This window comes from Helianthus annuus, chromosome 13 (genome assembly GCF_002127325.2).
Source record: "Helianthus annuus cultivar XRQ/B chromosome 13, HanXRQr2.0-SUNRISE, whole genome shotgun sequence".
NCBI classification, from domain to species: domain Eukaryota; kingdom Viridiplantae; phylum Streptophyta; class Magnoliopsida; order Asterales; family Asteraceae; genus Helianthus; species Helianthus annuus.
In genome coordinates this window covers 105,896,547-105,968,635 of record NC_035445.2, presented here as the reverse complement: position 1 = coordinate 105,968,635, position 72,089 = coordinate 105,896,547, and positions in this window count along the sequence as shown.

Sequence of the window (72,089 nt, the reverse complement as noted above, 5' to 3'; positions counted from 1 at the left end):
TTGTCGGTTTGGAGGAGGTCACCATGCTAATGATTTGGGGAGCTAATCCCCAAATGAAGCGCTCGATTCGCTTGTATTCAGGCGTGACCATATAAGGAACCACTTGAGATAGGTCATGAAACCTCTGGACGTATTCTGCAACCTTTGGTCCATCCATCTTTAGGTGCCAAAATTCAGTCTCCAACCTTTGAATTTCTGCGCGGGAACAGTACTTCTTGCGCATAAGGTCTTTCAATTCGGCCCAAGTCAGGGCGTAGGCGGCAGCTTCGCCTAGTGTTTGCACTTGTAAGTTCCACCAAGATAGGGCTCCGTCTAGAAATAGCCCTGAGATGTAAGTGACCTGCTGGTCGAGCGCACATTTGCTCATGCGGATGGTGGAATCAGTCTTCTCTGCCCAGCGAACGAAAGCAACAGCACCACCTGTGCCGTCGAAGTTGATGGGCTTACAGTCCAAGAACTGTTTGTAGGTGCACCCATGAGGAGGATTTTGGTTGCCGTTAATGTTCGAGCTACTTCCGCTCGGTCCTCCTTGCGAGGCAGCGTATTGAGCAATGGCGCTAGCGATAAGTTGTTGGAGTTCTTCATGAGTCGTGGGCATCGGCTGCGGTTGACGTCTTGGTGCCATCTTCTACAGATGCGTACGTTGATTAGGTCATTTTAACATACGTATAAAGTAATAGTATCTAACATCTCATGTTATCAATATATCACACACAACATCCCATGTCCCAACATCCCATGTCACAAATATCATATACACAACATCCCATGTCCCAACATCCCATGTTGCAAATATCATACATATAACATCCCATGTCCCAAATCATAAATAAGCAATCATGTGAATCAGATATGGTGAGAATACAACGATTGTTATATATCGAGACCATAAAGTCTAGCAAGTGTGTCAGCACGTCACTGTATCATACAATCACAAATCAAATAGGGGCTACATCACCCCTGTCAAAAACAGCATCACATCAGTGTCACATACAACCAGTACATCAACAAATAACAACAAAAATCTGTATCGTCGGCTGGCCTCCAAAAATCTGTGCAGTCACAATCGCGGTCGTCTCACCATCGCCTACCACTATGGTACCAATGAGCCCTATGCGGATGGGGGTGGAGGAGGGGGAAAGTGAGTGTAGAGAAAGCGGCGTAAATGAAGCCAGTCCTCCTCCATCGCCTGCTGAGTGCGAATAACAGATGCAATCTGCTGCTCCATAGTCGTAAGTCGGGCAGCAAAGTCAGGAGGTAATGATCGAAAAGACTGAAAAGATGAAGATGTCTGACCAAGATATGGGCCAAAAGATAGCTGAGCTCTCTCGAGCTCCTGGAGTCGCTGTGTATGAGACTCGTGCTGGTGTACAAACGACATCAAAAGATCCTCAATAGTATGGCCCAAATGAAATGGGTGGTATGGATCTGTAGGTGGCATGGCAGATGGGGTCGACCAAAGTAATGGCGTGCTGGTAAGATCGATAGGTGCAACAGAAGATGGGATAGATGCTAACTGAGGCATGAATGGCATGGTCATCGGTACATGACCGAAAGGGTGGGCTGAAGAGCCCTCTCTAGGCCCCGCTGGAGGAATAAATGATGGGATCTGAAATGAGAAATCAGTATGATGTGTGCTAGTGTGATGTGGGGGAAACGGTGGAACATCATCGTCAGCCGGTATCCAACCGTGCTGAGCCTCCTCATCGGGCGGATCCATATGCTCTGCAAATAGAGCGTGCTCAGGCTCAATGGGTACAGGATCAAAAGGAGCAATGACAGGATCAACATGATCGACATGGTGGTCAACAGGAACGTCAGCAATCAAAGGTGGGTCAACAAAAGGATCAACAGCATGATCATCAGCTAATAAAGGGACGTCATCAACAGGAAGATCGTCAACTGGCGGGTCAGCCAAAACAGGATCGACAGGAACATCAGCATGCACCAAGCCATGCTCATGTACAGGATCGAAAGCAGCTGCCTGCTCTGGGGCTACGGCAGGCTCCGGGTCGTCAAAAGCCATGTCAAAATCAAAGTCTGGATCAATGGGACCGATGGGGTCAGCAGGATCAACAGGGTCCTCTACAAGCTGGTCCATATGAACATACTCAATATCACGGTCAGGATCAAATCCTGGAGGGAAAACAGGATCCGAATCCTCAATAACGTCGTGCTCAAATACAAGGCTCGGAATGGGGGCGGTAGAAGATGCCTGATCAGGGTCCGAGTCATGAACAAAATGCTGAATGCTCACCTCGTGAGACGGAGCAGAAGCCACAGACTCAAAAGAGTCTGGGACTGGTGAGTGGACGGGCGAGTCTCCAGCTGGGGCATCAGCAATCATCAAGAGACCGCCAGCGGGTAAAGGGGCTGCATCAGGATCCTCGTCCTCAAAAGGCTCGTCCTCGTAGAGATCAATGTCGCCGTCAGCCTCGGCGTCTAGTAATAGCTCGTGTGCTGGATAAGAAGCAAGAGGAATCGGAGCTGGAATCACAACAAGGGGAAGATACTCAGCAGGATCGCCATCAATAGGCTCATAGGCACCCTCGGGTAAAGCGAAGGGCAAGGAGTCATCAGTATGCTCATCAATGCCGTCGGGTAGAGCGAACGGCTGGAAGTCGTCATCATCTGTGCTCGTATAATCTGAGGTATGCACCTCATGCTCCGATGACACAATGTCATCCGACACCATGGGTAGAGGTCCAGTAGTATCCGAGTCTCCGGTATCTGATGTATCCATGTGTCTGTAACACAATCACAAGTATGCACAAATAATCAGTAAATCAGGTAATCACATAAGCTACCAAATAATAATCACATAATTCTCCTAGTCCCACTAGCCTCCCAGCCTCCCAGACTGTCCTTCCTAGTCCCACTAGCCTATTTTCCCAGCCTCCCAGACTGACTCCCTAGTCCCACTAGCAAACTTTCCCAGCCTCCCAGACTGACTCCCTAGTCCCACTAGCAAATTCTCCCAGCCTCCCAGACTGACTCCCTAGTCCCACTAGCCAACTACCTCGATCCATTAGATCGAGCCTCGGCCTCCCAGACCGAGCCTCAGTCTCCCAGACCGAGCCTCAGCCTCCCAGACTGAGCCTAAAAATAATAAATAAAATATGCTCAACATTTGTTTATAAAAAAGGTTTTGGATCTGGACTTAAGTGGTATGCAGGAAAATGTTTTCGTGAGATCCCTAGTGATCATAGTCTAGACTCGAGAAGGAATCCTAGTTCGCTATGATCAGAGCTCTGATACCAAGCTGTCACACCCTGGCTTTGCGGAAGCGTGGTTAATTTGTGTGACTTCTTAATACCATAGCTTAATCATAACAAAGCTATATGAATTTAAAAACCATGCAAGTCATCCATTAAGTTTTTGAAAACATCATACAATACCATTGTTTTTAACATGCAACCATAACCTTGTTCAGTAACATTACAACTTATAACAAAACATAAACGTGATTTAGGGATTGTGTCTTGTCCAGGTAAGAGACACAACCCTAAACCCTGATGACTTCATGACCAGTGCAGCGGAAAACGTTCCATACCGTGCTAGATCCGTTTAATTTCCTGAAATACATGTGAGTTGAAAAATCAACAATAATGTTGAGCGAGTTCACGTGTAGGTGAGTATGTAAAACATTTGTGAGTATAAAAATAGTTGTGGTATGTAGCGGTGTAAGAGGACTTGTGATCATCAATGGTTTGCAAGGCCACTGACATATGTGAAGTGCAAATAGGGAGACTCAAACCTAGCAGATTTCGCCACGGCAAAGTATGTGGACAAAGTCACCCCACGGTCCGTTTCTAGTTTGGCCGGGGGCTGGGCTCGCTACACCCAGATAGATCTACCGCTCCTGTCCCTCGGTCCCTCCATGAGGACTAATGGCCCCATGTTGTTCCTATCCACTCACATGATCGTATAACACCTCCTTACGTTTAACATACCGTTGTAAAGTACTCGTAAATCATAGTAACATGTATTTCACCCCTACAGTTAAGTAAACTGAAAACAGTTAGAGAAAAGGGGGACATGAACTCACAGTGAATGCGTATCTCTACCAAGTAATCCGAATATCCGAAGCTGTGCAACGACCTACAGGTGCTAATTCTATTAGACGGATGGCCGTGCCTTAGCTTTATAACTTACATTTTTAGGAGACGGTTAGACAACCGTTTCGTGTACATACTTGGTATTTTACTTTCCTTCCCAAGGATGGGGGATTTAAATACATGTGTATTTATACTATCTCATTAAGTCCCACTTAATATATTTTATTTCTCTTTCCAAAATATAATTATTTTTCTCAAAAATAATATATTTTCTCTTTACATAATACTTTCCAAAATAATACGTTGACAACATACGTGTTGGTGAATATTTCCGCGTAATGCGTAAGTTACGTTTTAATGATTAGGTGGTAATAGAAATTACCGTTGTAACTTTTATGCTTGTCGTATAAGCGTTTGTATTATTTTGGGTTTGACAAGTTAGTAAATATTATTTTTACTCTAAAAATAATATTTATACATTTTCACAAAATAATCATAAACAGTGTTGTGACAAAATATATTTACCGAATATATATTTATCACGTTTAGTTTTGTGAAAATCCCACCTCCGATTATTTAATAAATATAGTTATGGCGAAAATATATATTCGTAAATATTTCCAAAAATAATTCTAACACTTGTAAATAACTTTAAGTGTTAGATTTTAGAAAAATTTCGCCAGAGTTTCCCCTGTAACTGGAGGTGGCCACGCTTTCAAGCGTATCATTTTCTTTTACAAAATCACTTCTTTTATTTCAATCAATCAATTTCCAACATAATAAACAAGTTTCAACACTTCAAATTTGTAGACTAGTATGTAAAATCGCATCGTTTCATGAACTTGTAGTTTTTCCAAAAAAAACCATGGTGTAGATCTCGTTATAATTTATGGATCTAGGTATAAAATGATCTAGTCTTATAAAAACCCAGTTGTTATAACAGTTCTTTCTTTACAACTTCCCGACAACTTTTGTAAAAATGGTTATTTTGTCGGATCTTTCGTTTCACAAGTGTTTATACACTTGTAGACTATAAAAATCACATTTGTTAACATGTTATACAACTTTTATAAAACATGATTTTCTCGACACCCGGTCCTACGAATATACCACTTGTACATACGTAGATCGGCTCGTCTTAAATACTATTTTTCATGTTGAAACACTTTTACACAAGTTCATGTTTCCCGTGTGGTGGAGTTTCACCTTTTAACCCTCGTACCGCTGGCAACAAGTGTATGTCAAGATTCGGGATCTCAACAAAGTCGGGTTAAACGATGATAAGAGCCACCACATCGTAGATCGGGCCTTAACAATCAACATATTCAAATACTACGACATTTACACGCGTTATGTGCTTTTAACCAACGATATTCACATTTTAGTAGACTTTAATGATTCAAGAAGTGGGTTACCGACTTTTATCCGTCAAAAATCCTTTTAACCACTTTAGACACGATTAAAAATGAGTTTCAAATGTTATACCTCTAGCTCGGGGCTAGGGAAGTTCTTTGGTGAAAATGGCGCGGATAAAAGCAAATGCACGAGGTCCTTTAGCTTCCGTTTGCTCCAAGCTTCGTTGTACGTGATCCCCGACACTAGTGTATGCTTGGAATGGCAAGACCCGAACTCGAAAATGGTGGTGTGAGTGTGGGTGTGTTCGGCCGAGAGAAGGGGAGCAAGAGGGAGAGAGTGTGTTGTGTTGATGTGTGTGTTTACTGTGTGTGAGAGGGTGAGTTATTTATAGAGATTTCAAGCCCCTTCGTCCATCGGTTCTCCAAGCTTTTAGATACCCGCGTAATCTAATAAAATAAACAAAAGTTGTACCATCTAGTTCCATCCCAATGGAACCGGCCCAAAGGGGTGTGGGGTCGCCCGGTTGGGTCTCGATCGTGCAGTTACAGTTTAGTTTGGTTAAAGTCGGTTACTTTAAGGTCTAACCCCGTTAGTTGTTTAATGTGTTATATTGCGGGTGTTAGGGTAATCAGGGACCCTAACTGGCTCAGAAAAATACCAATAACAATCCTGGCAATATTTTTATGTTCCGGGTATTGTCCGGTTGTTCGGTCGGATAGGAATCCGTTAAAGTGCTTAAGATATCCTTTAAGCGTCGTAAGTAATATTTTTAGCGACACAATTTATTCAGCAAAGTGTCGGGAATAATTCTTTGTATTTTGGCACTTTATTAATTAGCTAGAAGCTAGTGTGTAAATAAAAGTGCTGTGTTCCGTGCTTAAGGTACGTTTTAGGCACATCCAATCTCTGTATCTTATTCCTAGAGACGCAATTATACAACCCTTGTATCTCTACACACACTATGGGTGTAGTAAAATAATTCTGGCTCATTCAGGCCTTTAGAGGCAGTGTCTGCCTGATGCTGGTTATATCAGCATATTCAATAGGTTATCCGTTCAAATGCTACTGTGCTTTTGTGCATCATGTTTGTCACTAGAGTTCAGTAAATAAATAATGTAGTGACAGGAAAAATCAAAGTATGATGCAGACATGTACATGTATCAACAATCAAGTAGCAGTTTATCTGAAATCTCAGTTAAGCACAGTAATTAGGCAACAGTTAATAGCTAATTAAGTCGTACGGATACCTGGTTTTGTGAGGGTTGTCACAATGAATGAACACAAGGCTTACTATACTATTACAATTACTGAACTATTAACTGTGAACTCGCTCTACTAGTTGTTGACTCTCTGCTGCATGCCTTGCAGGACCTTAGGTACGTATGGAGCTTGCACAGGGAGGAGCCAGTCGTTGTGGGACATGGATCGTGGATGCCATGTTAAAACATTTAAACATTTGAACTTATGTTATTTATTGGGTTTTCATACTTATGCTTCCGCTACACTTTGAAACTATACTTACGTCTTGAACACCTATCGTATTGAATGATTTACTTGTTATTAAGTACATGTTCGATATGATTGGTGGCTTGATCCTGGTCATGTCACGCCTCCAAGCGGTGGTACTCCGTGGGTGGATTTTGGGGGTGTGACAGATTGGTATCAGAGCCATTGGTTATAGAGAACTTGGTTTTAATAAGGGAAAAACGTTTTTATTAAAACCAGACTATAACCAGAACAGTGCTTTCAACGATCCACAACGACGCTTCGCTCCACGTGCAAGACTCAACATCCTAAGTAATATGGTACATGTTATATTGCCTACTTGCTAGATTACATAGAACTTTGCTCGTAGTATGCTTAAGATACACATGACACTATTGCTTGAGAACACTTGTGTGCTTACTCTCTTCTGTCATCGCACCTTTCGCGAACCTCTCTCACTATGTTACCCTTACTATGAAGATCATGTCTGGACGCGTTAACATGACTCAAGCCCAGTTGACGACTCTTATCAACGAACAAGTAGCTGCGGCACTTGCAGCTGCACAAGCAGGTAGTATACCCTGCGGATGGGATATACACTAGGATCTTTGAAAATCCTACATTCCTAAATCAACTCTTGTATTTAATACTGTCCTATCCTATGCATAATAGGTCAACACGCACAGCAACTTGTCTGCACATTCAAGAACTTCATGGACTGTCGTCCAAGTACGTTCAGTGGCACGGAAGGAACAGTGGGACTACTCCATTGGTTTGAGAAGCTCGAGTCAGTATTCGAGATGTGTGAATGCCCTGTGGCTCGCAGGGTCAAGTACGTCACTGGCACGTTGGAAGGAATTGCGCTAACCTGGTGGAATGCGCAAGTTCAGATTCTAGGGTTGGCAGCTGCTAACGCCACACCTTGGAATGATTTTAAAGAACTGATCAAAAGGGAATACTACACACGCGATGACATCCACAAGTTGGAAGTGGAGCTTTATCATTTGAAAATGACGGGGTCGGAGATCGAAGCTTACACGAAACGGTCGAACGAATTGGCCATCTTGTGTCCAACCATGGTGGACCCTCCAATCAAGCGAATCGAGTTGTATCTCAAGGGTCTAGCATCAGAGATTCAGAGCCATGTGACATCAGCTAACCTCGACAATATCCAAGACATCCAGTGTCTTGCTCATCGCCTCACGGATCAGGAGGTGGAACAGAACAAGCTGCCCAAACGCATCAGTGCGACCACTCCAGCTGCTACTTCTGCTACACCCAGTGATAACAAAAGAAAGTGGGATGGGGATTCCAGTAAAGGTTCAGTCTTAGTTCAGTCTCAAGCACAGCAGCGCAGGATAAATGACTACCAGAATCCGAGCCAGCAATCATCAGGCAGTCAGGGGCATGGTGGATATCGGGGATTTCACCCACTATGTAATAAGTGCAACAGACACCACAGTGGACGGTGTCGCAAGGAACGTTGTCAGAGATGTCTCAAGTTAGGGCATGAAGCTAAAGACTGCAGGAGTTCGCGACCTGCGAACCAGAATCAGCAACTCCCACCACCAGCTCCACAGAACCAGCAGCAGCAGCCACAGCGAGGAAACCGGGGATGTTTCCAGTGTGGGGCTGAAGGTCATTTCAAACGTGATTGCCCTCAATTGAACCAGAACCAGAACCGCAACAACAACAATAATAACCAAGGCAACGGAAACAACAATGGTGGGAACAACAACGACAACGAAGCTAGGGGACGTGCATTTGTGCTGGGGCAGGGTGATGCAAGGAATGATCCCAACGTAGTTATGGGTAAGTTTCTTCTCGACGACTTTTATGTTACTGTTTTGTTTGATTCGGGTGCGGATACAAGTTATATGTCTTTGAAAGTTAGCCAAATGTTAAAACGTACACCCACACTTCTAAACATCAAGCATGTTGTAGAATTAGCTAATGGTAAGAGTCTAGAGGCCACGCACATAGTTCAGGGTTGTAATCTAATCCTTGCGGGTCAGACTTTCTCGATCGATCTCATCCCCATAGTTTTGGGTAGTTTCGACATCGTCATTGGTATGGACTGGCTATCTCAACATCACGCAGAGATCTTGTGCAAAGAGAAGATTGTTCGTATCCCTCATTCTGGTCGGGAACCTCTGAAGGTTCAGGGCGACAAGAGTGGTGCTGTGGTTGGCATCATCTCTTTTCTAAAGGCTCAGAAGTGTTTGCGTAAGGGCCACACTGCCATCCTGGCACTTGTCATCGAAGCATCAGCAAAGGAAAAGAAATTGGAGGACATTCCAATAGTTCGCGACTTTCCTCAAGTGTTTCCAGAAGATTTACCTAGTCTACCGCCTCATCGCCGGGTCGAGTTTCAAATCGAGCTAGCACCAGGAGCAGCACCGATAGCACATGCACCGTATCACTTAGCTCTATCAGAGTTAGAAGAACTCTCTACACAGCTACAAGAACTCTTGGAAAAGGGCTTTATTCGTCCAAGCTCGTTGCCTTGGGGAGCTCCAGTGTTATTCGTGAAAAAGAAGGATGGTACCTTCAGGATGTGCATTGACTACCGTGAACTGAACAAGGTGACGGTGAAGAACCGTTATCCTCTTCCGCGTATTGACGACTTATTCGACCAGTTGCAAGGGTCAAGTTACTACTCCAAGATAGACTTGAGGTCAGGATACCATCAGCTGAGAGTCCGGGATGAGGACGTCTCCAAAACAGCATTCAGAACTCGCTACGACCACTACAAGTTCCTAGTCATGCCATTTGGGTTAACGAACGCACCGGTAGTTTTTATGGACCTTATGAACAGGGTGTGCAAACCCTATCTAGACAAGTTTGTGATTGTATTCATCGACGACATTCTGATCTACTCCAAGAGTCAGGAGGAGCACGAGCAGCACTTACGGCTTATCTTGGAACTCCTTCGAAAGGAACAACTGTACGCCAAGTTTTCAAAATGCGACTTCTGGCTTCGTGAAGTCCATTTTCTAGGCCATGTGGTAAACAAGGATGGGGTCCATGTTGATCCATCCAAGGTAGATTCGACCAGGAACTGGCCTGCACCGCGTACACCAACGGAAATACGCCAATTCTTGGGTTTGGCGGGCTACTACAGACGGTTTATCAAAGATTTCTCAAAGATTGCACAGCCGCTTACACTACTGACACAGAAGGGTGTCACCTACCGTTGGGGTAATACTCAGGAAACCGCTTTTCAGCACTTAAAGGATAGACTTTGCAGTGCACCTATCCTCTCATTGCCAGAGGGCACAGACGATTTCGTGGTTTATTGTGATGCATCCATCCATGGGCTTGGATGTGTGTTAATGCAGCGCGACAAGGTCATTGCTTATGCTTCGCGCCAACTCAAAGTTCATGAACGGAACTACACGACGCACCATTTAGAGTTGGGAGCTGTTGTTTTCGCGCTCAAGATATGGGGACACTACCTGTACGGCACCAAGTGCACTATCTACACCGATCACAGGAGTCTCGAGAATATCTTCAAGCAGAAGGAATTGAACATGCGTCAACGCCGATGGGTTGAACTGCGTAACGATTACGAATGCGCCATCAAGTACCATCCAGGCAAAGCCAATGTTGTGGCTGACGCTCTCAGTCGAAAGGACACTCTACTTAGACGCGTACGAGCACTACAGCTTACTATTCAGTCTGGTCTTCCAGCACAGATACGAGATGCTCAGGTAGAAGCATTGAAACCAGAAAACGTCAGGTCTGAAGCCCTACGCGGCTCAAGGCAACGATTAGAACAGAAGGAAGACGGCGCCTACTATGTAACAGGGCGTATTTGGGTCCCACTTTATGGCAACCTGCGTGAGCTGGTAATGGACGAAGCTCACAAGTCTCGCTACTCGGTACATCCAGGGTCGGATAAAATGTACCATGACATCAGAACAACTTATTGGTGGCCTAGCATGAAGGCCCACATCGCCACCTATGTCAGCAAGTGCTTGACCTGTGCAAAAGTCAAGGCAGAATATCAGAAACCAACAGGTCTACTCCAGCAACCAAAGATACCACAGTGGAAATGGGAGGAAATTTCCATGGATTTTGTTACTAGCCTGCCTAGATCCCAGCGTGGGAACGATACTATTTGGGTGATCATGGATCGACTCACCAAGTCTGCTCACTTCTTGGCAATCAAAGAAACAGACAAGTTTTCCACACTAGCAGACATATACTTGACAGAAGTAGTCTCAAGGCACGGGGTGCCCACCTCTATCATTTCGGATCGCGATGCACGATTCACATCAGAACTATGGCAAGCAATGCACAAGGCTTTTGGCTCTCGGTTAGATATGAGCACGGCTTATCACCCTCAGACGGATGGGCAGTCTGAGCGCACGATTCAAACTCTAGAAGACATGCTTCGGGCATGTGTTATCGATTTCGGTAACAGCTGGGAAAAGCATCTCCCTTTGGTGGAGTTCTCATACAATAACAGTTATCACACCAGCATACAAGCCGCTCCATTTGAAGCATTGTACGGGCGTAAATGCCGGTCACCTCTCTGTTGGGCAGAGGTGGGGGATAGTCAGATCACGGGTCCAGAACTTATAGTGGAAACCACGGACAAGATTGCACAAATACGACAACGCATGGCGGCAGCTCGCGACCGTCAGAAAAGCTACGCGGATAAGCGTAGGAAGCCATTGGAATTTCAGGTCGGTGATCGGGTTTTACTCAAAGTCTCACCCTGGAAGGGTGTAGTTCGTTTTGGCAAACGGGGCAAGCTCAATCCGCGATATGTCGGACCGTTCGAAATCATAGAAAGAATAGGCAAAGTAGCCTACCGACTGAACCTACCAGCTGAACTCGGGGCAGTTCACAACGTCTTTCACTTGTTAAATCTGAAGAAGTGTCTGTCAGATGAGACCCTCATAGTTCCTCTGAAGGAACTCACTATCGACGAGCAGTTGCACTTCGTCGAGGAACCAGTTGAAATCACGGACCGGGATGTTAAGGTCCTCAAAAACAAGAGAATCCCTCTTGTTCGAGTTCGTTGGAACTCCCGTCGTGGCCCAGAGTTCACCTGGGAACGCGAAGATCAGATGAAAGAAAAGTATCCCCAGTTGTTCGCAAACAGTACAACCACTACTGAGGCTGAAGCTACCACGAAATTTCGGGACGAAATTCCAGATCAACGGGGGGAGGATGTGACACCCCAGGAAAACCAGTAAACGTTACAACTTACCAAGCTTCCTTAGTGAGTATGTACCAAATTTCGGGACGAAATTTCCTTCAAGTTGGGGATAATGTGACAACTCGCATTTTAGAACCGTCTCTTGTATTACGTGTTAACCTATATGAACTCTATGCGATTACGTGAATTTTGTTGATTAAGTGAATGCTACGTTTTTTTGTGAATGTTCGAACCCAGATCCTGTTGCACAAACCCATTCGGCCCACTATGCATGACTCGAGACCAAGGGCAGCCCGTGAATGGGTTCGGCCCACCCCTTATGTACGTACATGAACCCTTAGGGAGGTGTAACCCTCATTGTTGCAAAACACTCTTCACTCACACAAACCCTAGGAGTTCTTTCTCTCTCTCTCTCTCTCGTGAAGCCGACGGCAATTCCCAACTCTCGAAGATCCTTGTGTTCGGACCATTCTCTTCCTCTTAACCGGTTAGTGTTTGTTAATTGTTATGTTATGTTATGTGACTAAACATGTCTCATGTTGATGAATTGTAAATGGTACATGATTGTGGATAAATGATTGTGTATTGTAATATGATGATCTAATCGGGTAGGGTGTACGCATGATAACCGGCTACGATGTGTTGTTATGATTTGTGATATTGATTGGGTTATTGTACACATGACTTAGGGTTGCATGATAGTTCTTGAATTCGTTAACCACATGATCCGACTATATGTTCATAGGATATTGATTAGTGTTCTTGAATTGATAATGATATGAATACGGTTGAATGATGATTAATGATTGTTTTGATCTGAATTGTGAAACTGCCAAACTTGTTAGCAATTGTCACGGAATGATTGATGCTGTAAATTAGGAAGTTTGTTACATTACTGATCTCGACACAGATTGCGAGTCGAGAACTCCTAGTCTTGACTCGAGACCACAACACCGACAAAAGCAGCACAACCCGAGACCACGGTTGCGGGTCCGTTTGCGACTCGAGACCGTGAAGTCTCGACTAGTACATGATGACTCGAGACCTTCTTGTTGCGACTCGAGACCTGGAGGTCAGCACAACTCGAGACCGCCTAGTCTCGACTCGAGATCTCTAGTCTCGACTCGAGACCATTAACACATGCACACCGTTTTGGACTTTGCACACTGTTACGAGCCTAACCTTTTGGGCCGCATACTTGGACCTTATTTACATGACTGTTATTGATCTGCCATGATTATATGTGTATGCTATGGTCACTACTTGTGTACAATACGTGTAGAATATACGTGCACTACTTAGATATGAACCTGACTTGTATGGTAACCATGGTAGGACGTGGTTGACTACCCTATAGCTTGATTGACTTTTCTGTGTATCCGCCGAGCAAAACCAAGGTGAGTTCACACAGCCAAGGCATGGGTTCCCAGGGATGGGAATGGGTTTGGATTATTTACTTGTACTTACCTAGCTTATGGAACTTAGTTATATGGTCCTCGGGCGAGGAAGAGTTATTGATAAGATACGACTAGACTAGTGATACTTATAGAACTGATCTTCGCACACACGCCGGGGTTGGCTGCGATAATATGACTAATCTTTGCACACATGCCTAGGAAGGCTGCGAACTATACACTAAACTTCGCACACATGCCAGGTGGCCGCGATACAAATATATCTAGTCTAGAATACTTGGGAAACTTCCCCTAATCTTCGCATACACGCCTAGAGGGCCGCGATACGAACTAATACGATGCATGACTTAATGAACGAACACAAGGCTTACTATACTATTACAATTACTGAACTATTAACTGTGAACTCGCTCAACTAGTTGTTGACTCTCTGCTGCATGCCTTGCAGGACCTTAGGTACATATGGAGCTTGCACAGGGAGGAGCCGGTCGTTGTGGGACATGGATCGTGGATGCCATGTTAAAGCATTTAAACATTTGAACTTATGTTATTTATTGGGTTTTCATACTTATGCTTCCGCTACTTTGAAACTATACTTACGTCTTGAACACCTATCGTATTGAATGATTTACTTGTTATTAATTACATGTTCGATATGATTGGTGGCTTGATCCTGGTCATGTCACGCCTCCAAGCGGTGGTACTCCACGGGTGGATTTTGGGGGTGTGACATTTGTGAACTTTGGACAATTGAACAATGGACACTGAATTCTATAATGCCTTTGCTAGCCCGATCTCTATTACTCAGAATGCTTTAATTGAACATGAAACCGGAACGTCTTAGAAACCACCTAAATTCATGGATATTGATGATTATAACGTGTGGTCTGAACGATTTAGAAACTGGGTCGAGGCTTATCACCTAGATGCGTGGGAACACACTGAAGAGCCATATGTTAGACCCACGACAAATGGTGTGCAATTAACAATTCGAGAAATGAGTACGGAAGATAAAAAGAAATATCAAGATGAGAAATTGATGGTAAGTCTGCTTCAGCAAGCGATAAAAGAAGATATCTTGATATTGCTTCAACATGATGGAACTGCTTACTCAATCTGGACAGAATTGGAAGCAAAATTTGTTGGAAGTGATGTATGCTCAAAAATAAGATGTCTCTCATGAAGAAAGAATTCGATTTATTCCGTGGTTTGAAAACTGAAAACACCAAGCAGATAATTGATAGATATTGTAACTTGGTGAGAAATATGACAAAACTTGGAATTAAGAAAGATACTGATGAACTGATTGAAAAACTTGCAGATGCGCTACCACATGAAACATGGGGAACGTTTCTGATGATGCTGAGATCCAACAGAAAAGATTACAAAAATATGACACTGGGAGATTTCATCAAACACCTGGAAGCTCAAGAGATGGAGCAAAGGAAGATTGCCAGGATGAAAAATTACGATGGAGAACAGGATATCAGCTTGTACTACAAGAGTGGTACTTCTGGATCAACAAATCATTCTCCGAAAATTGAAACTGCTTTCAGTGTTAAAGATTCTTCTGAAAAGAAATCATCCCAAGGATCAAGCAGCACAAGATTTTCATCATTCGATCCAAACATTTCTGTAACAAAGAATGGAAGAAAACTTCAGTGCAATATTGTTCTTAGTCTTGAAAATGATCAAGATTACACTGAAGAGATTGCTAAAAATCAAATGTCTTTGTTGGGAATGGTTCTTGAGTCTTATAGTAGTTTTGTGGCCAGAAAGATCGGTAATCCAATGCTCACGAAAGAGGATTACGATCAAATTGATGCTGAGGAAATGGAATTGATGGACATTAAATGGTGCATGGCTAGCGTGATGAGACGAGCTGAGAAGTTTAAACAAATTACAGGCCGAGATGATTTTCGTGATGCAAATGTTTCAACTTTAGGCTTTGATAAATCTAAAGTTACGTGTTTTCGTTGCAGGGAAAAGGGGCATTTCAAGAGGGAGTGCAAAAATCGTGAAGCTACTGGTGCCCAGAATCCTTTTGGAAACAACGATTATCACAAAAAGGCGATTTATCATCAAGTCACACCACCAGCACAGCATCAGGCACAAACTGCTCATGGAAGAGATGTGATTGACGGGTCAAAAAGAGCATGTTTAAGCAAATATGAAAATTTTTCATGGGATAAATATATTCCAACAAACAGCAAAGTGTGTTTGGCAGAACAAGATGATGAAAAGTTGGCTGAAGGTTTTTGTTGGGACGATTTTTGCCCAGATCAAGATCTCATGGCCAAAGAAATGTCCAAAACACTTCAAATGTTAATGCTTTCATTGCAAATGCTTACGATCTGAATGTGCTGAAAAATGCAGGAAAGTCATGGAAGCTGTTGAAGCAAGACGGAGAAAGCTTGAAGAAGAAGAAGAAGAAAGATTAAAAGCTGAAGCTGAAGCTGAGAAAAAGAGAAGAGCTGAATTTTTACGATCAAACAGAACAGTCAAAGAAGTTCCTGAATTTGAAGTTAAAGTTGATGCTTAACCTGTCAAAGTTCCTGAAAAATGCATGAATTGTGATTCTTTAATCAAGCAGAACAATGAATTGCTGCATAATATAAACAGATTGAAAGAATCCTATGATACAATGAACAGAGAAATCAACAAGTATACTGATTCGAGTGGTGAACAAGCTGTGGCAATGAATACATTAAAGATAGCGTACCTGAGACAGCTTGATGATGCAAATTTTCATATAAAGAAATGTGCTGATCTGGAGTTGGAGTTAGCAACACAAAAGATAGAAACTGAGAAAGTTAAAAAATTATTAGAAAGTTACTCATGTTCTACTTTTGTTGTTTACAGGATTTATCCGGTTGTGGAGAATTTGAAGACGTTTGAAGAAGTGAAGACGTCCGAAGAAAAGAAATCTGTGACAAAAGACGAAGAAAAAGTAAAGACTTTTGGTAAGAAATCAAGTGTGGTCTACAATAGATATCCGCCCCCGGTCGAAAATGGATATTCACCTCGAAATCCAAATTCCGAGAGAGTCGAAAAAGCTATAAATTTAGAATGGGAGTCTGGGCCATCGGATAACTTGCCAGAAAATATTGATGTTACATACACGTCATCCGACACTGATCATGAGTCAAAGTTGATAAAAAGTGTGGTCGATCAGGTGTTAGATAAAGATGACAGTGAGGAGTCAAACATGGAGTCCAAACCCGAGTCAAAGTCTGAGTCCGATGCGTCAAAGCCTACAATCAAAAAGGACAAACGGGTTTGTGACAAACAATTTTTGCTATCAAAATCTAATTTGAATGATGAATCATTCAAAGTGGCTTATACTTTGAAAGATTCTGACAAATTATATTCTGATAATGCTTTTCCAATAAGAAGTGTCAGACTTGAAATGATTCAAAAGGTTTTCAAAATAACAGAAATTAATATTTCTGAAATAAAAGATTTAAATCTTAGTGGAAAACCTAAACAATACACTTCAAGAGATCAACAAAGAATTAACAAGAAAATGGGTTACAATTGTGGTTATAGTTTTCAAAAGAAACCAAACCATAATCGTAATTTCAAAAAGAAAGGATTAGGTTTTGTACCACCGAAAAACTATAAAAATGAAAAAATGTATAAACCAAAAACTATGTTTGTTCCAGGGAAAACGACAGAAGCTGAGAAAGAACAATCATTCAGAAAGCAGACAAATCAGGAATTCCTTGCCAAGAAGCAAGAAGAGTTGAAAAAGAATGATGTTCCAAAGAAGATTGAAAAGAGAACCTGTTTTCAGTGTAAAACTGTTGGTCATGTTGCCAAGAATTGTCCAAAGACATTCAAGCCAAAACAGGAAGTCTCTGGTAAAATGAAAGAAAAGGTTGTCGAGAAGACTGAACTGTCAACCCGGAAGTTTACTGGCTTTGAAAATTCAATTTTTGAAAAAGGAGAATGTTCAAAGAGTGCTTCAAAAAGGAAAGAAAATGTAAAAAATCAAAAATGGGTTGTGAAAGGTTCAGGTAACAATTTTGGTGATGAATCTGATTCCACAAAATCAGAGGAGCCACGTGTTGAGAAAAAGGTTGATAGAAAAGTTCCAACTATGAACGATGAAAATTTTCCACCGTTGCGTGCTGAAAATTTTATGAAGAAAGTTGGAAAAGTTGAAATTTCAAATCAGTTTTATTCTGACAAGAAGAAATTTGATGTTGAAAAGACTTTCAACGGAAATGTGAAACACATTTTTGGCAAAATGGTCAATGGTAAGGCTAAAGGTGTTAAAGAATTTTATGCTGCCAAAAGAGTGGTTCACAAGTCCGTTAAAAGTAAAGATGAAGAAATAGTTACACCCAAGGAAGGTCAGGCTTGGGTGGATATTTTTTTCAAAGAATAAAAACCTGACTTGCCGGAGATCCCAAGTTGGTAATTGTGGATCAGGAATCGGCATCATTCTTTATCATGTTTGTATAATGTGTTTGAGAAGTTTTTGAAGGACTTGCCGGAACTCCCAGGTTTGTAAGCGAGGAGTAGGAATCGGCACCTTGAAAATTCAACCAACAGATGGTAACTGGTTGAAAAACAGGTTTGAAGATTTGTTTGTGCATATCTGCATATGGTAAATCAAGGACATTAATTTGTACTTGAATTTTTCCTACAAGTGGTTGAATGACAATATGATGAACCACATCCCCGAACTTGTTATTGATAAACCTACAAGTGGTAAAATTAATCAAACTTATTTTCCGGAAAAACCATTCTGATTAAAACAAACTTAAGTGTTTTGAAATCATTATGGGAAAATAGTTTGTTGTGAGGGGGAGTTCTGACTGTTTAAGCCAAACGGATGGAGAATTGAGGCGATTCGATATCAGTTGTCATGTTCTGTATAGTTTGTTTTCAATTTTCGTTAGATGTATTTGAATTTTAGGGGGAGTAAGAAATTTTAGAAAATCCAAAAACATCAGAAATTTTGAAAAATCCAAAAACATGATAAAATAAAAAATGAGTTTTTGTTGCATAAAAGAGGAAATGATAGTACCTTAGTGGCCTATTACGACATGCTAAAGAAATGTAAAGTCAAAATGTGATAAAGATCTTACTGTGGATGTGTCAGTAGGTTTTCGCCCATTTAGTAAACTGAAACGAGATATAAACCTAAAATCAAACTTGCTTATTCTGTGGGTTAACAAAACTGCTTGGATATATAGGTAACCCCTGAAATCTTGTTTGAAAGGTCCCTTATTCTGAGATACTAGGTCTTTATACTCAGTGATATCTGGGGTATTATCCCGGGACTTCTGCTGTATGGAAATACTGACCTAGTCCCCGGATAATGCTTTCTACAAAAAGCTTTGAAATATAAGCTAGCCCTCAGCATGCTGATGAAACAATAAAATTGATAGTCGCTGCTGTTTTAATTAAAAGATCCTCTAAAGGAGACACACCGAAAGTCGAAGCCATCATCTCTCTGCGTATATGGAAGTATCGACCTGAGCTCTCACGGCCCTCGCACATAACCCTTTACAGATATCAACTGTGGTATACTCACTTGTAAGATTGAATATTGGGATCTGGATACGGGAGTATATTCAAGTAGTGGGACACACGGATAAGTTTAAGTATCTAAGACACTAATTGCATATCTCGAAACAGTTGAAGTCTGTGAGAAAATTTAAGAGGACAAACATACTGACAATCTAGGTAAATTGTTTAGAGCTTAAAATGTAATCTAGCTTAACGGTGTTGGTGATATGTCTCTAAAACTGATATGATCCTCTTGCACGAACTCACAAAAATATTATCTGTAAATATTTCATTTTTGCATTGTTTTGTGTTTTTACAAGTGGTGTTAGTTACTTTGTTTTTAAAAAATTCAAAAAGATTTTTGACAACTGGTGTTGAGAAGCTGATTTTCGAAGTTCAAAGTGCTAAACATGAAGAACAGGTTTGGGAGAGAGTATGTGATGTTGTTAAGTTTGCTTGAAAAGAGCCAGTAAAAGATCCTGAATGTAAAATTATTTCTGGAAATTCTTGCAAAAGTTTCTAAAAGTTTGAAAGTTTAATCTTTAAAGAAAATTATGTGAAGGTAGAGATTGTGCAGGTAAATGTGTGCCAGGTGATGATCTTGTGTTGAAATAGAGCCAAGTAACGATCTTGGTATGAATCTCGAAGCTGTGAATTCCAGACTACGATCCCAGCAGATTGAGAGGGGGAGTCTGAAGACACCATGTCAACATCTGAGAGAGAGGAGTTTGTTGATAATGAAGATAGAGTTTGCGGATTCTTGCAATGACAAATATTTCGGAGGAAGATTGAAGACTGATAAAGACTGTAGGTTGACAATCGAGAAGACTCGACACTGAAGACTCCGTCAACATCCGAGGGGGAGTTTGTTGGTGCACTACGTCTGTCGACTACGTCTTATATCGAGTCTAGAGTTGTATAGGTTGGATATGGCACGAAATCCTAGAAACATGAGATTGTATAGGTTTCGCTTATGTGTCATAGAATTAGTTTCGTTTTTGTGTCAAGGTCATAGGTCCGCTTATTAGTCAATATTGTAGGTTCGCTTATACGGACATGACTGTATAAGTGAAACCTGTTGGACTATATAAAGGGTCATTTCAAGCGAACCTAGACACATAGTTAGAGGTGTATTCTTCCGGCAAGCCACGAAGTGCTGCCGAAGTGCTGTTTGAGTCTGTAAACGCTATAAAGATCAATACAACAGCAATTATAAGTGAATCTGGCTGAAATTGCACCAAATCATTAGTTTTCGCCTCTTGATTTGGATAGGAATTCTTCTGATCGACTCAAACAGGGCCGAATACGATCCTACAGCGGCATTTCGTCGTTTCTATTATTACAACAATAATATTCACATAAGACGATAACCAAAAATAATTCAATCATTAAATGTTAGTGGACCAAACATTGCGCATGTATAATATCCACATATTAATGAGAACAACTTTTAAACCAAAAGTAAATCATCGATATTCATTATAGAAATTATTTAAACTTGTTTTTAGTACAAATCGGCTATCCTTGGCATGTTTACGTCGACACCCATAACAAGTTCACACAAAATTCCCACATAATATCCAAAAATGAAACTGGCACGCAGGCCCCAAACAAAAGAGTATCAAAAATGTTCTAACAATACAACCCATCAAAACAAACAACAAACAAACAATAACGAACATCAACGCTTCAAACCTAGAAATTCTAACATCTCCTTGACAAGTTTCTCTAGATCCACTATCCTCCAATGCATCTGGTCTCTCGCAATATCATCTAAAACCTTCAACTCCTCGTGTCCATCCATCTGTCCCTCGAGGTCCTTCGCCTTACCCTTGGCTGAGTCCAGATCTCTAGCAGAGCGGCGAGTTGTCGGTCGCAGTGACAATATCGGTCTACCCTATCTCCTTTCTGCTTCTTGGAAGAAGATACCGTCTCAGCACATGACGTAGATGCGATATCCCCAGCAGGCCTATTCCTCTTTCTACGACGACAATAGACTAATAACGGCGTAGTAGGAGCGCGTGACTCTAAGACAGGTAAAGAAGACTCAGACAAAATAGGTGGAGGGATCTCAGCGACAGGCTCGATCACATTAGCAAGTGGGACGTCTGAAGGCTCTGACGGTCGAGCCGTGACAATAGTGGCGTTCACCATTGGTGTGATACTGAGAGATCCTCCGACATTACGGACACCTCTAATCACATCACCGATAACTGGTACAATGCCAGATGATCGTCCCGTCTCATGGATCGAGAGAGGAGTATCATCATCATCATCTATCCACCCGTTGCTGGTGAAAGCGTACCAGGGGTCTACCTGGCTGGCGAAGGCAGCCGGGTCGACGTGGAAATATGAGGTAAGCTTGGTAGTACCAACCATCTGTGGAGTCGTGATAGGTATCTTTGGTAGAATAGATCTGGGTGAAGTCTCGAAATCTGGCTCGTAACCTGAGTTGTGGATCTCGATGACCTCGTGTTCGTGCGACATCTGTGACACACATATAACCGTACAAGTAAGTGCGTGATCAAACTGAATAGTAACACATAAGGCCAAAGAAACAGAAAAATCACTTATGCACATAAACACATAATGGTTTTCATACATGATAAAATTTTCTATGTTTATTTAAAAATTTTGGCTTCGAGAATTTTGGACTTTATATCTCAAAATTCTTCGGTTGAAGTCTAGTGTTTCCTCCCGAAAACATCTAGGTCGCTAACAACCATTGGCTCTAATACCAACTTCTGTCACACCCCAAAAATGTCACATCGGAATTTAAAACACAGTGGTGACGGAAGTTGGTGCCCATTTATATCTTGTTGAATGATGCACTTATTTGTTGGACATATTGACTTATTTTAAAACATAAGTTATTAAATATTACATTTTAAAAACCAGGACACAACCGCATAAGTTAAGTTGTCTTTGATCCTCGCGGATCTTATTACATTCATCCCAGACAGTTTAAAAATTTAGTCCAACATTTTTAAGAAACACAACATGCATCATCAAACACAAGATACGCCATGATTCCCGAAGCCGAACTCAAGTACCTGTAGAACACGTTTAAAATCAAGTGTCAACACAATGGAAGGTGAGTTCACAAATTCAAATTTAAACAATTTGATCCTAAGGAAAAACTTTCTAATTATGTGTTTATTGTAAAACATCCATATAATTTTTAGAAAGTCCATTTACTTCCTTAATAAAATCTATGAGCCATTCGTTGAAATTTTGAAATCGACATTAAGGCATTTTCCCAAGTTTTGTATATTAAATTCATAGCGTCAACGTTCAGACTCATATGTTAGCTAGACAATACGAACTATATATTTACCATGCAGGGATAATCAATGCTAGACAATAACCAGAATTTAAATTCGTCGTTTGACTTGACACGGGGCGATTGGTCACGATGGGGTTGTCAACCCGATAGATCTACCAACAATTCATCGCGTACAATACTTAATTGATTAAACGACATCATTGGCGCAAGGTCCATATTGAGACCATATATGATGTTTGCCTCACGTACAATATATATATCCTACTAGTATGACAAATTTAATATACGATGTTGTACGAATCCCCTGAAATCCCCACCGAAATGCAAGCCTATGCAGTTACTTACTCTCTTGAGATCAAGCAATATTCGTTCCAACTATACAGTTGTTTTCCCCCAAACATATATTCATCAAAAACGTTTTATCTCAAACGTATAATTTATCAAACTCCATATATTTTCAACGAAAATATATAACTTATATTAAAAGGTATGTTTTAATCCAAAAATATTATTAAACCCTTTTTGGCGTATTCTACCCCCAAAACATATACAAAGCAGTAAAAGAGGGGTTTAGTGACACTCACCTTTGGGTGCGTATTCTTAAATAGCGCAATCAGAGAGATTGATTTCTACACGTCCTATTATATATTGGAACGATTTTTAAATCAATATATATACCACAAAATACTAAGTTTCTCTGTTTCTTAGAATTGTCACATAACTTTGAGATTTTCTCGAAAAGTTCTCGTTTTTGATTATGTTGGCACATTAATATGTATATATATATATATATATATATATATATATATATATATATATATATATATATATATATATATATATATATATAATATTTTACGACTGGAACGATTTTATTGGTGACCATTATCATGTAAATCCATTAACACTCCCGTTTATACGTAATATATCTACGATTTGCGCATCGTAATATATACACATAAACGTTCACATAAATTATTATCGAAACACGCGTAATTTCGTTAACTTATCTATTTTGTCATTTTTATGGCAAGTATACATAAAATATCTTATATGTACCAAATTTTATGCCCGACAAACAAGTTACACATTTAACGCGATTTTTACCGTTCCTGTTACATAAAACGCACAAGTATACATGCATAATCTAAATTTCCATTATCATGTTAAAACTTAACATATTTTCACATTCACATGTTTAAATCACATAACACATCTTAACACATAAGGTTCACCCAAAAATTACCCATACTAGTGTTCATTGAAAAATGCGTATTTTAGTGATTCGGTAACATTTTCGGGCGTCGGAAGTCACGTATAACTAACCAAACACCAAGTAAACTTAAAGTTAGTTAAAATACTTGTTTTTAACCTAAAAATATCAGTTTACTTACTGATATAAATTAGTTTTCTAAAAATCATTCGAAAAGCCGATTTTTTACCGTTTTAACGCATAGTTTTGCGTTAAACATTACTATAATCATCCCAACTCGGAATGACTTGATATTTTAACACAATAAATGTTATTTACTGATTAAAATAGTGGTTATAATTAGATTAGTGCAGTTTTTGTGTAAGTCACATAAATCATGCGATTTCACGTATTTTACAACTCCTAAAGCACTAAGTACAACATGCAAGACTAGTAAACATCATCACAAAATTATATGTTACTAAACACTTCAAAACAACTTTATTTTAGTGTTTATAATCTGACTAAAACTGATTTTTATTAAATCATACTGATATGATCATTTCATGCCTTCACATCATCATATAGGTTCACATATGTGCATCTAATGCACTCATACAACATCATTATCATCACTTATGATCTAGTCATACTCTAGAACTTACTAACATCATGTTCTTACAAATATTACACATATCACCTTGATCATTCAAATCATTCATATTCATTCATGCTTATATCTTTCACATTTAAGATTATATGACAAGTTTTATATGCATGCATACATATATACATACATATATACGAAATACATACATACATATACTTCCAAAAATTTACTTTTCAACATATCACATTCAAATCTTAAATCATTTTAGAACATTCTTGTATGACACCTAAAAATTATTTCATGGATCATACTTTTCAAGAAATCAAATAAATCAAGAAATCTTTCATCAAAAATCAAAATACAACATATACACATACACACACACACACATTCACGGCCATATATACATATATGTATACACCATTTTTTATATCATTCAAAACTCATTTGTTTTTAGTTCTCAAGTTAATGTTTAGATTCAAGAACAAGAGAAACTTTCGCTATCATCTTCGTCACTATGAATCAAGAACAAGATTTAAAGAAAATATGTTATACCTTCAAGATTCTTAGTGGGTTTTAAGATTTATGATGATGTGAAGCTTTGTTCTTGCTCAAACCTCCTTGAAATCACATCTAAACCTTCTTGTAAGCTTGAAATTGCTTTGAAATGGACATGGTTCTTCAAGATTTGAGTTTGAAAATGGAAATGGAAGTGATTAAGGGAGGTGTTCGGCTGAGAATGAGAGAGAGAGAGAGAGAATGTTTGAGTGATGTTTGATCTTGGATATTGAATATTGTGTAGTCATGGATGATTTAACAAGATTAATCATCACTTACACTCCCTAGGTCCACCAAGTGTTGGAGAGAGGAGAGAGAGACCCTCCCTTGGCCACCACCTATCTCTTACCATGCATACTACTCACATCTGAATCCATACATACATATATATATGCATTATTTGATAAAAACAGGTATTTTACTGGATACCGGGTATTTTATCTAGCGTTGTAATCCCGTTTTAGTGCGTTTTAAATTATTTTTATCACTTTATAAAAATAATCACATGAAACTATTACTGAAATAATTACCAGTTGCCTTGACTGGCTGTGTTGACAGTATTTTGTCTAATACGCGCAGTATCGCGCGGTACGCGCTCAAACTCGAAAAATAGAGTTTCTTTGCATTTTAATTTATTTTTCCCCACGGATATGATTAAAATTACTATTCTAATCATAACAAACTATTTTTAGGATTTTAACACTGATCCAGTGGTCATCGATGTTTGTTTCGCATTTTAATTTACGCGATAAGCGTTTATTTTATCGTTACCAACATAATTTTTATAAACATTTGGATTTACCAACACATTAAATATCATACATTAATATCATAATCAGTCACATACAGCCTTTTTATACGTTCACTACACATATTACTATCGTATGGAACGGCCTAAAAAGCCGGGTGTCACATGGACGCCATGCTGGAAAGGTGGTGTGGTCATCGTGCCTTGTGTGCACTGGTTTGGGACCATACCTCTTCAAGTCCCCCCAGTCTAGTGTGGCTTCCAGGTGAGTTTATTAGCTGGGTGGGATTCTGGACTCAGAAAATTGGAGGTTATTTTGTTGTTTTTGCTTAATCGATGAGGCAAGTGGATTTGGCGCACGAACTTGGGCCAAAGCGGCGCATGAAGATAGCGTACAAAACTGAGCCAAAACGGCGCATGGTGTATGGCGTACAGCGTTGAGCCAAAATGTCGCGTGAAGATAGCATGCAAAACTAAGCAAAAACGGCGCGTGGCGTATGGCGTACAGAAGTGAGCCAAGACGGCGCGTGAGAAATGGCGTACAGACTTGGGCCAAGAAAGTGCATGAAGATTGCGTACAAAACTTAGCCAAAACGGCGCGTGGCGTATGGCGTACAGGCTTGAGCCAAACGGCGCGTGAAGTTGGCGTGCAAAACTGAGCCAAAAAGGCGTGTGGCGTATGGCTTACAGGCTTGAGCCAAACATCGCGTGAATTTGGCGTGCAAAACAAAGCCAAAACGGCGTGTGGCGTATGGCATACATAATTGAGCAAAAACGGCTCGTGGCGTATAGCATGCACGCATATGGGAGTTTTCTCTAAGATTTCTTCAAGGTGAAGATCTCTCTTGTTTTCTTCTATGTTTGGTGGGATGTGACAGGTGACGTTTGATTGATGCTCCATCTGAGGTGGCTGTCTTGTCGGGGAAGGAACATGTTGGACCGTGTTCCGACCCTAAACAGTCAGTTGAGAATGTTCATCTTCACATATGAAGGCGGAATCAACGTAAATGAAGTTACACAGCTTATCCGTTTCAATTTCTTCTCTTTATACGCTTTCTGATTCAAATTTGACAGAGTTTCGTTACAAAACGTATGACCTAGTTCCGCTCCAATGTACACGAACCATGATCAGGTTTCGCTCAAGATGACTATTTATAGTCCACGTGCTTTCGCTCCAAGAACATGACACTAGAGCGAAACTACCTAATTGACTAATGAGCGAAACCTATGTTGACACATAAGCGAAACCTACTGCTAGATGTACATAAAAGCGAAACTACAACATAAAACTCTAATTTTGACTTTCTAGCTCCTATGTTGACCTATCTTGAGCTAAGACTTAATGCAGACATAGTCAACAGACATTCCATGCATCAACAGACTCCCCCTTGGATGTTGACGAAGTCTTCAGCTCCGAGTCTTCAGTCTTGGTCTTTTCTCCAACTCTCTGTCTTCACATCATAAGCACTTTATCTTCACAGGCTTAGGATCACAATCTAACTCTATCTTCTATCTTTCCTTCGACTGTTGATCCAGACTCCCACTTTCACAGACTCCCCCTCTCAATATGCTAGAATCTGAGGTCTTGATCTGGTTCAAGCTTTGACAATTAGCTTCCGTTGGGAATAATGAAGTCCAAAAACCTGTTACTCAACCAATAACATTACAATTCTATCTTTTCAACAATAAATCATAAACTCAATCAGCTTTAGAAATCCACTCAAGTACTCAGGTCCAAATTAATGACCCTGATTACTCAATTAATCTACCAAGTTCAACTCAATAACCTTGGTTGATCTTTTGACAATACAGACTGGTTTTGTAAAAACAACTTTCACAGTTTCTTTAAAATAACAAGTATCAAATTAATGAACTCGTTTTAACTTTGAAAACATCTCAAACTTCAACAAAGTAAGCTCTCCTCATTCTTCAGCTCAGAACTTTCCTACATCTGCTTCAATCTCCGAGAATCCAACGATTAACTCTCCACTTTGGTTTGTCAAAAAATAAAGCAGAAATGAAATCTTTTTGGATTTTATAATGTGTTCTAAACTAAGAAATAAAATGCAGAAAACTTAAATTGCAGAAAGTAAACAAAGTAAACTATATACAAACTTATTTTTGGCAAGCGTGTCAGGGAATCATATCAACTTTTCAGACAAATTACTAGTACCATTAAGCTTCATTTCATACTCAGACTTAAACAATTCCCCTCGATTGTCGATATACTGATCCATCTTAAATTCTCACACAGATTTCAATCTATTCAGGATACGATTTAGATGTCTTATGAACTTAGCTCAATTCATGTGTCCCACCTCTTGAATATACTCCCGTATCCAGAATCCCAGATATTCAGTCTTACAGGTGAGTATACCACAAATGATATCTGTAAGGGGTTAAATGCGAGGGCTGTGAGAGCTCAGGTCGATACTTCCGTATACGCAGAGAGATGACGGCTTCGACTTTCTGGTGTGTCCCCTTTAGACGATCTTTTAGTTACAACAGCAGCGACTATCAATTTTATTGTTTCATCAGCTTGCTGAGGGCGATGCTATATTTCAAGCATTTGCAGAAAGTATTATTCAGGGACTAGGTCAGTACTTCCATACAGCAGAAGTCCTGAAATAATACCCCAGATATCACTGAGTATAAAGACCTAGTATCTCAGAATATGGGACCTTTCAAACGAGATTTCAGGGGTTATCTATATATCCAAGTAGTGTTCCCCACGAATTTCACAAGTTTGAAATTTTAGATTTATATCCCGAATAAATCTACTAAATGTGCGAAAACCTATCGACACATCATTAGTGAGACTGTTTAACTCATTTAAACTTTACAATTCTTTAGCATACTGTAATTGTCTAGCCGATGTACTATCATTTTCCCTTTATACAAGCTCTTTTTCAGTTTTATCATGTTTTTGCATTTTTACATTTTTTACTGTTTTTGTATTTTCTAAAAATAAACTATTTACATCTATCTACTCCCCCTAAATACCAAAACAAGTAAAAAATCGACAAACCATTGCAGATTGTTTCTCGTCTCCGTCCGCAACAGTACTCCCATCAACGCCAATTATGCCATCCGACACCGAAAGAAGCTTCATACCATTCAGTTTTAACAAATATTTAAACCGATTTTTATCAAAAGCTTTGGTATGTAAATCAGCTTTCTGTTCGTCAGTATGGATTTTCTCAATTCGTATCAACTTTTTGTCGAAGCAATCGCGAATAAAGTGATGACGAATCTCTATATGTTTAGTTTTAGCGTGATGTACTGGATTCTTTGTTATATTTATTGCGGCCTCATTATCAACAAAAAGAGGTGTGTTAAGAAACTGCAAACTGTAGTCGCGCATCTGTTGCTGTATCCACAGGATTTGAGAACAGCAACTGCTAGCAGAAACATACTCTGCTTCACATGTAGATAACGCCACAGACGTTTGTTTCTTACACTGCCAGGTAACCAATCTAGGTCCAAAGAACTAGCATCCTGCAGTTGTTGATTTTGTATTGACTTTGCAGCATCCGAAATCCGAATCGGAATACCCTTCGAGCGTAAAGAATGCGGCGGAAACAGCTTCAGCCCAGAAATTAATTGGTAACTTTGAATCTGCGAGCATCGTTCTAGCCGTCTCGATTAGCGTCCGATTTTTGCGTTCTGCGACTCCATTTTGCTACGGTGTGTACGGAGCACTAAACTCATGCAATATACCTCTTTCATCACAAAATTCTTCCATCCTGCTGTTCTTGAATTCAGTACCATTATCACTTCGAATTCTTTTGATACGCCTTTGGTACAGATTCTCAATCTTCCTGAACAACGCCATTAAACTGTCAAACGTTTCTTCTTTCGTCTTCAAGAAAGAAACCCATGAAAATCTGGAATAATCATCAGTAACTACAAGACAATATCTATCTCCCGTAATACTCTTGACATTCACTGGACCAAACAAATCCATGTGAAGTCTCTCTAGAGGTCTTGAGACTGAATTGACTTGCTTTATAGGGTGTGACTTTTTCTTCTGCTTGCCTTTGACACAGCTAATGCACTCCCCTTCCAGATGAAAACCTTTGACATGAACTCCTGTAACCAAATCGTTATGCGCCAAATGATTCTTTTTTCTAAGATGTATATGCCCCATCTTCCGGTGCCACAATCTCGATTCTTTCTTAGTTGCTCTGGACACGAAACAATGAGCCTAACCCGTGGTTGTAGTAGCTACGCTCATATCCAACACGTAAAGATCATTAACTCTTGGTTCCCTCATGATAATCCATTCCTCAGGGATAACAAATCCTGGTTTCAAGATTAAACATTCTTTATCAGTGAAGTGAGTGGTATACATCCTGTCACAGATCTGCGAGATACTCAGCAGATTGTTCTCCAGCTCAGCAATGTAGTTTACTCTCTCAAACGTCACAATCCCGTTGGATAACGTTCCTTCACCAATAATCCTTCCTCCTTGATTACCCGCAAAACCTACGTATGCTCCATTTATGTTTCTAACATCATACAGCAACGCGGTCTTCCCTGTCATATGTCTTGAAGCTCCACTATCCATGATCCATCTGGATACAAGTTTTGGAAGATCCTGCACATAACAAACTTTGACTTAACCAACTTTAATAAAGATGTCGATTCCTGCTTCGCGATCAAGGAAGCTCCGGCAATTCAAACTGCTTAGTCAAACATGGTGTCCACCTAGGCTTCATCAGCCTTAGGTGTAACCTTGACTGTTTTAACTCTCGCAACTTGAATTTTAAAGTTTTCAGCCTTCAGAGGTGGAAAATTTGCATCATAATCAACTTGAATTGAATCCTCAGAAGGTGAAATCTTTTTCTCAGTTTTCGGTTTCCAAACTTGTTGAGATAATGCAACCCGTTTATAAAATTTGTCATTTTTAGTTACCAACTTCTTTATAGGTTCATTTTTCACTTTGACATTGTCATTTTTCACACTCTTTTTCTCAACAATGATTGGTGCTTTACCCTTCACCTCAACTTTCTTTTGTTGAGTCTTCACAGTTTCAGTCTTAGACTTCACGTTGGTACACTTTCGTGCAATGTGACCAACTTGATTACATCGAAAGCATATTCGAGTATCAGCCACTCGACTTGTGCCTTCAGACTGAGACTGAGAAGCTCTTTTCTCAAAGAACTCTTTGTTTGATTTTGAAAAAATTTCTTTCTCTTCATCAGCAAGTGAACTTGAACTATTCACAAACTTTTTCTTCCCAACAAACTTCTTGTTTGGAACATTTCTTTTCTGACACAGCTTACCCCCCTGATAACCACCCGACCAAATGTTTCGGTTGTTATTATAAACATGCGGTGGATTAACAGATTTCTTGTTGTAAACTTTTTCTTTCTCAAACCTCATTTTACTTTTCTTTTGACTCCGATTGTTCACTGCTGACAACTCAACTTCGACCAACTTGAAAACATTTGTCAATTTGTTCATGTTAACATTCTCTATCGGAAACTCTGAATCCGAAAACAACTTATCTGAACCCAACATCTTTTACATGACAAGATTTGATTCTTCATTTAAGTTGTTCTTGGATTTTTGTTTTGGAATGTATTTGTCCAAGAAACACCCATCTTCCTCAGTAGTGTCATTATATGTTTTTAGCACATTTTCAACAACTTCTTTTACAATATCATTCTGGACACTATCGTCATTGGAAGATGTGAACGTGACATCAATGTTCTCCAGAACTTTAACTTCACTTTCATCCTCGATTTCAACCAACCCAGATTGCTTTTTCGTGTAATTATCCAAGATCGGCGGTGGAACTCTGTGAAAACCCACCCCGGTTCCATCAGAATACACGTCTTCGCCAGCTTTGTTTTTCCCGATGGGTTTGGGAACAATGTGTTGCAAAACAAAGCTTACGGAGCTGTAACTGTTAAGCTTCAACTGGATTCGCTCGTTTTCAATTTCAGCCTCTTGAAATTTAAGTTTTAGTTTAGCGATTTCATCCAGTTGTTTGTTGATTGATTCTTCTTTTACTCTCAGCACTGCTTTTAAATGAACTTTTTCTTTATGAGTTTACCATTTCGATCATCACAATCTTTCATTGTGCTTTTGAGTTTTTCAAAATTTTCAGAAATCTGACGGTTTTCAAGAATTAACTTTTCATTTTCATTTTTAACTTTTTCATGATCAATTTTATCTTTTTCAATTTGAATAGTTAACTCTCTTATCCGTTCAGTTGAAGCTTTAACTGTTTTGTCACGATCGAGAATTTGATTCTCAACGCTTCTGACCTTTGCTGTCAGATCTTCAACTTTCTTACCGTTGAGATACGTGACTGTATTACAAAATTTGCACTCTTTGTTGCAATTTTTGCAATCAACATTTCCATCAATTTGTTTACCTGACGCATTTGTTGACAAGTTTGAACTGACCTGGCTTTTTGACTCAGACACGGAGTTAGAGTCTACCTCAAGTGCCTTAGCAGCCAGCACTTTGTCAGCCATTTTTTCCAGGTTCTCAGCAGTCAACTCCTGCATTGTATCAATAACTCTAGTATCAATCTTCTTTGATTTCTCCATCTATTCTTTCTCCTTTTTCTCTTTCTCTTCTTTCTCTTTCTCATCTCCAGTTCCCCACCATTTATTCTGCCAATACTCATCTTCTTTTTTTAACTCCTTGATTATGGCTTCGATATCAAGCGTTTTGTCATCGATCGTAATATTTTCATCTTGATCAAGATAACACTCCCTGTCTGGATCCCATCTTCTCGCTCTCCTCGCTTCCAGATAGATACCAGAAATTCTAATGATTCTGTTCTCAGCAATCATTTTTCTGTATCTATACTTCTGCTCTTCAGTACGATTATCTTTCCACGGAATAGGTTCAGTTTTCGCCATGAATGCGTAACCAACCGCATCTTCCTCTGGTAGAACCTCTTGACTCCAATCATACCCCTCATCATCCTAAATCACCGCAAGAGCTCTAGATTTCTCTTTGTTGTCTTCAACCTGCTTCAATCTAGGTGGCTCAGATTTATTCTGGTGATAAATCGCCTTCTTGTAGTAATCATCTCTGAAAGGGTTCTCCGACTCATCAGCATATGCGTTTCTGCATTCTCGCTTGAAGTGACCTTTCTACTTACACTTGAAGCATGTCACTATGGATTTATCGAACCCTAGCTTAGTAGATGGACCACCAATTGTCTTCCTGCCGGTAATTTCCATGAAACGCTGTGCTCGATGAACAGCACTTGCCATAGCCCAACGAATATCGATCAGCTCCATTTCGTCAGGATCTATCTGATCATAATCTTCCTTCGTTAAGTTGGTATTGCCTATCTTCCCAGCTACTAACCCTTCATACGATTCCAACACCGATGCTAGGAAGATCATCTGCTGTTTGGCCGACTCCTCATCAAAATTCTGAGCATTCTTCAAGTCTATTGCAATGTTGCATTGAAAACGATCCTTTGCATCAGAATGACTTACAGATGATGAAGATCCACTATGATAACCACTGTGATTTCCACTGCTTTGACCACTTTGACTTTCTTTGCTTGATGTGGACACATTCTCAGTAGAAAAAGCAGTTTTGGGAGAAGTTGCTTTTGGCATCATGCTTTTTGGATAATACTAATCCAAATTCTGCTGGTAAGATGAGTGATTGACTTTGTACGTCTTCTTCAGTTCTAACTCGTGACTTTCAAGTCTCTCAATCACCAAATCCACAATCAACTTTGCAGGCTCGATAGTGTTTTTCAGCATCAGCGCATAATATCTCCAATCCATCTCGTCAGGTAATGAATCGAACAGTTTGTCGATAAGCTCTTCATCAGGAAATCTGATATCATGTCTTGCTAATTCCAGCTTCAGATGACCAAACCTTTCTATCATTTTACAGACTGACTCATTCTTTAAACAACTAAACATATCAAATTCTTTCCTAAGAAGTTTCTTTTTACTTTTTCAATTTCAGCACTTCCTAGACATTTCGTTTCTAGCTTTTTCCAGAGATCTTTTGCGTTCGAATAATCGATCAAAGAAATAATATCCTCTCGGACAGACTGAAATAACAAAGCCACGCATTTTTGCTCAGCTATAAACGATTCAATCTCATCAGCATACGTTAAAGTTTCACCATTTTTGTTTCCATGTTCATAACCGTTTTTCAGACTCTTCCAGCTAGCAAATGCAAATGCCATCAGCCACTCTTCAAACTTTCTTGACCACCGACTATATTCCTCGATAGCCATTAGCTTTGGAGGTTTATTGAATGTTCCGAAGGCACTTTCAGATTCCCAAGCTTCTGTTAACTTTTTCTTCGCATTTGGCGGGTTCTCATTTGCATTACTTGACGAAGTATCATCGTTTCCGGAATTTCCAGTAAACGCGTACATATCACTGAACGGGTTTAAGAATATATCATCCATCTTGAGAATACCTACAAAATCAGCCAACACTTAGAAAAATTTTCGAAACTTTTGAAAAATGTGACAAATGAGCGAAACTATCAGCTATTGTGACTAATAAGCGAAAGTGTCAGATAAGCGAAACTATGACTTGACAGACAAGCGAAACCACAATGTACGTATGAGCGAAATATCAAAATTTCCTTAAGAGCGAAACACCTATGTCCGTATGAGCGAAACCACCCAATGTCCGTTCGAGTGAAACAACTCAATGTCCGTTCGAGCGGAACTATAATATCCGTATGAGCGGAACGTCTGTAAGAGCGAAACCTGTATGTCTGAATAAGCGAAACTACAGGTTATTTTCGAGCGAAACCAGTGATGTCCGAATAAGCGGAACTATGTTTTTACCCAAATTTTACCATTTTAAGCCGTGTTTTAGTCTGATTCTTTCTACGGTTTGTTAATTGTATGTTTTACACATTATACTCGGTTTTCAGGCCATTTCAACCGTAGGAACCAGTTCAAATTGAAAAAGTATGAAAGAAAGTGAGTAGAAATGAGAGAATTCTGTAGAATCAAGCTGTAGTAGTATGAACTCCTCGTCCTGAGCTCTGATACCACTTGTTGGACCGTGTTCCGACCCTAAACAGTCAGTTGAGAATGTTCATCTTCACATACGAAGGCAGAATCAACGTAAATGAAGTTACACAGCTTATCCGTTTCAATTTCTTCTCTTTATACGCTTTCTGATTCAAATTTGACAGAGTTTCGTTACAAAACGTATCCCCTAGTTCCGCTCCAATGTACACGAACTATGATCAGGTTTCGCTCAAGATGACTATTTATAGTCCACGTGCTTTCGCTCCAAGAACATGACACAAGAGCGAAACTACCTAACTGACTAATGAGCGAAACCTATGTTGACACATAAGCGAAACCTACTGCTAGATGTACATAAAAGCGAAACTACAACATAAAACTCTAATTTTGACTTTCTAGCTCCTATGTTGACCTATCTTGACCTAAGACTTAATGCAGACATAGTCAACAGACATTCCATGCATCAACAGAACAATCGCCTTTTGCAGGTGTCAAGCATGTTTTTTCGTACGTGTTAGGCGCGTGGCGGCCACGCGCCCTAAACAGGCGGCGTTTCAGTTTCTCTCTCCTGACATGGTGTCTCCTAGTTGGATGCGCTCCTGCCTTTTGACGGTTTGCTTCCACATCGCTTTAAATGTGATGGATATAAATACTTGGCGATCACAACAACTTCTCCACTCCAATTCTTTTTTTAAATTTCAAATTTCCTCTTTTCTTCATACTTTTACCCTTGTTCTTCATATCTTCTTGATATTCTTACGAATATATCTACCTCTTTGAAGCCAGGCACTTCAAAGAAGAGGCAATCGAAGCCTAAAGATCCTCCAGGGCCTAATCGTGTAGTGATCAACTAGAAAGAGGAAGAATTTCATAACTTGTGTCAGAGATTTAAGTTTCCTTCCGACTGGGGAGCCCAATTTCCAGCTACCAACAACACTGCTTTAAACGCACCTCCCGGTTATATGACGTTATATGTTGCCTTTTTTAGGGAAGGGAACTTCCGTCTACCAATGTCCAAATTTGTTGGTGAGGTTCTCATAAAGTATGGTATCCATATTTTTCAAGTGAATGCTTTGGGGTTGCCTCGGGTAACTCATTTTGAGTTCATTTGCCGAGCGCAGAGATTGGTGTCGACGGTGGAGATGTTCAATGTCTTTTACTACGTTACTTATGCTGGTGGGTTTTATTTCTTCAACTCCCATACTGCCAACATTCTTCCCTGTAGCAGGGACCCCCCCAAAAAGTTTTCATGACTGGAAAAATAAGTTTTTCTATATTCGTCGGGGTGTGATCCCTATTGATATGCACTATCGTACTGAGCGCGAAGGGGTGCCAAAGGTTGTTCTTGTTGGTTTTTCTACTGATAGAGAGTGGTATAATACCCTCACAAAGCTTCCTACTCTGATTATTCAACTAGAGGAGAAGGCACTTGTTGCTGCAGGGATGAGCTTGTTGGGGTGCCCAAAGACCCGAGGGCAGCACCAGTGTATGCATACAACGACAAAGGTACTTTTTGCTTGTAGTTATTCTCGTTTTTTTACTTATTGGTTTTTTATTGTAGTAGGCTATAACTTGATGAACATCTTGGATGCGAAGGTTGGTGGGGAGATTACGGGTATGTTGTTGCTTGCCGGGGAGGCGACTTGGGTAAAACGGATTAGGGATAATTTTTTACATCCCTCTTCTCAGAGTTTGGTAGCTTATGGTGCTGTTATTCTAGGTTCTTCTTCCGCAGTTAGAACTAAAGTTGTTAAGTCTCCTACTCGGGAGGAGGCTATTCTCCTTTCGAGTGAGGAGTTTATTGGATCCTCTCATGGACTTATTTATCGCTCCATGCGTGCAGGTCCCCGTCAACGACCTGTCCCAGGTCCAGAAGATGTTGATGTTCCCACTCCCCCCATTGTTCTTCTAATGCGAAATTCTTGGACTATGTTGTAGTGTCTGACTCGTTGTCTGGGTTAGACGCAGGGACTAAGCGATCTGGTTCTGATGAAGATGACCAGGCCACGTTATCCTAGATGATGGAGAAAAAACGCAAGATTTTGGCTGACAGGAAGTGAGAGTTGGATAAGCAGGCTGCTTTAGGGCTTTCTGAGAAAAAGCTGAAGGTGATGGGTCACATTGCTACTCCTTCTGACAGCGATGTCGACCTTGGATTATTTGCCCAAAAGCCGGGCAACCTTCGTGAACAAATTTATGAGGCGTCTTCTTTGAAAAAACGTATTCCTTTCAAATAGTTATTCTTGTCTTTGTCTGTTTTTATGTTTCTTTCTCTTTACTGAACATAAGTTCTTGTTTCTCTTGCAGCTCCTCCGAAGCCTACGCGGCCTGTTTCTCGAGGTGTCAAGATCACTCTCCCTGATATTTCTTCGATTCCACCACCGACGTCTCCTCCCCCCGTTACATATGGAGATTCACCCATTCATACCTCCCTTTCTCATCTGGATCCTAAGGGAAAGGGTCCGGAAGAAGCATCTGAGATGGTTGTTGCTGAAACTATTACACCACCCATTATTCCTGGGTTGGTGATTCAAGAAGGAGATGAAAGTGTTGAGGGATTGAAGACGGACTACAAGTCCAGTGAAGCTACTCCCATCCAAGGTACTCGTTATACCCGACGCGGGCCTTCTACTTCGGGAGGACGCGGCCGTTCTGATCAATAGAGTCCTGAGTTTACGAGGTTGATACTGGTGGGTCATGGATGGCCCACAATCTAACTTGTGATAATCTTCCCTACATTCCTCGGTGGAACCTCGTGCAAGGCTCCTAGATGGATAACCTTGACAATTGTCATGAGTTCTTCCTCTAGCAGAACGATTATACCAGAAGAACCATAATCGGTTCCATTTGTTAGATGATCATGTTCGCTCTGGTGTGAACTTTTTCTCCACCATCCAAGAAATTGTTCGGAAGTGGCGGTCAATGGGAGAAGAGACTATGGAGTTTAAGAATGCTAAATGAGAGCTTGTAGCCGAACGAGAAGCTTTTAATTCTGAGAAGAAAGGTTTGATGTGGCGGGTGCCCGATGCTGAGGACAAATTGGCCATAGAACAGAAGCTCAATGTTAATCGTCAGACGAATTGGACGACGGCATGTGAAAGAACTAACCGTGGGTTGAAAGCTGTGTGTGATTAAGTCATTAGGGTTAATGCCGAAAGGGCTGCGGAAAGCAAGGAGTTTGATCGTCTCTCTGCTATGTATAAAGAAAAAGAAGCTGAAGCCCTTGCCGCTCAGAAAGGCCACGAAGAGGCGTTGACGCGCATTGTCGAGTTGGAAAACACTATTGATGAGCAACAAACTCAAACCAAGACTTTAGAGTTGTTTTCTCAAGATCTGGGTGATGATTGTAAATGGCTTCCTACTCGTGGAGTTCCCTTGGTAAGCTCCTTACTTTTTTTATCCCGTTTTATTTCTTGTATGCCTACTTTATGGCTTGCTTTCCCTTGTATAGATTGTTGACCGGTTGGTAAGATCTGAAGAGCTGGCCAAGTATATGTTTGAACTTGGTGGTGTTGCTTCCAATAGTGGTTGTAAGGATGGTTATATCGAGGGCAAAGCTGATGCGAAGGAGGGAGCCCGTGATGATAAGTTTGAGCTCGTTAAAGAAGATTGTGTTGCCGACTATGCCGCCAAGCGTCACGAATTTGAGTTCATAGAATTCAGCATTTTGAAAGCCATTGACAAATTGGCACGGTGCAGCGTTGTAGTTGAAACTTTGAAGAAGGTATTAGGAGATAGCGATGCGATGACTGGTTATTAGGATATGAGTTTCTTATGATTGTGTTTGTTTACAAATATGAAGATGAAGCAGAGATAGTTGCAGTGGAAATAGATGGAATAAACTTTCAACACAATCAAATAGAGAATAAGTTTAAGCAAACATGTTTAACATAGAATCGAATGATTGTATTTGATTAGAATAAACAATACTAATGCATTCATGCGCAGATCTCCCCCTCAGCCTGAGCTCACAGTGATTGTTCGTATAGAGTGACTTGGTGATGAAGAGAGCTAATAGAACAGTACATGGTACTGTTCTATTTATAGTACAGAACAAACCACTAAGCATCTTTTGGCTGACGTCACCATGAAAGTGACATCTAACCTCCTAACAACCTACAACCACTGATCAATATAAACACTACTGATTACAATATAATACAAAGGATAAACTAAACTACTGCTTCTTCATTCCACTGTTATAGCTCCAGCAGTGCTTTGTGTCTTCAGCAGTACTTGGACAATATCAGTAGATTGAGCATCAGTTCTTGGTCTTCAACAGTCTTTTAGGGATCAGCAGTTGTTGTGAAGGGCAGCACTTAGAGCTCATCAGATGTTAGGCCACTTTCAAGGGGAAAGATTTGATGCAAACAACTGCTTATGATGAATCCACTGATCTGATCCGGTTTTGACTTTATCAACTGTTCCTTTGTAGGGTTCAATCCCAACAATCTCCCACTGGAACAAATGATGCCAAAACTCTTCATTATTCTGGATTTTTATTGTCTCATCAAGAGTTCCCTTATTTTACCATTGAATTGTAATTCAAAGTTCATGGAATCCTCATCATCCTCATCCCTGCACAGTGTAAGCTCAAGGAGATCTTGTAGATCTTCTACACCCAGGCCAAGTGCTTCATCCCTTGATATGTGCTTCACTTCACCATTGGAATTGAGCAGAGTCAATACGTGGGTCTTTTGATTAGACTTCCACTTTAGTATTTTTGAATCCAATGGGTTTCTTGGGAGACTTTTTATTGTTGATGAGTTTAGAGATGGTAGCCTGGTGATGACAACTTTGGTAGAGTCTTCTGATTTTGCTGAGTCTTGATTTTCTGCCATTAATGTCTGAAGAACCATTTTCATGATGTATTCTTCTTGAGCCTTGTCTTGTTCTATTTCTGCATCTATCTGCTTTTGTTTCCTTCTTTGATAATGGATGGCAACAGTTGGAGCAATGGGTCTTCTAATTGGCAATTTTTGTTTGACTGGAACCACTGCTTCTGGATAATCAGGCTTTTTGGGAGCAGTGGGATCTCTCTTCCTTAACTCTTCCAACCTTTTGTAGGTATCTAACACTTTTATCTCTGACCACCTTGTTACCTGATTCCTTGACCCATAATCAGTAGCTATAAGTTCTTCTTTCATTCTTTTCAGTTTCAAGGCCCTTTCTGGTACATTCTTTTTGTAGTTTGCCCAGACTGGAGGAGTTTTCTTTACTTTGTCTTCAATCATCTTTTGAATTCTGGCTGTCTCCTCCTTTAGTTCACTAATGGTCTATTCCTTATACTAATGGTTTTCTGCCCTGTATTTCTTGTATGCCATGATGTAATCAATATAGTCTTGTCTCATACTTTCATCATCTTTTTCTGATAATTTCGGACAAAGATCTTTTGAGAACTGCTCTAAGGTTTTGACTTTGGTGAGCAGGTATTGCAAATTTCTCTGAATCTCTTTGTCAGACTTTCCCTTTGTGTCTCTTTGAGATATATCCTCTGCTTGTTTGGCCTTTATTTTGAGATACTCTTCTATGTTTGTTGGCAAAGGATAACCTTGTATAGATGGGAGTTTCCTCTTTTCAAGATCATCTTTAGAGTAAAAGGATTTGATCTCCTCCCTGAATGCTGGAAGATCTAAGGATATTGTACTCCCACAGGGACAATGGCAGTGTTTGAACTAAGGGCTTGAACTGAAGAGATTGGAACAGGGTTTGGAATAGTGGCTTGGGTCAGAGTTTGTGAAGATGTTGGAGGTGGGGAAGTGTCATCTTCCAGTACAATGTTTGTTACCCTTCTTCTTTTGGGCTTTGGAGAGGTTGTTGGCGTGTTTATTGGTTGAGTGGTGGTGATTGAAATGGTGGGTGATTGACTAACAGCTGTTGAAAAAACTGGTGTTTCAACCATTGTTGTCACTACAACAGTTGATGTGTCAACTGTTGTTTTCTGCTTTTTGGCAGGTGGTTTTTATGATGGTGGTTTTGTTTTTGGTATGGCAGTGGATTGAGTGTTGGTTGAAGAAGTGGTGATGGTAGTGGTTGGGGTAACTTTTGTTGAAACCACTGAAGTACCAACAACTGTTGATACAACAGGTGTCTTAACATCTGTCGGTTTGGAGGTTTGATGAGAGGAACTTTTGGGGATTTGAGGAGTATGTTTGGTGGTTTTGGAAGGTGTGGTTTTGGGTTGGCTTACTTTTCTGGTAGGCTTTCTTCTTTTAATTGTAGAAGTACCCTGTTCTTCCTTTTCCATCATAACTTTCTTCTCTTGCTCAAACCTTTTTTACCCTTTTATTTCCGTAGACTCTTTCATGTTTGCCTTTAGATCAACAAATGCATTTTGAGTCTCATCAACCTTTTTGGAACCATCTGGCCTTGAAATTTCCACCACAAGTTTGGAAATTGGATCTGGTGGCATGTATAAACCATCTTCTTTTCCCTTCTTTCCTTTCTCCCCCTTTTTGGCATCATCAGGGTTTTCAACATAAATGAAGGTAGGAGGAGAAGTGCCAATAGTTTGAAGCAAATGGGCCTTGATTGCCTTGATATCAGCTTGTGTATCTTTGTACCTAGCTTCCATCACATTTCTGAACATTTTAAGCTGAACTTCATGTTGTTGATCAGCATATTGTCTCTATTGATGAAGCATAGATTGAAATAAGTTCCAAAGCTTAGTGGGTGAACGAGCAGATGTTGCAGCAGTGGGTGTAGCCTTTTGAGATTGTAACAACTGTTGTAGCATATTTTTGATATCTGCAACAAATGTTTCAATTTTATCGACCCTCTCCGTCAATTCTTTGTATTTTAAATCATCACCCAAGTGAATGGGATCATCTGATTTCCTACTGGCAATGGTTGTATCAGTAGTTGACTTAGGGAAAGTTTCCCAAAAGTCATCCACTAATGCCCCTTTTTCTTGGTACTGGGGACTTCTTTCTTCAGCAGAGGTTACCATTTTAAGCTCACCAGTGTATAATGGAAACACACCAGTGGAAACTATGGTTCCCAAAGAAGAAATTGCCTTCAAGGGAGTCTTACTAATGAAACTACTGGCCATGTGCAAATCAGTGGATTCAACACCTGTAGTAGCTGCTCCATTTAAACTACAGACAGGAATTACTTGTGATTCCTACAGTGTAGCCTCCTCAGCTGTTGGTGGGTTAGCAGAGATAGAGGGACCAGACTCAGTCACTTGTTGAGGTATATTCTCATTGACAGGTGGTTGAGAAGAACTGATTTGTGTCTGGGCTATATCAAGTGCATCCAACAGAGGTATCATTGATGGTGGGAGTTGTGTAGTGAGGATGGGGGTTGATAGAGAATTTGCCCTGGGAGCAGGGCTGCGGAAGATAGATTCAAGTGAATCCATTGCTTCATAATATGGTGTCCCTATGGATACAACCTGATCCTTTTAAGAGGATGCATGAGGAGTTTTAGGCTTAGGTTGAGATCTTTCTTCCATCTGCTGTGAGGAAGTAGCAGCAGTGGTTTCAGGTGACTTTTGTGTTGTCACAGGTATTGTCTCTGGGATCTCATCTTCCAGAGTTACCTTTTTGGAGGGTTTGGGGGGCTTTTTGGTAGTTTTCTTGATTGGCTTTTTGGTGATTTTAGGTGTGGGTTTCACAGTAGTGGGTCTGCTACTATGATCAGCAGGAGCAATGGGCTCAACAGAAGGAGCCTGAGGAGCAGTTGTTGCTGCTAAATTCTGCTCAGGTGCCTCTGTTTGTGTTTTTGAAGGTTTTGACAGCCTTGTAAATGTTTCAGAAGATAGGCTGTTTATTTGAAGAGGATTTCTTTGGATAAGCACATGTGCATTATCCTTTGAAAATTTCTTTTGTAAATAAAAACTTAAATACCTTGGAAACAAAAGAAATGATTTTTTATTTATATTTTTGACCATATCATTGAAAATCTCCTGGGAGTAGTTAAAATTTTCTTCTATCAAAATAGCATAGCCCAGGATTGGATTTTCAATGGTATCTCATTAAAAGCTGTGGTTTTATTTGAAACACACATGAGAAGGGTATGGAATAAAAATTTCATGGCAGGTGGAAAACTGCCCTTTTGCAAAGTATCTTTTTTCATTTCTTCTTCATACCCTCTCTCAATGAAATCAATTTGTTAATCAGTTTTTGGGAAAGAACTTTTACCTGTAAGATCATTGATTTCAAAAACCTCTAAAATGGTTTGAGGTGTGATGGTAACTGGAATTCCCCTTATTGATGAAGTAATAGCTAAGGGATTTTTGTCCTTAACTTCAAGCTTTGCATTTTTCTAGAACTCTCTTTGGGTATCCAGGTAAATGGGTGCATTACAGGTCAACAAAGTTTTGTACTTTGAGGACGAGAGTGCATCAATCGCGGAGTGAAAGGTTGTGTTTTGACTTGGTTTTTCAAGTATACACATGTAGTTATGAAGGGTTTTGAATATGAGAGTCATGGTGAATCAAAGGAGGTTGAGAGCGAATGCAGAAGATGAGTGATTTGAGAGAATTTGATGGAAACTGCTTTGTAAGGAATTTTGAATTCGATTCAACAGTGAAAACCCTGTTTGGGGTTTTGATCAGGGTTTTATAGGATGAAAAAGTGTATGCTGACGTGGCAGCGGTTACAAAAGATCTGACGGCTAAGTACTGTCCACGTGACAACCTCTGATGAATAATGGATGACAGTTGTTAGGAAACCACTGATAGATCAATATCTGTGGTTTACAGTGGTGAAAATGAAAACAGTGGCTGACTATAACTATCAGTGGATTGCCTATCAGTGGATTAAACACTGAGGTTTAATAACAGTGATTAACAAAGAAAATGAGAGAACAGAGGTTGACTTTCAGCAGTGGAAATAATTCAGCAGAACAAATGTTTGAACCAAAACAGTGGTTATGGCAGACTTTTAAGGATTAATGAAAATTTTCATTTTTAGCTATTTTTAATGCTTTTATTCATAGAAAAATAGGATTTTGCCTGTTATTCCATGTTTAGCATGCCAATCCTAGAGATCAAGCTTTCAAAGGTGGATGTGTCTAAAGCCTTTGTTAGCACATCTGCCAGCTGATCTTTAGTTGGAACATGGTGCAGAGAAATCAAACCTTTTTCACAGCAATCCCTCACAAAGTGATGTCTGATATCAATGTGCTTGGTGGTTGAATGTGGAACTGTATTTTTGATGTTATTTTCTACTGCCTGACTGTCCAACATGAGAGGTGTCTTTAAGGCAGTGATACCAAAATCCAGCAGTTGATTTTGAAGCCATAACAGTTGGGCTGTGCAGCAGCAATGTACTCTGCCTCAGCAGTGGATGTTGAAACATCTGCTTGCTTTTTGCTTTGCCAAGACACTAAGCAATTGCCTAGGAATTGGCACCCTCCTGAAGTGGACTTCCTTGTTGTATTGCATCCAGCAAAGTCACTGTCTGAGAAACCTGAAAGCTTGATATTTCCATCAGTTGGATACCAGATACCAGGTGTGGGAGCACCTTTGAGGTATCTGAATATCCTTTTTACAGCAATAAGGTTAGACTTTCTAGGGGCTGATTGTGATCTTGCACAAACACATGTTGCAAACATGATGTCTGGCCTAGATGCAGTTAGGTACAATAAAGACCCAATCATGCTTCTATAAAGAGTTTGATCAACAAAATCATCCTTTTCATCAGACATGACTAACTTGGTGGTTGCTATGGGTGTACTACATAGTTTGTAGTCATTCATATCAAATTTTGTTAAAAGTTCTTTGGCATATTTGCCTTGATGAATGAAAGTACCATTTTGCAGTTGCTTTACTTGGAGACCAAGAAAGCACTGTAGTTCACCCATTGCACTCATCTCAAACTCAGCTGTCATGAGTTGTCTGAACTCTTCACACATTTTAGGACATGTACTTCCAAAAATGATGTCATCCACATAAATCTAGACAATCATCAAATCCTTCCCTCTCCATTTTAGAAACAATGTTTTATCAATTTAACCTCTTGTGAAACCAATGGAAAGAAGAAAGGTGGAAAAAGTTTCATACCAGGCTCTAGGTGCTTGTTTCAAGCCATATAAAGCCTTATTTAGCTTGTAGACATGATTTGGATAAAATGGATCCTCAAAGCCAGGAGGTTGACAAACATATATCTCTTCTTGAATTTTACCATAGAGGAAAGCACATTTGATATCCATTTGAAACACCTTTATGTTGTGGTTGACAGCAAAGGCAAAGAACAGTCTGATAGCTTCCAATCTTGCTACATGGGTAAAAGTTTCATCATAGTCAATGCCCTCTTCCTGTCTGAAACCTTGAACCACTAGCCTTGCTTTATTCTTAACAATAATGCCCCTTTCATCAGTTTTATTTTTAAAGACCCACTTTGTGCCAATAGGACTTACATCCTCTGGCAGTGGTACAAGCTCCAATACTTGTTGTCTTTTAAACTGTTGGAGCTCTTCTTGCATGGCCTCTACCCAACTGCTGTCTTTTAGTGCCTCTTGGTACTTGACTGGTTGATGGAGAGATAGAAAGCCAACAAAAAGACAGATGTTTTGGGATTGACTTCTTGTGAGCACCCCTTCCCTGATGTTGCCAATGATTTGGTCAGGTGGATGAGACTTCAAGAAGATCAGATCTCCTTTGTATGGAACAATGGCATTTAAGGGTGAGGGCTGCAGATGTGAATCATCTGAGCTAACAACTGTTGGTGACTTTGATGATCCAATAGTGTCTTGAAATGGAGGTGAAGGAATAGGAGGAATTGGTGTGGAAACATGTTGACTTTTATCCACTATTTGAGGAGTTTTATCAACAGTGTTTGATGATGTGGAAGCAAGGGTTAAAGGGCTACTTTGGTCAACAACTGTTGATGTAGCAGTGGTTGAGGTTTGACAGCTGTTTTAAACATCTGCTGCTCTTGCAATGGATTTGAAGTTTTGTTGTGGGATGATCACTTCATAACCATTGTCTAATGGAGGATTTTGAGATGGACCTGCACTATTAGTCTTGACAAAAACATTTTCAAAGGTGAATTTATCAAGATCAAATAACTCAGCAGGGTTTGCAGGGATTTTCATTGAAGAAAGTTCATTGAACATAACATTCAAAGTCTCTTCCACTGTCTTAGTCCTAGTGTTAAACACTTTGTAGGCCTTAGCAGTGGTTGAGTATCCCGAATGATATCCACTGTCTACTTTGGCTGCAAATTTTGAAATTGAGTCTTTTAAGTTCAAAATAAAGCATGGGCAGCCAAATACTTTAAAGTATGAGATCAGTGGTTTGATTTTATACAGAATTTCATAGGCAGTCTTTTGATACCTGGGGTTTATTAAAACTCTGTTCTGTATATAGCAGGCAGTATTTACAGCCTCTGCCCAAAAAGTTAATGGCAAACCTGAATCAGCAAGCAAGGTTCTGGCAGCCTCAATCAATGTTCTGTTCTTTCTCTCAACAACCCCATTTTGTTCTAGTGTCCTTGGAATGCTGTACTACCTTACAATTCCTTTTGGCACACAAAACTCATCCAACTCCCTATTTCTGAATTCTGTGCCATTGTCACTCCTGAAGACTTTCACTGGCAAGTCAAACTGCTTTTCAACCTGTTTGACAAAGTCTTGCAGAATGCGTGCAGTCTCATCTTTGGAATGTAAGAAATAAGTCCATGTAAACCTAGAAAAGTCATCTATAATTACCAAACAATATCTTTTGTTTTTAAGACTCATGACTTTTACTGGGTGTTGGATCTGAGTTTCTTTTTGATTGTATTTTGTGTTTGAAGTTAACATGAAAATGGATGAGTTGTGCAGCGGAATTAAAATGGAAACAAACTTTGCATACAATCAAATGAGAGTAATACTTTAATCAAACATCTTTTACACAATGAACCAAATGATTGAATTTAATTTCAACAACGATTACAAAGATAGATGTATGAATGCAAACTCCCCCTCAGCCCGAGCTCAGTAGTTTGTTCGTGCAAAGAAGACGAATGATGTGAAGAGCTAATAGAACAGTACAAAGTACTGAACTATTTATAGGCACTTGCAAACTACTGAGCATCTTTGCTGACGTCACCATGAAAGTGACATCTAACCTCCTAACAAACTCTAACCTCTGATCTATACAGACACTGCTTGTGTTAACTACTGCTAATACATTCTATTACAAAACAGACTTTAGAACAGCTGCTGCAACCTTCTACTGCCGTGAACCCAGCAGCACTTGTCCGGATCAGCAGTGCTTGACTCAAGGCAGTAGATTGAATCAGCAGGACTTTAGTCTTCCATCAGATCTTTAGTTGAGCAGCAGTTATGAGTCAGCAGTTTGGTAAGATCAGCAGATAGGAGGTCATCAGTAGTTGTAATCACTTTCAAGGGGAGAGATTTGTATATCAGCATCTGCTTATTCAGAATCCGCTGTTCTGATCCAGTTTTGGCTTTAATTATCTGTTCCTCTGATAGGGTTCAATCCCAACAATCTCCCACTGGAACAGATAATGCCAAAACCCTTCATTATTTGTGGATATTTTATTGCCTCATTAACAGCTCCCTTATCTGACCTTTAAATTGTAAATCAAAGTCAAGGGCATCTGTATCTTCATCATCCCTGCTAAGTGGAAGATCAAGGAGATCCTACAAATCTTCAAGACTCAGGCCAAGAGCTTGTTCCCTTGATATTTTCTCCACTTCTCCACCAGACCTGAGCAAAGTCAATACGTAGGTTTGTTTGTCAGTTGCCCACTTTTGTATTTTTGAGACTGGTGGGTTTCTTGGGAGATGTTTATTTGCATAAGTATTTGGTGAGGCTGGCCTGTTCATCACTGGCTGAGCAGTGGTAGCAGAGTTTTCCTGTTCAAGTTCCTCTTTTAACGTTCTTAACAAGCCTTCTTTTAAAACAGCATTTCCAGCAAGAATTTATTGAACAGTTTCAGCTCCTAACTGGCTTTGTGTCCTTCTTTTGTAGATGGCATTACTAGCTGGAGCAGTGGATCTCCTGATTTGCAGCTTTGATGGTCCTTTTGAAACCGCTGCTTCAGGGTAGTCAGGTTTTTGAGGAATTTTTGGATCTTTCTTTCTTAATTCCTCCAACCTTTTGTAGGTTGACCTGACCAAATCTTCTTTCCATCTAGCAACTTGTCTTTTGGTGCCAAATTCAGCAACAACCAGTTCTTCTTTCATTCTCTTTAGTTCCAACTGCTTTTTAGGTACATTCCTTTTGAACTTTGCCCAATCAGGAGGAGTGTGAGTGACTTTCCTTTTTATCATATCTTGAATTCTGGCCGCTTCAGCTTCAAGCTCTGGAACAGTCCACTCTTTGTACATGTGTCTCTCTCCTTTGTATTTCTTGTAAAACATAATGCTTTCAATGTAGTCTTTCATCAAAGTTTCAGCTGCTCTTTCTGAAATTTGTTGACTGACATTTTTAGCAAAACGTTCTAGGGAACTGACTTGTGTGAGCAGATATTGGTAGTATCTTGATACTTCTTTGTCAGATTTCCCTTGTGTGTTTCTCTTCGAGATATCCTCTGCTTGCTTGGCCTTTATCTTCAAATATTCTTCAATGTTTTTGGGCCAGGGATATCCTTTGATTGAAGGCAAACTCCTTTTGGCAGGGTCATCCTCAGTATAAAAGGACTTTATTTCTTCTCTAACTGCTTCCAGTTCAAGAGGAAATTGAACACCTGCAGGAGGTTAGGGCTTGTGCATTGGAATAGAAGAGAGTGGAACTGGTTTTGGTATATTGACAAGAGCTAAAGGTTTTGAAGATGTTGGGGATCGTGAAGTGACATCATCTTTAGGAATTAGCCTTCTCCTCTTTATTTGAGGAGGGACTGATGATGTTTTGGATGGAAAGGTGGTTGTAGTGGCAGTGGTTTGTGATAGACTAACAGTTGTTGAAACAACTGGTGTTCCAACTACTGTTGTCTTTACAGCAGAAGTTATAACAACTGCTGTCTTCTTCCTTTTGACAGGAGGTGATTGTGAATTTGGTGGTGATGGAGGTAAAGCATTGGATGTAGTGTGTGTTGAAGTGGTGTGTGTTGAAGTGGGAACAGATGTTGAAACTACTGAAGTACCAACAGCAGCTGATACACCAGGAGTTACAACAGCTGTTTTAGGTGGTGGTTTTTGAGCAGACTTTGAACGTCTGACCGGAATGGATTTGGGTAACCTTACTTTTCTAGTAGGCTTCTTCTTTTCATCAATGAGATTTTCATCATCTCTTGACCCTGAAGTACCCTGATCCGGATAATCCACCCTGGCTTTCTTTTTGGCCTCTCTATCCCTTTTTACACATGCAAGTGCTTCTGCAAGTGCATTTGTGGTCACATCAATTTTCTTACTCCCATCTGGCAAAGGAATCTGTTTGGTCATATTGGAATTTTCTGGTGCGAGGTAGAGACCATCTGTTATTCCTTTCCTTCTCCACTCCTGAATTTTCTCCCCCTTTTTGGCATTATCTTCGGGGAGTTGATCAATGAAGAACACTGGTGGAGGAGCAGTGCCAGTGGAGTGCAAGATCTGAGTTTTGAGAGCCTTTAGATTAGCCTGAGTGTCTTTGTACCTAGACTCCATAGCATTTCTCAATTGTTGAACATGTTTTTCATGTTGCTGATCTGCTATTTGTGCTTGATGATGGAGAAAAGGTTGAAATAGATTCCAGAGCTCATTTGTAGCAGGTGCCTGTTGGAAAGCAGGTGCTTGAGGTGGAACAGCGGTGGATTGTACCTTTTGTACTTGTAACAACTGTTTGTAGCATATCTTTGAGTTCTGCAACAGAGTTATCAAGTTTTTCAACACGAGGCGTCAATTTCTGGTACTTTAAACCATCACCCAATTTAATGGGATCATCTGATTTCCCACTAACAGTGGTTTTATCAGTGGTAGAAGTAGGGAGTTTACTCCAAACCTTAACCACTGATGTTCCTTTTTCTTGGTACTAGGGTCTTCTTCCTTCAACACTTGACAACCTTTTGATGTTGCCAGTAGGATAAATAAATCCACTGGTGGTTGGCAGAGGTGCTATAAAAGGAATTGCCTCCAAGAAAGTCTTATTGATGTAACCATTGTCCAACTGTAAACATGTAGGTTCAACAGTTGTAGTGGCTGCTTCACTTGGATTACCACAAAGAGTTACTTGTAACTCAATGGGTGTAACCTCCTCAGGTTGTGTTGGTGGGTTAGCAATGAATGATACAGCAGGCTCAGTCATTTATTGAGGTATATTCTCATTGACAGGTGATTGAGAAGGACTGAGTAATGCCTGGTTCAAATCAATTGCATCCAACAGTAGTTGTGTTTTTGGTGGAATTGAGGATGTGATGGTGGGTGTAGGAAGCGGATTTGCTCCGGGCATTGAGCTGTGGATGATGGAAACGAGTGTATCCAGAGCATCATAATGTGGTGGCCCTTTGTGTACAACCTGTTCTTTATGTGAAGAAGCAGGATGAGGTATGGTTATGGGTTGAGATATTTGTGCCAACTGCTGTGAGGAAGTAGCAGCAGTGGTTTCTTGTGACATTTGTGTTGTCACAGGCATTAACTCTGGTATCTCATCCTCCAGAGTTGCCTTTTTGATTGGGTTGGGGGGGTTTTTGATTTTTCTTTTTGTAAAGCTTTTTGGGTTTTGTAGGTGTGGGTTTCAAAACAGTTGGTCTGCTGCTTTGATCACCTAGAGCAGTAGGCTCAGCAGCAGATACCTGAGGAGCAGTGGTTGCTGCTAAATTCTGCTCAGGTACCCCTGCTTGTGTTTTGCAAGGTGCTAACATTCGTGAAAAAGTTTCAGATGTTAGGCAGTTTATTGCAGTTCTTTCACCTTGGTTTATTAAAGCTAAATCATCCTTACTGAATTTCTTTTGAAAATAATAGCTTAAAAACCTTGGGAATAGTAAGAATGATTTGCTTTCAACATTATTAACCAAATCTTTAAAGATTTCCCGAGAATAATTATAATTTTCTTCTTGAAGAATTGCATATCCCAGATTTTGAATCTTTATAGGGATCTCATTAAAAGAAGTGGTTTTGTTTGAAACACATAGGAGGAGGGTATGAAATAGAAATCTTGGTGCAGGAGGAAAATAACCTTTTTCTAAGGTTAGTTTCTTCATCATTGTGGCTTCATACCCTCTTTCAATGAAGTCAATGTGCAACTCGTTTTTAGTGAAGGAAGTTTTACCTGCCTGGTCATCGAATTGAAAGACTTCGGAGATGGATTGTGGTGTAATGTTGACAGCTTTACCTTTTATGGAAGATTGGATTGCAGTTGCAATGTCTCCTTGTTTTTCAAGGGTTGCATTCTTCCAAAATTCCCTTTGGGTCGCCAAGTAGATGGGTGCGTCGGCGGTGAGCAAAGTTTTGTACTTTGATTTTGCCATGATGGTGATAATGGAATCGAAAACATCTGTGGTTCCTGGTTTTGTGAGAAGACCCAGGAGATTGTGAGATTTTTTGAATGGAATTTCAGTGGTAGTTGCCTTTTGAGAGGCTGTTTTCGATGATTTTGATGAGGGTTTTGCAGAGAGCTTCGATTTTGTCATTTTTGAAACGAAACGATCGAAGAAATTTGTGAGAAATGAGAAGAAAAACTGCTTTGAGAAGAGAATTTTTAAGAATTCAATTCGACAGTAAAACCCTGTTTTGATGGTGAGTGGGGATGTTATAGGAAAGAGAATGAATGCTGACGTGGCAGCCGTTACAAAAGGTCTGACTGCTATGTACTGCCCACGTGACAACCACTGGTGAAAATGAAGGACAGTACTTTTGGTGAAAGCAACTGATGAAAGCAGTGGAAAGGGGGCAGTGGATGATTTTCACTATCAGTGGATAGCATATCAGTGGATAAGACACTGCTTTTGAACAACAGTGGTTATCAAGGAATGAGAGAACAGAGGTTGCCTTTCAGCAGTGGGCAGACTTTTTGAAGCAGAGCAGACTTTTGAACAATCAGTGGTTATGGCAGACTTTTAAGGATTTTAATAAAATTTTCATTTTTAAGCTATTTTTAAGGATGGATTTTTGATTTTCTGAAAACATTTTGTTGCTTTTATTCATAGAAAAACAAGATGTTGCTTGTTATTCCATGTTTAGCATCCCAATCGTAGAGACCAAGCTTTCAAAAGTGGCTGTATCAAGTGCTTTTGGGAGCACATCTGCCAGCTGGTCTTTAGTTGGGACATGATGCAGATAAATCAAACCTTTTTCATAGCAATCCCTCACAAAGTGATGTCTGATGTCGATGTGCTTTGTGGTAGAATGGGAAACTGGATTTTTGATGATATTTTCTGCTGCCTGGCTGTCCAACATGAGTGGTGTCTTTAAGGCAGTGATTCCAAAATCCAGTAACCGATTTTGAAGCCACAGGAGTTGGGCTGTACAGCTTGCAGCAGCAATGTATTCAGCCTCAGCAATGGATGTTGAAACTGCTGCTTGCTTTTTGCTTTGCCAAGAGACTAAGCAATCACCTAGAAACTGGCACCCTCCTGAAGTGGACTTCCTTGTGGTGTGACATCCAGCAAAGTCACTGTCTGAAAAACCTGAAAGCTTGATATTTCCATTAGCTGGATACCAAATACCAAGTGTGGGAGCACCTTTTATGTATCTGAGAATCCTTTTTACAGTAATGAGATTTGATTTTCTGGGAGCTGATTGACTTCTTGCACAGACACATGTTGCAAACATGATGTCTGGTCTTGATGCAGTTAGGTACAATAAGGACCCAATCATGCTTCTATAGAGTGTTTGGTCAATCAGCTCATCCTTTTCATCAGACATGACCAGCTTATTTGTGGCCATGGGTGTGCTGCATGGTTTACAATCATTCATGTCAAATTTGGTTAAAAGTTCTTTAGCATATTTGCTTTGATGAATGAAAGTTCCATTTTGCAATTGCTGTACTAGGAGGCCAAGAAAGCATTGCAGCTCACCCATTGCACTCATTTCAAACTCATTTGTCATGAGTTCTCTAAACTCTTCACACATTTTGGTACATGTGCTTCCAAAAATAATGTCATCCACATAAATTTGGACAATCATTAAATCTTTCCCTCTCCATTTGAGAAACAGTGTTTTATCAATGGTACCTCTTTTGAAACCATTTGAGAGTAGAAAGTTGGAAAGAGTTTCATACCAGGCTCTAGGTGCTTGTTTCAGGCCATACAAGGCTTTGTTAGCCTGTATACATGATCAGGATAAAATGGATCCTCAAAGCCTGGAGGTTGACATACATATACCTCTTCTTGCAATGTACCATAGAGGAAAGCACTTTTGATATCCATCTGAAACACCTTCATGTTGTGGTTGACAGCAAAGGCCAGGAACAGTCCGATAGCTTCCAATCTTGCAACAGGGGTGAATGTTTCATCATAATCAATCCCCTCTTCCTGTCTGTAACCTTGAACCACAAGCCTGGCTTTGTTCTTGACAACAATGCCCCTTTCATCTGTTTTGTTCTTGAAGACCCACTTTGTGCCAATGGGACTAACCTCTTCTGGCAGTGGTACAAGCTCCCATACTTGTTGTCTTTTGAACTGTTGGAGCTCTTCTTGCATAGCTTCTACCCAGCTGTTGTCTTTTAGTGCCTCTTGGTACTTGACTGGCTGATGGAGTGATGATTTGATGTTGTGAGCACCCCTTCATTGATGTTGCCAATGATTTGATCAGGTGGATGAGATCTCAAGAAGATTAAATCTCCTTGGTATGGTATGATGGCATTTGTTGGTGAAGGCTGCAAATGTGTATCATCTGAGCTAACCACTGCTGATGACTTTGATGACCCAGCAGTGGCTTCAAAAGGTGGTGGAATGGGTGGTAATGGAGTGGACCACTGCTGACTTTTATCCACTGTTTGAGGACTTTTGTCAGCAGTGTTTGAGGATGTGGAAGCAGTGGTGAATGGGCTACTTTGGTCAACAACTGTTGATGTAGCAGTGGTTGAGCTTTGACAGATGTATTGAACAACTGATGCTTTTCCCTTTGTGGCAGACCTTTGATGGACCTGCACTGTTAGTCTTGACAACAGTATTTTCAAAAGTGATTTTTTCAAGATCAAACAGTTCAACAGGATTTGCTGGGATTTTCATTGATGAAAGTTCATTGAACTTTACATCCAAAGTCTCCTCCACTACCTTGGTCCGTGCATTGAACACTTTGTAGGCCTTGGCAGTGGTTGAGTATCCCAGAAAATAACCACAATCAATTTTGGCTGCAAATTTTGAAATGGAATCTTTTAAATTCAAAATAAAGCATGGGCAACCAAATACCTTAAAGTATGAGATTAGTGGTTTGATTTTATACAGAATTTCATAGGCAGTCTTTTTGTGCCTGGGGTTTATTAAAACTCTGTTCTAGACATAGAAAACAGTGTTTACTGCCTCTGCCCAGAAAGTTAATGGCAAACCTGAATCTGCAAGCATGGTTCTGGCAGCCTTAATCAAAGTTCTGTTCTTTCTTTCAACAACCCCATTTTGCTCTGGTGTTCTAGGGATGCTGTACTGCCTTACAATCCCTTTCTTCACACAGAAGGCATCCAACTCCCTATTTTTAAATTCTGTGCCATTGTCACTCCTAATGCTTTTCACTGGAAAGTCAAATTGCTTTTCAACCTGTGTCACAAAGTTTTGCAAAATGCCTGCAGTTTCATCTTTAGAGTGCAAAAAGAAAGTCCATGTAAACCTAGAAAAGTCATCAACTATAACCAAACAATATCTTTTCTTTTTAAGGCTCATGACTTGAACTGGGCCAAACAAATCCATGTGTTGCATTTGCAAACACTGGGTTGTTTTGGACTCTTCAATGGACTTGTAGGAACATTTATGCTGTTTTCCTTTTAAACAGGAAATGCAATGTTCAGGACATGAAAACAATTTTTGTGGTAGGCCTCTCACCAAACCATTTTTTGAAATTTCTGTTATTGTCTTAAGATTTGTGTGCCCCAGTCTTTTGTGCCAAAGTTCTGTCTCTTTGTTAGAGGCAGCTGAGAACAGACAGGCATCAGCTCTGGGACACTCTTTTGACATGTCAACAACATAAACATTGCCACTTCTTTGAGCAACAAGTTTAGTTTGACCATTTTTGATTATTGCTTCAATCCTTTTGACCATTTCTGGTCCAACAATCCTACAACAATCTTTTGTGAAGAATGACCCAAACCCTTTGTCACTCATTTGAGATACACTCAGATGGTTGAATTTTAGATTGTCTATTAGATTGATATTTTCAAATTTTACATTGCCAGATTGCACTGTTCCAGACCCCAGAACCTTCCCTTTACTATTATTTCCAAAGGATATATCACCCCCACCATGGATTTTAAAGTCTTTGAGGAGGGCTTTACATCTTGTCATGTGCCTGGAGCCTCCACTATCTACACACCAAAGACTATCAAAGCATGCAGAAGCTCCCTGCACATGAAGTAAAAGGATTAGTTCATTAAGGACTCCAAAGCCAGCAGGGCTTTGGATGGAGTCTCAACAGTGTCTGGCATGGATGCAGTATGATGGACAGTGGTTAAGTCAGGGGTTTGGCCAGTTTTAGTACTGTTCCTTGCTAACCACTGTTGAGGGTCTTGCCCAATCACCTGCTGATAACCGAAAGGATGCCTATTCACTCTGGGTTTAGAGGGCTTTTTGTAGACCTCATAAACGTGTGGAATCCTTTGGTAGGACTGTTTTTCCTTGCCTTTTCTGAACTGATTGGCAGGAGGTGCATCAGTAACCTGAACATCTCTTTTAACAGATGTTTGGTTCAGCTGTTTTGTGACAGCTATTTGAACTGGTACAAACAGTGGTTGTTTCTTTGTGAATTTGACAGATGGTGATGCTGATGGACTCAAGGATGTTTTAGCAAGGTACTCATTCTTTTTGAAGTCAAAGTTTTTGAGATACACACATGCTTGAGTTTTGTGGTTTGTTTTACCACAAACAATGCAGCTTTCAGCTGAAACTATGACACTTGTTTTGTTTATATCATAAGCTTTTAAGTGGAAACAATCTTTTATTAGATGGTTCCTTTTCTCACAAAATTCACAAAACAAGTTATCAATTTTTTCTTTCTTCTTCCTCTTTTCAGACTCCTTTGCAGCAGAGGTTTTAACCACTGCTGGGATGTCCTTAAGAGGAATGACTTTAGCTTTTGGAGCTTTAACACCATCAGTTGATGTAAAGTCCATTGGCTTGAAATTTTCAAGAATATCACACTCATCAGACCATTTTGGTTTAAATTGATGATTTTCAATCTCCTCAAAAGCAGAGGGGCCCATTGGTCTGTCAAGTGTGAATTTGTTACCAAGTTTGTCAGTGATTTTCACTTCTTGGCCATTCTTGTTTGTGGGGATGTACTCAGCAGTTACATCAGTGGTTGAAAGAAATTTTTCAAAAGCAGTGTTTTCATCATAATGTTTTCTATAACCAACCCCAAATTTCACATTGCTTTTTATCTGTTTCTCAAGCATAACCTCATACCCTTTGCATGATTCCACCCATTTCTCACATGTTATCTGGGTGGATTCTAACTCCTTTTTGCAAACTTGGTATTTTTCTACCATAGTTTGGTGTTGGGTTTTGGTTATGCTTTGCTCTTCTTTCATGCTGCTAATCTCTTTCTCTTTTTCAGCCAATTTGTTTTTAAGTTCTTTTAAAGATCTTTCAAATTTGACTTCATCAGTTAAGATTTTGTTCCTAAGGTTTTCATTCACCTCTTTGATGTTAGCAAAAGCAATAATGCAATTGTCAGAACATAGTTTTTCTAGAACTTGAGGTGATACCTTGGCAGCAGCCATCATTGCACAATCACACTGAGTATTCTCTTCATCACCAGCTCTCTCTCCTTTTTCACCCTCCTTTTCTTCTTTCTGATCTTTTTCAGACCATAGATCTGTCTGTGGTTCAATCAGGGTACCTGAACTTTCTTCCAACAGTACTTCATTAGCCACAGCAGTAACCACTGCTTCAATCACCTCATCCACTGTTTCAGAGACCAGCTGTTTCTCTTCAGATTCAACACCCTCCTGTATTGACTCTAATGCCATCAAACAAAATTCATCATGAGAAGAAACATTAGAAGCATAGAGTGCAAAGTTTTCTTCACTGAGGTCTTCAGGCATACTGCTCCAGTCAACAAACTCTTGAGTAAAGAAACTTTGTTGATCTGGTTGTGTTGCTACTGGAGCAGTGGTTTGTGGTGCAGGTTGCACTTGTGCCTGGGGAGCAGGGGTTTGAACATATTGAATCTGTGGAGCAGCTGTTTGGACATAATGCACTGGCACAGGAGCAACAGCATAGTGAGCAGTGTTCACATGTGCTGCTGGGGCATATTGGGCATAGTGCATAGTGTTATGATTTTGAGGTCTAGGATTTGAACTAGGGTGAGTGATTATGGGACCAGTTGTTTGACTCCTACACTCTCTAGCAAAATGTCCTAACCTGTTACACTTATAGCACTTGATTTTCAATTTATCCAACCCAACCCTTAGATTCCCATGCAACCCTGGGAATTTTCGCCCTGTTCTTTTATAAAACTTGCTAGTTCTAACACTTAGCAAGGCCAGTTGATGCAAGATGTCCATTTCCTCTAGATCAGTGGGGTCAAAATGCTGTAAATCATTTAGTTCAAAGCTTAAATTGTCTGACATCTGGTTTTCATTTGCAGTGAATGCATAACCTGTAGAGTGAGGATCAGGATTGTTAAAATTTGCACCAGCAGTTATGTCAATGAAGTGATCATAACCCTGATCCTTACCACTACCACCAGATTCTTCTTGACCCAGAAGAGCAGTGTTACCGAATGAATAATCATCAACGGTTTTCCCTGACTCTTGTAACTTCCTTTTCTGGTTCAACTCCCTTTCATAGGTCAGGAGTCGACCATGGAGTTGGGTCAAGGTCAGATCCTTGAACTCAGGTGAATTTCGGGTGACAAACGCTATTGTGTCCCATTTATCTGGCAGTGACCTGAGGAACTTGCTGTTTTGAGTTGAATTTGTAAACGTGGTTTTAACAAGCCTCAGTTCACTGATGAGACAACTGAACCACTCAAATTGTTGCGTCAGTGATTCACCTTTAACATGACAAAATGTTTCATACTTTTGGTTCAGGATTTCCCTATTGTTTTCTATGACCTCTTCGGTACTTCCAAACTGTTCCTTAAGCGCGTCCCACAACTCTTTGGCATTGTCACAATGTAACAATCCAGCATATATTTCGTTGGGCAGCGCTGATGCTATGATACTAAATGCTTTAGCATCTAGTTCAAACTTTTGATAATCCGTTTCAGTATAATTTTCAACAGGTTTTGGAACTTGTTTTTTAGCATCTTCAGCGCTTGGCACTGTAGGAACATGAGGATCAAAGATGTCAGACTTCCAACAACCTGTGCTTTGTTGAGCGAGGATGTGACCCATCCTCCTCTGCCAGATGTTGTACTCATTTCTTTTTAGCATAGGTGGTTTAAAGAGAGAACCAATGTTGTTTTTATCGTCCTGAGATTGTGACGTCATTCTTGTTGTTTTACAGGTACTGAGAAATCAACTTTAGGTGGTGATTAATCCTTACTCTGTTTTTCAACGACGAACAAACGATCAGTATCAACTGTTTTGAGGTGAACTATTTACGTCAAAATGATTGTTAAATCAAATTTGAATGTCCAAGCTCTGATACCAATTGTTGGATCTGAGTTTCTTTTTGATTGTATTTTGTGTTTGAATTTAAGATGAAAATGGATGAGTTGTGCAGCGGAATTTAAACGAAAACAAACTTTGCATACAATCAAATGAGAGTAATACTTTAATCAAACATCTTTTACACAATGAACCAAATGATTGAATTTAATTTCAACAACGATTACAAAGACAGATGTATGAATGCAAACTCCCCCTCAGCCCGAGCTCAGTAGTTTGTTCGTGCAAAGAAGACGAATGATGTGAAGAGCTAATAGAACAGGACAAAGTACTGAACTATTTATAGGCACTTGCAAACTACTGAGCATCTTTGCTGACGTCACCATGAAAGTGACATCTAACCTCCTAACAAACTCTAACCTCTGATCTATACAGACACTGCTTGTGTTAACTACTGCTAATACATTCTATTACAAAACAGACTTTAGAAAAGCTGCTGCAACCTTCTACTGCCGTGAACCCAGCAGCACTTGTCCGGATCAGCAGTGCTTGACTCAAGGCAGTAGATTGAATCAGCAGGACTTTAGTCTTCCATCAGATCTTTAGTCGAGCAGCAGTTATGAGTCAGCAGTTTGGTAAGATCAGCAGATAGGAGGTCATCAGTAGTTGTAATCACTTTCAAGGGGAGAGATTTGTATATCAGCATCTGCTTATTCAGAATCCACTGTTCTGATCCAGTTTTGGCTTTAATTATCTGTTCCTCTGATAGGGTTCAATCCCAACACTTGGCCAAACAGATCCATGTGCAGCATTTGCAAGCACTTGGTTGCTTTGGACTCTTCAATGGACTTAAATGAGCTTTTATGTTGTTTTCCTTTTAAACAGGAAACACAATGCTCAGGAGAGGTGAACAGTTTTTGAGGAAGACCTCTTACAAGACCCTGTTTTGACAAAGTAGTGATTGTCTTGAGATTTGTGTGCCCCAATCTCTTGTGCCATAGTTCTGTCTCTTTGTTAGAGCAGCTGAGAACAGATAGGCATCAGTCCTGGGGCTCTCTTTTGACAAATCAACTACATAAACATTGCCACTCCTTTGAGCAACAAGTTGAGTTTTTCCATTTTTTATTATTTCTTCAATCTTTTTAACCATTTCTGGTCCAACAATCCTACAACAATCCTTAGTAAAGAATGAGCCATAACCTTTATTACTCATTTGTGAGACACTAAGGAGGTTGAATTTTAGATTGTCAATCAGATTGACATTTTGAAACCTAACATTTCCAGACTATACTGTACCAGAACCCATCATGTGACTGGAGCCTCCACTATTAACATACCAAAGACTATCTAAGCATGCAGAAGCTCCCTGCACATCAAGTAAATAATTAGTTCAGGAGGGTCTCCAAAGCCTATAAGGCTTTGGATGGGGTCTTAATAGTGTCTGTGTTAAGTTCAGGTGGATGGACAGTGGTTAGCTCAGGGGTTTGGACAGTTTTTGAAACATTTTTCTCTAACCACTGCTGGGGGTCATTTCCCATTAATTGTTGATAACCAAAGGGATGCTTATTCACTCTTGGTTTAGAAGGCTTTTTGTAAACCTCATAAACGTGTGGGACCCTTGGGTATGGTGGTTGACCTTTACCTCTTTGGTATTGGTTAGCAGGGGGTGCATCCGTCACCTGAACTTCTCTTTTAACAGAGGTTTGGTTCAACTGTTTTGTAACAGCTGTTTGAACTGGCACAAACAGTGGTTGTTTCTTGACTTGTGGTTTTGATGAACTCATGAGTGTTTTTGATGTGTACTCTTCCTTTTTAACCTCAAAGGATTTTAAACACACACTCCTGAGTGGAATGGTTTGATTTGCCACAGATAGTGCAACTCTTTGAAGGCACAATGGTGCTTGTTTTGTTAATGTCATAAGCTTTGAAATGAAAACAATCGTTGGTCAAATGATTTTTCTTTTCACAGAAATCACAAAACAAGTTTTTAATCTTTTCTTTTCTTTTCTTCTTTTCAGACTTCTTTGCAACAGAGTTTTGAACCACTGTTGGGATGTCCTTAAGAGGAATAACCTTGGCTTTTAGAGCTTTGACACTATCCACAGTTGTGAAGTCCATGGGTTTGAAATTTTCAAGGATGTCACAATCATCAGACCATGTGGGTTTGAATTGGTAGTTCTCAATCTCTTCAAAAGTTGAGGACCCCACAAATCTTTTCGAGTGATTTTGTTGCCAAGTTTATCAGTTATTTTAACTTCTTGGCCATCCTTGTTGGTGGGTATGACTTCAACAGTGGTTTGAACAGATTCATTTGTAGCAGTGTTTTCAATTTGGTCATGTTTTTTGAACCCTACACCAAATTTTACATTGCTTTTGATATGTTTTTCAAGCATAACTTCATAACCTTTGTAGGATTCCACCCACTTTTCACATGTGATTTGGGTGGATTCCAACTCCTTTTTACAAACTTGATATTTTTCTATCATGGTCTGGAGTTGGACCTTGGTTATGCTATGCTCTTGTTTGAGGCTGCAGATCTCATTATCCTTTTCTGACAATTTGTTTTTTAATTCTTTGAAAGATTTTTCAAATTGTACTTTACTATTTAACAATCTATCTCTAAGGTTTTCATTCACCTCCTTAATGTTTGCAAATGCTATGATGCATTTGTCTGAACAAAGATTTTTAAGAACTTGGGGTGATACGTTAGTTGCAGCCATCATGGCACAATCACAGACATGCTCACTTTCTTCTGGTTCTTTTTCTTCTTTTCACCTTGTTTCTTTTCTTCTTCTTCAGACCAGGGGTCAGATAGTGGTTCCAACAGGGGTTCAGAATTTTCTCCCAACAGTATTTCACCAGCAACAGCAGTAACCACTGCTTCAGCAATTGTATCCATTGTTTCTTCATTTGACTGTCCTTCTTCAGTTTCTAGCCCTTCTAGTATAGAATTTAATGCTACAAAACAGAAATCATCACTAGAAGCATCATTTTTAGCATAAAGTGCAAAATTTTCATCACCTAGCTCATTAGGTAACCTACTCCAGTCAACAAAGCCTTGGGTGAAGAAGCTTTGCTGATCTGGTTGAACCACTACTGGTGTAGCTTGTTGAGGTGCAGCTTGTTGCACCTGAACCTGAGGAGCTGGGGCCTGGACATACTATATCTGAGGAACAGTGGTTTGGACATAGTGCACAGACATAGGGATTGTAGGGTGTGCATAGTGAGCAGTGTTTACATGAGCAGCAGGGGCATATTGGGAATAATGCACAGTGGTTTGGTTATTTTGTGGTCTTGGGCTAGGACTAGGATGTGCGATGATTGGTCCATTAGTTTTGCTCCTGCACTCTCTAGCAAAATGACCTAACCTATTACACTTGTAACATTTTATCTTTGATTTATCAAACCCTACTTTCAGATTCCCATGTAACCCTAGAAATTTTCTCCCTGTCCTTTTGTAAAACTTGCTGGTTCTAACACTCAGCAGTGCAAGTTGGTGTAATATGTCCATTTCCTCTAAATCAGTTGGATCAAAATGCTAGAGATCATTGAGTTCAAAGCACAGATTGTCAAAATTCTGGTTTTCTCCATTAGCTGTAAAAGCATAATTAGATGAGTAAGAATCAGAGTTGTTAAAAGCTCCACCAGCTGTTATGTCAATGTAATGATCATAACCCTGATCCTTACTACTACCAGATTCTTCCTGACCCAAAAGAGCTATGTTGCCAAATAAATAGTCATCTGCAACTTGCCCAGACTCTTGTAACTTCTTTTTCTGGTTCAACTCCCTTTCATAGGTTAGGAGTCTACCATGAAGCTGGGTTAAGGTCAGATCTTTGAACCCAACTGAATTCCTGGTTATAAAAGCAATTGTGTCCCATTTTTCAGGAAGTGACTTGAGAAACCTACTATTTTGTGTTGCATTAGCAAATTCAACCTTAACAAGTTTCAGTTCACTTATGAGACAGCTAAATCGCTCAAACTGTTGTGTTAATGATTCACCCTTAATGTGACAAAAGGTTTCATACTATTGGTTCAAAATTTCCCTGTTATTTTCAATTACTTCTTTAGTTCCCCCAAATTGTTCCTTAAGTGCATCCCACAATTCCTTGGAACTGTTACAGTGTAACTTCCCAGCATAGATTTCATTTGGTAGTGCAGATGCAATGATGCTAAATGCCTTGGCATCCAGTTCAATTTTCTGAAAGTCCTGGTCGGTATAGTTCTCAACTTTCTTAGGAACCATGACCTTTAGATCCTCAGCACTCGGCACCATTGGAACATGTGGTCCAAAGATAACCGACTTCCAACATCAGGTATTCTGTGGAGCTTGGATGTGACCCATCCTTCGCTCCCAGATGTTGTATTCAGATCTGACCAACATAGGTGGTTTGAAGAGTGAACCAATGTTATTATTATTGTTATCCTGTGATTGTGACGTCATTCTGGTTGTTTTTCAGGCACTGAATAATCAACTTTGTACGTGATTATACCTTACTCTGTTTTACAACTAAAACCGAACAATCGAGAGTATCAATGAGATTGAGCTGAACTTTTACGTCAAAATGATTGTTAGATCAAGTTTGACTGTCCTAGCTCTGATACGAATTGTTAGGATCTGAGTTTCTTATGATTGTGCTTGTTTACAAATATGAAGATGAAACAGAGATAGTTGCAGCGGAAACAGATGGAATAAACTTTCAACACAATCAAAGAGAGAATAAGTTTAAGCAAACATGTTTAACATAGAATCGAATGATTGTATTTGATTACAATAAACAATACTAATGCATGCATGCACAGATCTCCCCCTCAGCCTGAGCTCACAGTGATTGTTCGTACAGAATGAATTGGTGATGAAGAGAGCTAATAGAACAGTACAGGGTACTGTTCTATTTATAGTACAGAACAAACCACTGAGCATCTTTTGGCTGACGTCACCATGAAAGTGACATCTAACCTCCTAACAACCTACAACCACTGATCAATACAAACACTGCTGACTAAACTACTGATTACTGTTATAGTACTTTTGGATTTTTGTCTCATTTTTCACTTCATTGATGGCTGCCATCTCCCTCCTTTCTTCTTAGAGGCCTAGATCCATTCTTAGTTCCTCTTCATTATTGACAACATTCATCGATAACATTCTTGGAGATGGCAAGCCAATCTCTACAGGTATGACTGCTTCCGAACCATATACCACGCTGAATGGAGTTTCTCCGTCGCTGGTTTTTGGCATTGTTTGGTGAGCCCATAGAATGCTGGGCAACTGATCAACCTAACCTCTCCCCTGGGTGCCTAGCTGGGCTTTGATGCCATCGACGATACTCTTGTTCACAGCTTCCACTTGGCCGTTTCCTTGCGGGTGTGCCACTGAGGAAAAGACGTGCTCTATGTTTAACTCTTTGAACCACTTCTGCAGGTCTTCGGCTGCGAAATTCGTACCATTGTCGGTGATGATTCAACGAGGTAATCCAAACCGACATATGATTTTCTCCCATATGAACCTTTGCACCACCATTGCGGTTGTTGAAGCCAAGGCCTTCGCTTCACCCATTTTGTGTCACGGCCCCCGACCCGTTTTGCCCGGTTTGGAAGCCACGGGACAGAACCCTGTGGTATCGGTATTTAATTGGCAGCGGAATTTTCAATAGGACTGTTTGTCAGAAAATTAATATCAGAGTTAAAAGAAAACATCAAATTATTTTATTATAAATTCCGGGACAAACCCCGTATTTTACAAGAAAGGAATTTCACTGGGAAATCACCTGTTTATAGAAAACATGTTTATTTCTATTTACTGAGCCACTTTATTTAAGTTGGAGTGCTATGGGGCACTTTTCCTTTTCTTCACAGTAAATCACCTGAAACATATTTTAAAAAGATTTGATCAGCAAAAAATACTGGCGAGTGCATTCCATTTATACAAAAGACACATTGTTATAACATAGAGTATTAAGAGCTATTACAATGTTTTATATCAGCCAATTACCCCAAATCGGTATTTATCACTCGACCGGATCTGTGACTATGGTCATATCAAATATTGGCTAACCCGTTGTCCAATGGTGAAGATTATCAAGTAGTGTATACAAAACCCCACATACTGGCAATAATTGTAGATTACAAAGACTTAATCACTGTAATTATAACTTTGAAAACAAGTAGGGTTTTGAAAGCAATTTGGTAAAAAGAGAATGACTCACATTGCAAATTTAAACAGTCAAGGTTTGCCTACTGGTTAAGTTGGTGACCTAATTAAATATACAATGCAAACAAAACTAGGTTAGTAACTTAATTCAACATTTACGATAATCGCGAGATCGAAACCCTCACGACGAATGACAAAGTATAGCCAGCCCAATGTAGGCAGCACTTAAACATCCATCGGATTGGTTTTATTCGATCGTGTATTGTATCATAGCAGTGATCGAGTTATTACCATGTTATCGTAGTAGAGTTCCGAGGTTTTGATTGTATTTTGGAAAGAAACAGAGTAGATATAAACGTATGAAATAAATTTTATCATCGAAAAAAGCAAACTATTCAAGTGCCAACCCATGGGATTTATATATGGATTTTGGTCTTTCCCGCGTGTCGCGCCGGCTCCCCTGGACCCTAGCGCGTGTCGCGACGGCGACCCGTCTATGCTAGGGTAGCCTGGTGTCAAGTATAGCCTTGAGAGTTGATGTGTGTAAAATGCAACAAATAAATTACATCAAATGGGGCATAAAACTAACCCTTTTTAGTACTAATGTTGGAAAAAGTGTGCTTTTGTCTTCCTTTTGTATTTTCAGGGTTAAATGAGCTTAAATGAACAAAAGAAGCAAAAATGTATCCAAATCCAACAATAATGCAAGAAAAGGAATAAACGTGGCATGCCCGACCCCTCGACAGCATCTTCCCAAGCAAGAATAAAAGAACAGAAGGCTGAACACGTCCCGTGCTCATTGAGGACGGGAGCATGCCTAAGTGTCTGCAGAAAAGACAAAGTTGTAGAAGCTTCTATCTCCCAACACGAGGGCGTGCCCAGCGGACACGGGGCCGTGCTCAACGCGAAGATTCGCCGAATCTAGGAAAATCTTGATAGTACAGATACACTTCTGCACACGGGGCCGTGCCCAGCAGACACGGGGGCGTGGTCAACTAATGCAGACAAACTGCATTTAATGACGAAAGAGAAGATGGATGGACACGGGGCCGTGCCCGGGCTTCTTTGCAGGCTATAAATAGAGGTGCTTGGTTCACTTCAAAGGCATCCCTTGGCAAACCACCTCTCTCACACTTCACCCACCCACCACCACCATCACAACCCACATCCACCACCATCATCCATCATAGAGTGTGTGTAGAAGTCTCAGGATCCAAGATTGATCGTAAGAGTTCTTGACAATCAAAGGCCATGTTTGCCTAAGTCTCTTACATCACTTGGTGAAGACAAGCATTTAGTGTAATACTTTTTATTTTTAATCTTTTCGCACTTTTTATTTGGTTATGTATTAGTGACTTTAATAACTAGTTTCTTATGTTGAAGGTGAAACTTCCTTATCATTTGTCCGGGGTGTCTTGGCGTTATTTTACTGTCTATATAAAATAAAAGATTTACACCATTCATATCTCCATGGTCTATATGGTGATATGTTGGCTACCTGGTCGGGGGTTAAGGGAATGGTTTGGTAAGCGTCTTGCCTTGTTCAGTGTATAGATCCTGCATGGACCTGGGTCAAGCTTAGTAGGACCTCCTTCAATACCCACTGGTATTGGATAGCGGGGGTTCGAATTTCTTGATCCCCTCATATGTAAACTACTATTAAAACATTAACCCGGCTACTTAGGATTGTATCCATGTTGACTCAAACTACTTAGCCGAGGGTAACCGTCACCTTCAAAAGAGGGGCCTACCACATTACACATTAATAACTTAATTAATTATCTTTCAATAATCCAACCCTTTAGGATTGTATCCTTGCTGACTCAAACTACTGGGTTGAGGGTAACGTCACCTTCAAAAGAGGGGCCTACTACTATAACTAAGATAATCTCTTAAAAAGTGCAACAGTGCGGAAATAATCAAAGGTTACACTAAAGGCGAGTCGGATCCAAGTGATTTATCTTGTCTATCTGTTTTTACTTTATTTTTATTTTCAGCATTTTTAGTTTTTATTTTCATGTTTAAACCTTTTTCTAAAATTTTGATTTGATTAGACGTTGAGGATAAACCGGTACTAAAAGCTCTTGTGTCCTTGGACGACCTCGGTATCTTACCAATGCTACACTACGCTCACGATGGATGCACTTGCCCATATGTGTGTTTAGTGTTAGTAAAATATCATGTTTTATAAATTTAAAACTTGAGTAAAGTGTAAAAAGGGCTAAAAATAAACATAAAATATATATAACACCGCACACATCAAGTTTTTGGCGCCGTTGGCAGGGACACAAGGATTTTAGGAAAGCTTAAAATCGACGGCCTAATTAGTTTTTCAAAACCTTTTTAAAACACGCACACATTTTCTGCATTTTAGTTAATTTTTGCATTTACAGTAGCCTGAACACGGGGCCGTGTTCACTGAACACGGGGCCGTGCTGCATTTTTGTTAGTCCCGAAAAACCCGTAAGATCACTCAACGGTTCAATCGAACGCGGAATGTAAGATCAAACCGTATCAACAAAAAGAAATTTTTCATTAAAGAACTCAGTGCCGCTGCTTAGATCGCACACAGTCTCAAGGACTGTCTGGTACGATCTTCAAGAAACTTGCACACAATCCCTAGGATTGTCTGGTACAAGGCTCTCTATTTGGGGTTACATCATTACAATGGAGAGCTCTACTACAATAACCTAATCAAGACTATATATAGGAGCATCTACTCCATTGGCCCACATGGCCTAGCCCAAGCCCAAAACTAATCTAAACCCAATACAACCATAAATTAATACAATAAAGATAAGCATAAAACTTTGGACCTAACAATCTCCCCCTAGTTTTATGCTCTCTTTATTACGGTTTAGACGATCTCGGATGATAGCGAATGATGATCTCGAACGATCGCGGATGATTGCGGATAAGCTGAAGTGTGTCACGGATGAAATCTGATCATCTCGGATGAAAAATGTATTGATTTACTAACGAGAACACACGGATTCAAAGTAATCCGTCTGGTATTCAAGTCGTACGATCCTCTAGCATTACTAGAAACAACAAATCTAATTAATTTCCAGCTTACACTGTAAGAGTGAATATTGGGATCTGGATACGGGAGTATATTGAAGTAGTAGGACACTCGGATAAGTTCAAGTAATTAAGCTCGATCTTCACACCGGCAGCACTTCGGTATGGAATACAAGGCAATGCTATGTGGTTTCGCTCATAGATGCCTATATATAGGCCTGATGGTTTCGCTCCAAGTGACATGATCACATAAGCGAACCCTCATGTGTACAAATAAGCGAAACCAACATGTTCACATAAGCGAAATCCCTTCCTAAATGCCCTATGAGCGAAACCTTCTTCCTATACACATATACTTCCTATTTTCTCGTAAAACGCGCCCTAATCTATACAATACAATGTAAGAGTCGATACAAGACGAAGTCGACAGATGTAGTGCACCAACAGACTCCCCCTCAGATGTTGACGAGTCGACTATCGAGTCACGACAATTCTGTGTCTTCACATCTTCAGTCTTGGTCAGCCTCTGGGCTTTTCTCTCTCTCTCTCTCTCTATCTTCATCAAAAGACTCTTATTTAACAATATCTGCTTGAAAAATTTCAGACTCCCCCTCTCGATTTGCTGACATTTCTTTGTTCTTCAGCAATATCTGCATCAGGATTGTTAGGGCTGGATTTTTATTATAGGTGATCCTTACACATGATCCTAACCAGTGATCCTTGTTTCTTTGGCAGACAGTGATCCTCCGCAGAACTTCAAGATCAGGATCATGGGGAATTATGGTGATCCTCATACTAACGGCCACTTCCACTCAATACAATATTGTTTTGCAGGAACATCTAGCAGGATATGCTCTAGACATCATGATCCAGGAACGCGTCTTCACAAATATGGCAAGAGCTTAATCGAAGAAAGACGTTGCACAGGATATGGAAACTAGGCTTGATTTATGGGCAGCAATTTAGGCTAGATTGTCTTTATTTCTAAAGGGGTAATGAGCTGATAATTAGTCATTTTACCTAAAATAGGACACCTACACACATATAAGTACCACCCTTCTTCATTCGGAAGAACAGACACGACATACGACACAACTCTCAAACACTTAGACACTCAGTGATCCTTGTACTCAGCTCATTATCATCCAAAGTTGTAATCATATTTTTGTTATATTGAAGTTGGTGATCGGTAGTTGCCATCACCCGAGGTTTTTTATGCCGGAGATCATTCATTGATCAAGGGCTTTTTCCTCGTATAAATCATCGTGTCTTTGCATCTTTATCACAGAAGTGATCCTTTACTTTCATAATTAACCAAGCATCATACCCCGTTTTCATAAAGTTTGGTTACATTATCCTTGTGTGATTTTTGACCAAAACAGTTTGGCGCCCACCGTGGGGCAATTGGTGCTTCATTCATAAGAAAATCTTTTGTTCGAAATCATTTCAGAGAGTTACATGGCTTCATCATTGAAGAACACGTCCACGGCGATGTCTGCGGTCACTTCATCACAGATCACCTTGCCTCCTCCACCGGCAGGATCTCAGAAAAATACTGAGAAGAGATCAACTCCCACTTCCTCTAAACCTCTATCTTCTTCTGCTATGAATTCTTCTATTCCCAGTACTAGTGATGTATTTGCTTTAATTTTGCAGATGAAGGATCGTATGCAGCGGCAAGATGAAACTAACGAAAGGATCCTCAGGGAAATTGGAGATCTCAAAAGACAAAAGAAAGCGGCAGAGGATCATTCTCCACTGATGCCCAAATCCTTGAGCTTTGATACTCCAATGATCGCTTCCCAGCCATTAGGGATCCCGGACGTGCAAATTATAGGGGAGTCAAGAGGATCACATCTCAACTCGGCAGCAATGACTCAGACATCAGGCTCACATTTTCAGCCCGTAGGATCCTATCCTCAGTACATGGGATCCTTCAGGAATTCGGGAGCCTATCCGGAGACACAACAGTTTCCAGGATCCTACTTTATTCCAGGATCATTCCAGGGCCAAGGATCCTCCTTTGTTCCAGGATCATCCCAGGTTCAAGGATCCTCCTTCGTTCCAGGATCATCCCAGATACCAGGATCCTTACAGATGCCAGGATCCCTAAAAAGTTTGCAAACAGGAAGTCTAGATGTCCATCAAGGGGACTTCATTCCAATGCAGACCATTGCTTCCACTGGTCCCTCCGTTGTTCCAGAATCCCAGCAATATGGATTCCCTAACTTGAACCCAATGGGAGGTAACACTTTAAATAATTATCCTACTACTAACCTTGGATTCATGCAGGATACAGGTACCAATCATGCTATGGCCAGGGAATTACAGAAACTAAAGGACATGATCTCAAGTGTTCCAGGGGTAGTCAAGCCTATCCCAGAGATTGCGGATGGAAGCCACAAGGTATCCCGCTTTGCACCACCAATTTGTGACGCAGAGGTACCCAAAAGGTTCCATATCCCTACCATGAAGTTGTATGATGGCACAACGGATCCGGAGGAGCATATAGCACAATACAGGGAGAGGATGGAGATCAACCCTATCCCAGAAAAATTGAAGGAAGCATGCCTATGTAAAGGATTTGGATCTACTCTTACTGGATCAGCTCTTAAGTGGCTGCTAAGTCTTCCCCCTTACTCTATTACTTCATTTTCCAATTTAGTTAATTTATTCAATAACCAATTCTCTTGTAGTAGAAAATTTGAAAAGTTAACTAGTGATTTGTACAGGATAACTCAAAATCATAACGAATCATTAAGGGATTATATAACTAAATTTAGTAAAGAATCCTTGGACATTCCCAACTTGGATATGGCTACGGCTGTTGAAGCCTTCAAAATGGGACTGCTTAAGGATTCATTATTCTATGATGATCTTGTTATGACACCATGCAGGAATTTAGATGAAGTAAGAACTCGAGCACTCAGGTTTATCCGGCTAGAGGACGACAAGAGGATCCAGGAAAGACAAGTAGGATCCTCAAAACAAGATAAGCAAGGATCCTCCTTCAAAAGCAACAAGTTCAAATCCTACCATAGAAACGAGAACAAGAATGTGCATGCTGTCGACCAAGAAGAGGATGATGAAGAATATCCTCCAATCTCAGAATATTGTTTTTCCGTTGATAATCATGAACTGATCCTTGCAATGCAGAACCTAGGTGAAAAAGCCAGATGGCCCAGGAAGAATGATAAACCATCCGGGACTAAGGATAAATCCAAATGGTGTGCATACCATGAGGATTTCGGGCATCTAACTGAAGATTGCATAGCCTTAAGAAAAGAAATTGGATACCTGCTAAGCAAGGGGCATCTAAAAGAATTGTTGGGGAGAAAAAAGCAAAGGACCCAGGATCCTGAAAGGATCCCTGAAAAGGCTCCAGCACCTCCGGCAAACGCACAAGTGATTAACTTCATATCCGGAGGATCAGACATTTGTGGTACATCCTTTTCAGCGGCCAAAAGACATGCAAAAGAATCAAAAATGGATAATGGAGAAAGGCCTATTAGAACCTCAAAGTGTCTCAGAAGGGAAGATGATAACATTTGATGAGGATGATCGCATTAACGTTCAGGATCCTCACCATGATAGCTTAGTTATCACTCTCTTTATCTCTAATCATTTTGTCCGCAGGATCCTTATTGACGGAGGGAGCTCAGTGAACATTATCCAGCTTGATGTCTTGAAGAAGATGGGAATCCCAGAATCAGACATCATACCAAGATCCTCCGTGCTTGTTGGATTCAGTGGGGAAACGAAGAAAACTCTGGGGGACATCAAACTCCCAATCTACGTGGAAGGATTACATAATTACCAAAAATTTTGTGTTATTGACTGTTTATCTTGTTGCAACGTTATCCTTGGCAGGCCTTGGATACATGACATGAGAGCAGTTCCATCTACCTACCATCAATGTGTGAAGCTCCCTAGCCCATGGGGGATAATCAAGATCGACAGTGATCAGCAAGAGGCTAAGGATTGTTATACCTCATCTATGAAGCCAACCTCGAAGCCAAGGGAGCAATAGCAATTACAGTATCCTCCAAGGAATGTCTTGGAGGCAAGGGAACAAGATGTAGATGAAATCCTCTTGGATCCTAGTGATCCTGAATCAAAAATCTATATCGGATCAGGGATCCTTGGCAAGATGAAAGAAGACATGATATCCTTCCTCAAAAGAAGAAAATCTACCTTTGCTTGGAAACATGAAGATATGACAGGTATATCTAAGGATATTATTACTCACAAACTTGGCATTGACAGGTCTATCAAGCCAATCCATCAAAAAAGGAGGAAGTTTCCACCAGAAAGGAATGCCATTATCCAAGAAGAAGTAGAGAGACTACTTCGAGCAGGTATGATCAGAGAGGTAAAGTATCCAAAATGGTTAGCCAATGTGGTTGTTGTCCAAAAGAAAAACGGAAAGTGGAGGGTATGTGTCGATTTCACTGATTTGAATAAGGCATGTCCCAAGGATCCTTTCCCATTACCCCACATTGACTCTATGGTGGATGCAACAGCGGGGCATGAACTGTTAACTTTTATGGATGCATCATCTGGATTCCAACAAATCCAGATGGAACCATCTGACCAAGAGGATACAGCCTTTATGACCCCAACCGGCTTATATTGTTATATTGCCATGCCTTTTGGACTAAGAAATGCAGGTGCAACATATCAAAGGCTGGTAAATATGATGTTCAAGGATCAAATTGGAAAAACTATGGAGGTGTACATAGATGATATGGTGGTCAAGTCAAAGAAAGCTGAGGATCACCTAAGGGACTTGGAAGAAGCATTCGATATCCTTGATAGTTACAACATGAAACTTAATCCTTCAAAATGCCATTTTGGTGTTAAGGCAGGAAAATTCTTACGGTACATGGTAACCCAGAGGGGCATTGAAGCAAGCCCGGAACAAATCAAAGCATTAA